At 45.1% G+C, this 58526-nt stretch overlaps 1 protein-coding gene across 4 annotated transcripts; it reads left to right on the plus strand.

The window, feature by feature from the left end:
* The first annotated feature begins 7231 nt into the window (after positions 1–7231).
* On the plus strand, positions 7232–19741 carry LOC100284494 (rhodopsin-like receptor). 4 transcript variants are annotated; one of them, XM_020543705.3, is made up of 11 exons: positions 7232–7456; positions 7529–7727; positions 7831–7991; positions 8103–8248; positions 8775–8837; positions 8934–9026; positions 12378–12557; positions 13170–13331; positions 13425–13531; positions 18732–18883; positions 18968–19706. In XM_020543705.3, exons 1-11 carry the CDS (start codon positions 7351–7353, stop codon positions 19234–19236), a joined length of 1638 nt encoding a protein of 545 aa, XP_020399294.1. In that variant the 5' UTR covers positions 7232–7350; the 3' UTR covers positions 19237–19706. The 4 variants fall into 4 exon arrangements, 3 of the variants coding, with proteins under 3 accessions (XP_020399294.1, NP_001150861.1, XP_020399293.1); NM_001157389.2 differs by lacking the exon at positions 12378–12557 and having other exon boundaries at positions 7327–7456; positions 18968–19741; XR_002264773.2 differs by lacking the exons at positions 7232–7456; positions 7529–7727; positions 7831–7991; ... (1 more) ...; positions 8775–8837; positions 8934–9026 and adding an exon at positions 9952–12276 and having other exon boundaries at positions 13425–13556; positions 18968–19544.
* Positions 19742–58526: the final 38785 nt, after the last annotated feature.

Raw genomic sequence — 58526 nt, forward strand, 5'->3', positions numbered from 1 at the left:
TTTTAACAAGTTACTTTATTCATTAAACAAGTTCATTACAACATTCAATTATCATAAGTTCATTACACACGAGTGCTATCTAGGGTACTCCCGAACTCCTTCTCTAAAGTGTCCCCAAATTCCTTGAGAAGGTCATCAAGGCTGGCTAGGGACATTTCCTCGGTGTCGGACGAGTTCCCTATTCTGGTAGGAGGTAGGGCTAGAGGGTCTTCTTCCTTCTGCTCGGTCTGGCATCCTTGGCTTTTGGTCTTCTTGCGGATTTTTCTTGCGGGGGCGAGCTTCTTTAGCTTCTTGTCGTAATCCATCTTCAGAGTGCGGTAGGCCTCACGGGTGTTGGTTCCTCGCCTTCCGCTATCTCGAGACTCTCTTGAAGGGACGCCTTTTCCCTTGTAAGCTCCCTGACTTGTTGCTCCAAGCTTTCCACCCGGGAGTTTAGGTGAGTGCAGTGGGAGGCAAGGTCATCATATTAGTTATCGAGAGTGTGGAGGTATCCAGCCATGTAGACGATGGTGGGGTCATCCTCGGTAGGGTCTCTCCCTGACAGGGCCTGAAGTCTTTTCCTCCAGGCGGGGGTATTTTTGTTGCTGGGTGGAAAGTAGCGAAGGGGGGTTTCAAAGATTACTTTGTTGTAGTTCTGGCATAGTTGTCGGAGGGCTTTTTGGGCAACATTTTGGCAAGTATCTGGGAAGCGGTATCTGGTGAAAGTGACTTGGAAAGGAGAATGGTTCGGGTAGTTTCGGCTTTCTCCTAGGTAGACTGCCATAGAGCACTTCTCCATTCCATTCTCGAGATATTCCTTCCAGACATATTCTGGCTTCTTGCGGATTCCCATGCGAAGCGCACAACTTTGCAATAGATGTGGGAACCCCTCCACCTCTGAGCAGTAGGATGTCCTAATGACCAGAGAGTCTTCCATCTGGAATAGGAAAAGAAGGGTCTGTTAATATCGGGGGAAAGGAGAGAAGATTTTTCTTGGGGTAAGAGGTATTTTCTTATAAGGCAACTTTTAAGGTCAGGGCTGCGACCTATGGCCAGTCCTATGGCTCTGATACCACCTGAAGCGTCTCGATCCTTTGGGACTCAAATGTGATACAATTACTAGTCCCAGGAGGCTAGTAACCACATTCCTTACTTCAAATAGTACAGAGTTTTGAATAAAGGTTATTACAATACCGGGGTACAAGCTCGAGAGAGAGCCAGAATATAAAACGCAGTAGAAGGCACACTAGCCCAAGCCACAGGCAGAACTGGGTGTAGACACGGCCCTCTCAATCAAGCATAGCAGAAAAGAAGTCTTCGGCTGCTGAAAAACATAAATAAATCTGGGTGAATACACTAGGTATTCCGCAAGCCCATCCCGCTCCCGTAAAGAGAAAGATGCCTATATCATACATGTTTTATATAGTGGAGTTAAAGTCGCTCTTCTTTTCTCAGAGAAAGGCAGTTTATGTAGGGTTTTTCCCAAGGAAATAAAAATAACACAATACTCAACCACCACTGAGCTTCCCGCTCCCGTGGCCTTGTTTTAATTTTCAAATACGCACTTACACACACATTTCCCTGTTCCCGGAGGTTGTAAAAATCTCTAATTGTCATACCACACCAGACTCGTCCATACCAGTGGACACGGACTATTCGAATAGGTTTCAACTCTGCGCAGAGGGGTACACTTTACCCACTAGTCCGGTTTCTGCGATCTCACCGTCGCGAGACCCGAATGCCGAATCTCTTTCTTTCCTCGCACGTCCTAACCTTAACGGTTATACCGGAAGGAGTCAGGCCACCGCCATGTCCAAATCGGACAAAACATTCCCCCTCCTTATCCTCCCGGTGCTCCCCAGCCTTCATAACCTTGGGGTTGGACCGTACGAGTTCGGATTGAGTGACTGCCCACACAGTCTCGAGTGGTTGTACTATTTATGAGTACAGGTAGTGAAAGATGACAAACCGGTCCTTGTATGAGGGGACAATCCTTCTGTTCACGCCTAAACCAGCTGAGCCAACACCTTAGGCCCTCCCCTAAACCAGGGAGTCCCTGATCATCCCACTCCCAAGGTGATGAGGGTGACTACCCTTCATCGCACATCTTTTTTTCTTTCTAAAAACCTCTTTTGAAGAAACACATTGCCCTTTCTCCCATCCCATATTTTGTATCCAAAAGATATATGTTAATGCGGGCTATCTCTCTACTCATAATGCAAATATTCCACCCTAAAATCCCGGCCTAGGTAGTGGTAGAAAGAATAGGTAATTTATGCATCAAGGGAAGGATGGACTTGCCTTCGTCGAAGCTTTCCTGGCACAAAAGGTCTACCTCCGGGAGATCGGGCTCTGACCCTTCTTCCGGGGCTACGGGTTCCGGATCGACGGTCACCGCTTCTTCTAGTAAAACAGGCAATAAACAATACATCAATAGTAGTTTACTAATTGGAGTGTGTCATTTTCTAATATTATTATTACATGTGACTTTAGAAAGTATTTTGATAATTTTTGGTGCATAAAATATTGAGATGTAATAATTAAAGAAGAAAAGGCTGAAAAGGAAAAAAAGAAAAGGATTTAAGCTCTGGTGGGCCTGGGGGGGAATCTGGCCCAGCCGGGCGTAGGGCGCGCGCGGGCGCGATTGCACTGGCCCAGCTGCGGCCCAAGGCAGAAGATGGCGCGGACGCGCGAGGGGTGACGCCGTTTCTGCGGGGCCCACACGTCAGAGAGAGCGGGAGGGGGGAACGACGCCAACGGTCGACGAGGCGAGGTGAACCGGCCGTCCGCGGGGGAGAACCCGGTCGCCGGTGGGCTCGACGGCGATTCATCGTCGGTGACCCGGTTCTTGGGAAACGGGCAGGCACTCTAGCATGAGGAGGGGCTGACAAGCTTGGGGGCGGGCCCAATTTGGCCAGAGGAGGCTAGGAGGGGGCTGACCGCGGGGAGGTGGCGGAGCTCCGCGGCGGGAGTCGTCGCCGGTGAGGTTCGTGTGGGGATTGGGGTAGGGGAGTGGTGTCCCAAGCTCGCGGCGATGTGGCGCAACTGATGAGCCTATCTAATTTCTCGCCGAACTGCCATAGGGGGAGGGAAAAGAGGGAAAAGGGCTTACCGGAGGGGAAGAAGACGGCGGCGCTTAGCGCGATTGCTCGGGTGAGGGGGAAGATGGGTGGCTGAGGCCGGTGCGGGGCTAATGGGTGCTCGGGGCGGCCCTTTTATAGGCGCCCGAGGGAAGGGGAGCGGCGGAGTTGGGCGGACGCCGGTGAGGTTGCACAGCGCCGGAGTTAATGCCGCACAACGGCGACGATGAGACCGCACGGTGGGCGGTGCCGTGCAAGGACGCGGTCGCTGCGGCGAGGACGGGGCGGTGCCAAACTTTCCTGTGCGGCGAGGGGATGGGCAAGGGGACGGCGCGAGGAAGAGGACGGTGGCCGGAGGTGACCGCGGTGAAGCCGTACGCGGCGAGGACGACGGGGTGATTGACTGGAGGGGCCAGTCTGCCAGTGGGAGCGGTCGCGAGCGAGGGCGAGGGGGCGGGGACTGACGAGTGGGGAAGGCGCGTCAGCGGTGTGCGGGCGCGAGCTCGGAGTGGGCCGGAGGTGGGCCGAGGGGGAGGGAGTCGTGAGCGCGAGAGGGGGAAGCGGCCGCGGGTGTGGGCTGGAAACGGCCCAGTTAGGGGGGAAAGGGATTCTCTTTTTCTTTTTATTTTCCAAATTCTATTTCTATTGTTGCATCCCTTTTTTTGAACAATTAATTAACTAGGTAATCTTAGGTGCTAATAAAATAAATAAGGAAGGGGGGTTAGATTAGGGTTCCAAACCTCGGGTTTGAAAATTGGGATGTTACACTATTGTTATAAATTCTCTCTCAAAATTATAATACCTAAAAATGTTGCATAAATCGATACCCAATTTCAGAACGGTATGAGTAATTGGGTAAACCATGGGCAATAATAAAACGAGTTGGACTATACATCTCTGCATATAAAAGTCTCTGCTTGGCAGCATTGGCATGATGTCGTGCACTTTACTACCAATATAAACACACATTTTTCCTATGTGCCTCAAAGCACAATGCAACCAGTGAATGTCCTTGTGAGCGCTAGACCCTGATGGTCATTTTACTTGTTGATCTGAAGTCAACTAATAGCTCCAAACGACGAATGGTATGCATGAGCTCCTGAAGGACCCTCATGGATAAAATAGTGTTGCGCATATCAGTCTAAATCTTAATGATTGACTATGCATTTGGTAGTAATAACAATAAGTTTGCAGAATTGTAACCTGAAGCAACTTGTTGTTGCGTGTCTCGCTGGATGTTGAGACTAACCCTTCATGTTGAAGGACAAATATGTAATATTCATGCCACTACATTAATCTAAGTCCAAAGCTCACTACATAAAACTCCTATCTGTAATGTGCGTAAGATTTCCCAAATAAATCACCACAATAGCATACATTGCCCACAACTGGATGATTGTGGTTGGGGATTTTATCTGTATGCTTTTAGAACATCTCGGCATTAGGGGGAGGAATGCCCATATAGTGTAATGCCTCAATATTCTATTAAACACACATAAGCCAAACTGAACCTGTCGTTCGATGTGTACTCCTATGTATATGGAGTTTGCTAGAAATCGTTGAGGATTAACCATATTGGTTTGAATGCTTCTACCTGATGTAGATGTGGATATACCCGGGATTAATATCATATCCACATTTGACTTATTGGCATTTGATCTATTCTGCGGGGACGCCTGCGGATATGATCCATCGACCTTAGTCAAAACATATGTTCTGATTGCAGATTCACGTGGTCTGTGATAACTCTCCTCCGATTAATTCACCCTGATGGTGATTCGCCTCACCAAGAGGTTCATCTTGATGATGAAATTCCTAGCAATGCGCGCAATATCATTGTGCTAGGAATACGGAACAACAAATCTTTTGTTTTTGGGAAATGACAAAGATCATTATTAAATGTGGGAGACAAATGTGTCGACACCTATCTTGCCTCTATAGATTGCAAAGGGATCCAAAACAAAGTCCTAGGCATGAGTGCTTTAAGCTCTCTTACCGGGTCATTGATAAATGCAATCGAGGCTGAACCAAGAATCGCAAAGTGAAAGTCGCGAACTTTAAGTTCGGACATTTATGGGCACTATTGAAATAATGTGTGGTGAATGCGATGGTTCAAGTGGTCTTGTAAGAGACCCATCCCACATATGTGTTGAATAAACATTGTTCTGCTATGTAATATATCTGGCAAATGGCATGAATTAAAATATGCAGTTAATAGGATTTCAGAAGATCCGTCATGAGGTCCAAGGAGGACTCATAATCTTGAATTATAAATATGCAACTTATAAATCTCATACCGAATAATGCATTCCTGATGAATGACCACTCTCAGGTGTAGGGAGAATATCTCCTAGTTGAGATTATAGTTCTCAGATGGAACCTTTCCAGAAGAAACAAAGTCTATGTTGAACACTAAAGTTTGATAATCCCTATAAAGGTATAAAGACCCATACAGACCCGAAAATGAATAAGATGAGGTACCAAAGGACTTGAAGTTCACCGAATAAGCACATGTGCATTCCACGAGTTTTACTCATGGTATTTTCCACTTGATGTGAAATTACGGTATCCTTTAAAGCCCTGATGGCAAAAACCTATAAGGCTTGGTGTTACTGGCAAAGTATCCCCATTGTGCCAGAATGACAGACTATAACAATGCATCTGATCGATGAAAAATCCCTGGTCGATTATGATCTTTGATGGACTTTTGTTACACCATCATAGAAGTTGTAATGAATGAACGTCTGGAGCGATGAGTCATATCTAATATCTCCTAAGTCCTATGGAAGGACAAATTATTTGATTTGCACAACTATGTATACATTGTGGTGTATGATAGAATGAAAGGTGTAGCTCCCTAGCCTCATCCACCCTCATTATTTTATATGAACAATGAGACACATATCTTGAAGGATGTGTTTGAGTTTCGAGGGATAAAGACTTTGACAGATGTCATCGTCAGGGGGAGTGAATGCTTAATATTGATCACAATTGCGAGATACTGAATGTCATATCAGTATGCCCTGGAGGCATCAACTTGATGATCAATACATGAAGCTTTATAGAAGTTTCTATCAAATATATAGATCCAGTCGATCGAACACCATCAGTCAAAGTGGCTTATTTATGTTGATACGTGCACTTACCTCGTATTTCCTAGAAGTGAGTAGAGGTAAAGTTCCTGAAATAGTCCTTGCAAGGATATGCAATCCGTTTGCTAAATCTTTATGTGCATATACTTATAGAAGAAGATGTTTTGCCTTATTGATACGATTTTGCAAGGATGAGGGGAGCACATTTCTAAAGTTAGCCCTTGTAGAAGATTTGATAGAATCTAGATCCTAGAGGATCGAAATCTGTCCCGATGATAGCTGTTGTACTTTTTTCCCTTGGTGAGTTTTCTTAAAGTTTCTCACATGAGGTTTTTAATGAGGCAACAACGTGCAAATGCAATTTGTATCACCATGTACTCTTTCTCCATATTTTTCCCACTGGGTTTTTCAGAGTTTTAACGAGGCATGTGTTGGTCGCGGTATTCGCCCAAGAGGGAGTGTTAAGTAACCATAGTTAGGGTTATGTGGGCAAATACCTGCTTTGCCCCTGAGGGGTCTCAAATCTCTATATAAGGAGCCTGTACACCCCCTCATAATATAGAGAAGAGAAAGAGGTCAGAAGTCCAACCTATATCCTGTGTCTCGTGTGTTTCCTCTGTCGTGTTTATGAGAAATGAGACGAGTCCTCTGTAGCTTCTTGCGTTTCTTCTGCTGATGGGAGGAAAGAGAGTGGATCTGATGATCCTAATTGTCAACAAGTCGGGCCTGATTGGTTGCCGTATCTAGGCAGCATGGCCGAGCGAGCCAGGTCCGCGGCAGCCTGGCTGTGCATCGCGTGAGCCTGGCTCCACAGATGCGCAGATTTTGGTCGCATCTCCAGAGCCTGGCCCGAACTCCTTTTTTGCATCGCGAGACACAGGCGCTGATGCATATGCGGCAAACCAAACAAGCGGCAAAGTAGCACGCGCCTGGTTACGTGGATGCAACCTACAACCAAACACACTACGACCGCATACCGTGAGCCTGGTTGGCCTATATGCGGGCAACCAATCAGGCCCAAGCTTTCCTTAGCAACCAAGTTAGGGCCATTCTCGTCGTGTGGATTCGAACAGCCGGACAGGACCGCCATACCGGCCGCAGAGTCAGCGACACAGCGTCGTTTCAAAGCTACCTTCTGAGTTCTGAATCATCTGCCTTCTCCCGCCTCCCCATCCAAAATATCCACTGCTGCCGGAGCCATGCCTCCGTCACACCGGAACTTCCACTTCTTCATCACCTCCGTCCTCGTTCTCCTCGTCACCTCCGCCGCCGCGCTATCCGTCTCCACCCCCGTCAAGCTCACATGTAAGTATGCCTCTGTCTCCCACCCCACCGCCGAACCCCTCAAACCCCCAACCCTAACCCGCCCTCTCGCAGTCACCTCACACCCGCCGGCCTCCGTCCCCCTCCCGTCCGCGCGACCCCTCTCTGGTGGTGATGCCGCCGGGCCCTACTGCACGCGTGTTCTCCTCCGCGGCCGCCCCTCCCGCCTCCGCGACCCTTCCCGCTTTTTCCACGCGCTTCGCCTCCGCGCCAACGCCACTCGCCCCCACGGTCTCGAGCTCTGTTTTCACAGGTTAGTGAGATGGGGAACCAAACTCTTAGATTTGGTGGTCTGTATCGCTAGCATTTTGGTTCTCGGTCTAATTTCCTTGGTTTATGCACTTTGTGTTTTGTAGAAATGCTACGGTGGGGCCGTGCCAGTGCGCGGCGTCCCAATGGCAGAAGATGCCCAAGAGCGGGCTCTGGATGCAAGCCATATCACCGTACGACCACCGGATTCTGGATTTCCGAATGCCCACTGACCCTTCGAGGTCTGTTGTGGTGTCCACTGAGGAAGGTATGGTTTCTTCCGCTTCCTTTGTTTTGATGCAGTTCTAGTTTGGTGCCCTCTCTTTCGTGCAGTTCTTGATTGCAGAGTATGATGTGTCTTTTGTTGTTGTGTATGCAGAGTTCTTGCTCCACAGGGTGGTGTTCTTGGTCCTAGGGTTGGTGCTCATGGTGGTAGCACAAACATTGAGCGAGTCTGTTGTGTTCTACTATGGTGGAGCAATGACGATCGGCATTTTCCTTGTGATACTGATTATACTCTTTCAGGTAATTTATAAACCTTTTCACTCTGCTCTATAAAGTAGTAGGTGAGCACTTCAGCTGATGGTTGGTATTCGTAATGGTGGTTGGTGCCATTCTTGTAATGGTTCAGTGGAGGCTGTGGAGCTCACTTACCATCTTATTTGAAGTTGCCATTTGGATTATGGAATATTTGAAGATTATATACGAATTTCGCTCTGGAAAATCCTCAATCTACAATGTAAATATATATCTTGGCAAAAGGCTTCCTCTGTCCATAGGGATTTGTACCTCCTTTGTTTGTTTTCTTTCAGATGACAGTATTACTATAGGGCATTGCTGTGTGGAGCAGTAGCTACAGTCACAAAGTCCAGTCTTTCCTTAATGAAGCTTGAAGCTATGTACTTCAAGTGATTTTATGCCAGCTGTACGCAGCATCTCCACATGAATCTAACTTTTGGCCTGTTCAATAGGAAACCTATGTTTTGTCTGTTATTCAATCATTTTATGGACACCACCTGCTTACCTGACCTTTTTTCCTATCTACTTTCAGGGAATGAAGCTTTTACCAACTGGTAGAAAGAGTTCTCTTGCTATTTTCACTTACTCTTCACTTGTAAGTATCGTTTAAAATATTTACATGATCCACTTTGGGTTCTACCTTACATCCCTAGGACCCTAGATCACTCATGTGGCATTTTTTCTATAACAGGTTGGAATGACAACATATTTTCTTCACTATTTGTCGGGTATGCTGCGCTCTGTTCTTGTGGAAATTGGGATTGCTGAAGACATGCATAATCCTGTATGTAAGTTCTTCATTTAGGTTATATCCGGTATTTCTGGTTTCTTCTATTTTCACTTGTCTTTACATATATTTAAGGGAATATGACTTATGTTTAAACAATATTATTATCCTTTGAATTGCCAGTTTGGAGTTTGCCACATGACTTCCCACTTTCTTGTCTTCTATGTTTTCTCTGTTCTATATTATAGTTATCTATGAAATCTCTACTACTTATTAACAACCTAAGAGTAGTCTGCCTCCTCTGGTTCTGCCTTCCCACCGTTCTGCCTCCCATCAATCTGGACCGTTCGTTCTGTTGCCCACACTTCCCCTCGAACCTCCTCCGTCCGTCGGTTTTCTCTCCATCCCGCCTCGACATCACCCTCGATTTACTTTCGATCTCGACTTGGTATCGCAACCGCCACCGCCACCGCCCGTGATGCGCTCCATCCCCGGCTGAGTCCAACACCGCCACCGTGGTCTCCGCAGAGCCGCCTCCCTTGCACCGCAGTCCGGAGACCGGGACAGCTTCGGCGTCACAGTCAGCGGTCGACCGAAGGGTGACGAGACCCGACGAGGCTCTGTAGGTGGCAGGCCCCGTTTTCCTCTACGACCAAGAAAATTAAGAATGAAAGACATTTCCTTGAGATCCGCGTCCGAGGTTTACGGGCTACAATCCGTAGTTTCTGTGTGCTGTGAAATAATCTGGCAAGATGATGCTACTCAGGTCAGGTGTGTGGTGCGGTGTTGTGAAGTTGAACTGACCAGGTTGAGCAGAGAGGCCAGCCCCCAGCTGCAGGTGCCATAGTCGCACTTCTCCGGCGGCCACCAGTCCAATGTGGCGCAGACGAAGTCGTCGTCGGTGACGGCGACGACGGACCGCGAGTCCACGACCACCGCCTCGCCGCCGGCGAAGGCGGTGGTGCTCGTGCTCACGGTGGCGGAGCCGGCGAGCCAGAAGAGCGCCCAGACGACGCAGAAGCCGACCATCTTGAGCGGCAGCCCTGCCGCCATTCCGCGAAATTAAACCGACGAGACCAAGAATCAAGGAGGAGGACAACCCGAGTGGCAGGCAACAAGGCAGGAGAAGGCTTGCCGCCGGAGGGAAAATGCAAGGGAAAGGAGGCAGTCCCCTCTTGAGGAAATTAAAAGCGAGCCCCTTTGCGCCCGGGAGGGAACATGGAAGGTTCTTGTCTTCTTGCCAGCTACACCGTGTAAAGCATCTCGAGGCGGGAGGGAGCCTCAGGTGTGGTGTGGTGTAGTGTGGTGCGGTCAGTGGGTGTGGCCAAGAGATGGATGCAGATAAACAGTTCCTGGTGGTTGGAGGGCTGCTGCTGCTACCGCCACCACCTTTAATGGACGCAGGCTCGACGGGCCGGGCAAGGTAGTATATGGCAACGAGAGGGAGGAAGGAAGCATGCAACGCAAAATGAGCACTCTGATTGAGCAGAGCAGGAGCTGTGAGCAGTCGTATCACGTCTCGAGGACACGGTTAGTTAGAGCATAGCTGTCAAATCTTCAACCTTTTGTCATATTATTATAGTATCTCTATGCAACTGCTATAATTTTCTAATATTCAGTATTGATATAATAGTATTTAAAAAATGATGGTACATTTTGTACAGATTTAGGATACCCCTTCACCAATGTACAGAGCACAACACTTTTGTAACCGCACAAGGAGTGTACTGCTGTTCAAAAGAACATTTTCAGCAGTTCTCCGTTCCTACACCAAATATATATAAAAAACTATATCCATGAGGATGGTGAGGCTATGGAAGGTGGTAGACTGGCTACTACCCTAGGCAGGCTGCAATAATGCGATAGTTTGTTTGGTTGTCTAAAATCTAAACTATAGCCAAGCTCCAGTAGTATAAAAAGAAGTGTGGTGTTTGATTTTTAGGGACTAATTTTTAAGTACTATAATTTATTAGTTTTTCTATTTAGCAATTTATGGACTAAAATATAATAAGATGTAGGGACTAAAAATTACTCCCTAAAAATTAAACATGTATGCCATATTTAAGTGTTTCTAGCAGACTAGCTACGACTATGCAGATTCTTACTTATGTGCATAGACGTCGAAATACTTTTTCAACTGTCTCTTTTTTTGGCTAAATCTCTTAATTAAAATATCTTTTCACTAAGCTAATTTTATACAGTTTCAAGAACCAGACTAGACCGGTCAATACCATATAAATATGGAAATCTCTATCTCTACTAACTATTAAGACGATAGTGTAGACCGTCGGGATGCCCCCGCCTCCCCTCCACGCTCGCACCCGCCCTGTTCCCCTCGCCCGCACAAACCGCCCCATCCGTGAGCCGCGCACGGGCCATCTGCATGCCGCATCCACCCAATCCTCTCGCCGTCTATCCCCTCCACGTGACCGCCGCCCCAACCCATCCCCTCCCCGTCCAGTGTCCGCTCCCTCCGCATTCCCCCCTTTGTTATGGTCTCTTGTTCTCCATTCCTTGTTTTCGTATTGGCCTAGGGATCTGCGTTTCACCATATGCAGTTATCGGGGATCCTGCGTCAGGTGCAGGACAGGCACAAGAGAATAGCGGCATCGAAATACATTGTGATGATGAAGAGGAGGGATCTGAGAATGCAGAACATAACAACAACTTGGAAAGCCCAAAGGAAGTTGATGCAAGTGCTGAATCACGAGAAGCAAATGGTAAATCAGAAAATCTGAAAGATGTAACTAACTTGGACAAACTGCAAGAGAAGACTGGTAGCAGCAGCTCTACAGAAGCAATCAAAGCCTTAGAGGGATTGATGGAAACAAACAGGGACTTTGAAGAACTAAAAGATTTGAATGGAAGCTCAGAAGAATTGGAAGAAGAGAATAATGGCAACATGGAAAAGCTGGTAGAACTCTTCTTGGATAAGGGGTTGTTGGATGAACTGAAGCCCATAAAAGTTGAGTCCCAGCGGCGGGTACGTGCAACACTTAGCATCATTGACAAAATGATGATCTCTCGGGTAGTGAAGGGTGGTAATGGTGCAAATGATATTCATGGAAACGATGGAGCACAACTTACTTCTATTGAAGAGGAAGGAAGGACTGCAGAAGTGAGTGATGACGGAGATCCAGCTGAGGTTGAGTCTTGTGTTGCAGAGAAGGTGGAACTTGGACATGAGACAACTCATGATTCTACATGTACTGCTTTGGATGGAGGCAATGATGGGTCCTATTTTCCTTGGAGGGAGGAGCTTGAGAGCTTGGTTCGCGGAGGTGTGCCAATGGCTCTTAGAGGAGAGGTCAGAGGTGCAACTGCAAAACCAATTTTACAAATCGCTGCTGTCTGCTTTGTGTGTGAGATTTGATACTTCATGCTCACATATTGTTGACTTCCCTGCAGATATGGCAAGCATTTGTGGGTGTTGGTGCTCGAAGGATTCCTAGGTACTACAACAAATTGCTTGATGACAGGACTGAGACATTGGATGAAAAGGATCTTGTGGACCCAGTGGTCAATGAACAGGGAAGTGCACCCAGAAAAGTTACCCAGCCTGAGAAATGGAAAGGACAGACAGAGAAGGTTGTTTTATGCAACAGTTCGAATTTAGAGGAAGCATGCCATGGTTGACAATGGGGTTTGCACAGTTGTCAATATCGTGTTTCATCAACTTGAGTTCGCTCAATTTTTTCTTGAATATATTTTTTGTAGAACAAAATTGAATTTTACAAGGTGGAATACTGATTGGGAAAAGGTAGACTACTGATTGGGAAAGCGCTACTCCCTTGTATGAACTAGCTGGTCGATGATTTTGTTTTCCATCCTTTTTGTTTTCTTGACATCAGTTTGTTCATTGGGAAGCATATATGTGGAATGATGATTAATGTTTCTGTATATTAATTTATTTTATCATAACATGTTGGCGCCGTAACAACGTACGGGCATACACCTAGTATGACAGAAAAACTAATTTTTGTGTCACATATTTTAGTCTACACTACTTTTACTATGAAAACAAATTGACTTGATAACATAAAATGATTGATAAGTTTCTCATTTTTGTGCTATTTTCTATTCATATTTATACTGTATCATTAAATTGTCCATGATCTATTATAGTGTTTCAACATTTACTATTATTTGTTTCTACCATTCCTCTTATGACATACCAATGTAAAAAATGCGTCATTGCAGCTTGGAATATTCGTTCTCGTATCTGTCATCTTAGCTGGAGCCTGGTTTGGTTATTGGGGTGTCCGTAAATTTGTCCTGGCAGAAGATGGATCTGTTGACGAGGGTGTGGCTTATTTTGTTGAGTGGGCTATCTTGATTGTTTCAGCCGTTATGATCCTCCAGGTATTACTTCTGTAACAATCTACTGTTGCTTGGAATATTCTACCTGTTTGCTTATCTTTAAACTGACAGGCTAAACTTTGTCTGCCCCTGTAGAGTTCTCTGGACTATCTCTTTGCATTTACAACTCTAGTATTATGTGGAATCATCAAAGTGATTGCAAGAATTGAGGGAAAGTCAAAAGTTTTACGCTATATATTCGGGTATGATCAACTCTCTTCCCTAATTGTGAGTCAGGGCAACTCTTTATTTGATATGTCAAATATTACTTATTACATCTATTATTATTAATCAGATAGCTCATAGCAGGAGGCACAAATCTAACAGACTTCATAGAAGAACACATTATTTTGGCAAGATGACCACATTACTATATTTAAGAAAAATACCTTGAAAAACCAATTTGAAAAATATCTTGAAAAAACAAGTTAAACATGTTATGTGATCATGGTTTTAAAGCGGTAAGGCGGTCCAAGGCGTTGGACCACCGCCTGGACGCCTAGGCGACGCCTAGGCGAGGTAGGCGGGCAAGGCGCCTAGGCGTTAGACCACCGCCTGGACGCCTAGGCGACGCGTTAAGAATAGAGTATGTGATATTTCTATTATAAGATGATTCCTATTTGTTGGTGACTTGTTCCAGTCAACATACTATTCACAGCCAGACACCTCTGTAAGGCACATGGTAAAATTTGTGAAGTGTGAACTTTGATGGAGCTACTTTTTGACCTGCTGGCTGCTGTGGTGTGGGTCAATGGAAACCATGGAGTAGCCCAATATCATTAGGAATTATAGTCTTAAACTTTCACTTACAATGGCATCAGAAACAAGGAATGACATAGCCCATGTGGAATATACAAGTTCAGAAATTGGCCTGGTTGATCTTACTTATCCTAAGAAAACCATGACACAATGTTATTCTTGTTGTCTAGCATTATAGACTTACCTGTAAGAAATTTATTTCAAATGTATGTAAATCTTCAAGTGGATAATCAATAAATAACTGAAAATGAATGGCATAGCTTTTGCAACCAAAATCCTTTAATCCTAGGGATTATCTCAGTAACTGAACATATGCTAATGCATACAAGCAGTAATTTATGTTCTTGATTGTTTGGTTAATGTCAGGTACCTAGGAACATGGTACCCAAAATAAGGCCTGTAAACCTTCTTGTCGAGCAAGTCTGCGAGGCAGAGCAACCGACCAGGCCCCTGCCGAGGAAGCCTGCGAAGCAAAGCCATCGACCAGGTCCCTGTCGAGCAAGTCCACGAGGCAGAGCAACCGACCAGGTCTCTGCCGAGCAAGTCCGTGAGGCGGAGCAACCGACCAGGTCACTGTCGAGCAAGTCCGCACGACGGAGCCACCAACCAGGTCCCCGTCGAGCAAGTCCGTGAGGCGAAGCGGCCGACCAGGTCCCTGCCGAGCAAGTCCGCGAGGCAGAGTGGCCGACCAGGTCCCTGCCGAGCAAATTCGTGAGGCAAGATGACCACTTAGGTCCCGACCAAGAAAGTGAAGCAAGGTGGAAACCCAAGTCAAACACCGCGAAGTCCACGTCGACTAAAGACAAGACATGACACTCCATGCTATGGCCAGTCACCCGAACGGCAAGCCGAGGGCATGCCGAGTGGTCGCTATCGACATATGACTGCACCTCCCCAAGTACGGCCTCAGACGCGCTCCCGTAGCCTCGAGGGTTCGGACGACCCTATTCATAAAGTACCTCAGCATCAGAGCTTCTACAGTGACCCGAGTACCGGGTAGTGCGCAACAGATACACCATACTGGGTGTATGGCTACGCATGCCAACGAGTGACGCAGGCTAGACCGCACGACGCACGACTGCTCCATACGATTGACCTGTGGGACCCCCCGCACCTACCACGAGGATGTCAGCAGAAGATCACCTAAAGGGACCCGTACTACAAGCGTACGAGATAGTACGCCATGATGGGAGTATTGCTACGCACGGCCCTACGGATAGCACCAGAGGAACCACGCTACCCAAGGGCCACCGACCGAGCTCCCCCCAGCATAATACAAGTCCCCATTGTAAAGTCCAGCCCTTGAACAATAAAAGGGAAGGACCACCTCTTTTCTAAACACACGAGCACACCAGTTGTAACACACCCTCAGCAATACTACGATTAGCACAACACTAGACTAGGGCGCAAGTCTGAACCAGTATAAATCCTCTGTCTCAATCCTCATGTTCGAGTCCCAGCGACTCACCATTCGGAGTGAGTCCATACAAACTTTCCCTCCAGACACAAAACTTACTGCTCCTGGTTTCCGAAACCACGACAGTTGGCAAGCCAGGTATGGGAACTTTTAGCATGCCAATAGACATTCATCACTTCGATGGCCCACACATCGACATTCGCCAGTGGCGAAACCTTTGCGCCGGGGAGCCACATCATGTTCAACACCCTTGACTTCCTCGCCACCGCCACCGGCGATCTATGCCTCACCACCTTCGACGTACCTGTCGCCACGGGCACATAACCCACACGCTCCACCGGGAGCAAGGCAGAGAAGTGGCGCCTGAAGAGGCGCGTCGCCGCTTTGAAGTGCCGCTTCAACAGTCACACCGACACCATCAAGAAAAAGGCAGCGGGAGACTCACCGTCAACTCTAGTGGCCATCATCGGTCACCAGCCGACAATCCGACATTCGTCCTCGATCTGCTCGAGGACGGCTCGAGCCACGGCTCGACCGGGGCCAACTCCGACGCTTACGAGGCGCCGAAAATGGCCTGCTTCGTGGCAACACCGCCACGAAACAAGAACGGCAGGGGGGACGATGAGCCCCCCATCCAGGAAGAGTATCAGCGACAGCGCCAGGGGCGCATCCTCGCTCGCGAGAACGCCCTTCGACAGCAGCAAGAGGAGCTCCACGTTCTCGTCCGTAAGCTCGATCGAGTTTACGACGGCATCGAGCAAAAAAGCCTCGAGGCCGAATGACCCCAGATTAAAAAGGTTTACGACCAGCTTGCCGAGAGCAGCGACAAGGCGCAATACTTCCTCAACCCCGTACAAAACAGGGCGACGACAGCCATGATGCTTCGGTCCATCCCTGAGCCTGACGAACTAGAGGTGAGGGTGATGTACCAAAACCTTCGCAACCTAGTGGAGAAGGCTCCAGTACAGCATGCCGAGATCGATCGGTAGGCTCCCACCGGCGTGGATAGCTGTGACATGCGCACGACCTCATCTTGGAGCACGGGGGCACAACCCTCCCAATCCGCAAGAGACTGTATCCTCGCGAAGAACCGTATCAGGAAGATCCGTGACGCTCCCACCTCAACAACCGGCGCCAGGAGCAGGAGGTGGAGCAGCCACGCGAGCGAAGTCCCAGCCCACCGGGCAGGGCCACGCGCCTTCGAGCGCGCCATCTGCAAGGCGCAATAACCTGCGAAGGTAATGGCGCTAGCAAATTTTTCCAAGTACGACAAATCCTCGGATCTGGGTGTATGGCTAGAAGACTACCGCCTCGCATGCCGCATGGTGGGGATCAAGGATGACCACCTCATCATCCAATTCCTCCCCATCCACCTCGCGGAAGGAGCGAGGGCCTAGCTCGAACATCTGCCAGCCAACACCATCCACGATTGGGTTGACCTCCGAAAGGCCTTTGTCGGAAACTTCCACGGTACCTACAAGTGCTCTAGGAGCTCCTGGGACCTCAAGAGGTGCACCGAGAGAAGTGGGGAAAGCTTTCGAGATTACATCCAGAGGTTTTCCTAGAAAAAGGAATGTACTCCCCGACGCCATTGACGTCAACGTGGTAAGTGTCTTCACCTACGGCACAACCAACAAGGTACTCGTCTAAGAACTCGGGCGGGGGAGACCAAAAACAACTGTCGACCTCCTCGACATAGTGGCCAAGTTCGTCGACGAAGAGGAAGCAGTAGGGGCAATTTTCTGGAAGGGAAAGAGCCACGCGACGCCAATGAACCAAGCGACGAGAAGAGAGAGCGTTGGGAGCACCCCGACAGGCGCTGGAGGAACCACCACCCTCGGTGTGGTGAAGAAGTTTTCACCGTGGATCGGCCACCAACGAAGAGCAGTGGCAATCACTTCCAGAAGCTGATGGACTCGTCGTAACAGAACCACGACTTCCCCGTCCGCCACAAGCTCCAGGATTGCGAGCTCATGAAGTGCTTCATCTCCAAGAAAGCAAAGCCGAGAGGAGCTGCCAAACCAGTGAAGTAGGAGGCTCCCACCTAGGATTTCTCTGAGCCAACACAATGCCTCATGATCTTCGGCGGGGCCAAGGCGTATGGCGACAATCGCCGTCTCAAGGCGGCCCACTGCGAGTTGCACGCAGCTGAGCTTGCCATCCCGCGGTATCTGCAGTGGTTGGAGTTCCCCATTGTATTCGACTGCCGCGATCACCCGGACAGGATCCCACACCCAAGGACCTACCCCTTCATCGTCGAGCCCATCGTGGGCTCAAAGCGCCTCTCCAAGGTGCTCATCGAGGGGGGAATGGCTCAGCACAACCCTACGGATAACATTAGAGGAACACACTACCCAAGGGCCACCGGACGAGCTCCCCCAGCAGAATACAAGTCCCCATTGTAAAGTCCAGCCCTTGAACTATAAAAGGCCCCTCTTTTCTGAACACACCAGCCCACCAGTTGTAACACACCCTCAACAATACTACGATTAGCACAACACTAGACTAGGGCGCAAGCCTGAACCAGTATAAACCCTCCGTCTCAATCCCACTCTGTCTCAATCCCCACGTTCGAGTCTCAAGTCCCAGCAACTCACCATTCAGAGTGAGTCTACGCTAACTTCCCCTCCGAACACAAAACTTACTGGCCCCTGGTTTCCGAAACCATGACAATTAATGTCTAACCTTTAAATTGATTTGGCAGGACAATCCTCAATGTAGTGGTTTTGTGTTGTTCAGATTTAGCAATAGTGAATTATCATTCTTGTTCTTACATCATCAATGCATCTAAGTGATCTCACACTAGCAGTTCTATTGAAGTGTTTGTACCTGTTGAAAATTTTAACATAATAAACATAATGAACATCAAAATGGTTGTCATTTATGCGGAGCATATTGTCCATGGTAAGCATAACTAGTTGTAAAATTGGTTGACTACACAATCTGTACTTGTCTGAATCTTTGTTTAACTCAAACATCTCCTAGATGTAACGGCAAAGGAGAGGCTGTTTGCAGTAATTTGGAACGGTGCAAGCTTTGCACGGCCTTCTTAGTTTGTCCTAAGTTATGGTAGCATATAATATATGTCATCCTTTGTTTTTTTATATATTTGGGATGCAAAATTATGTTTCATGTTATTAGCACCATAAATTTAACAGTGCCGACAACAAAAACATATTTGTGTTCCCTGAAAGTGCTGACTAAACTAAATAAAAACCTCTTTTCAGGGGACTTTCTGATGGTACCTCTCGTAATTCATCCCGTTATGGAGATTTTGATGAAGACTATTCTAGCATGAATGAAGATCGCCAAGATGGATTTGGCAATCTTCATGGTGGATACCAGAGACATGCACCGAGAAGAAACTCACCTCTTGCAGGTCTCACTTTTAGTTGTATCTATACGATGCTCTAGCTTAGCGTTGTTGTGCCAACTGAACAACTTTTTTATCTTGTTTCTCCAGGCTCAGCAAAGACATTATCGCAAGGTGTTGCTATGGATAGCTTCTATTCTACATTTCACACTACCCCAGAGAGGATGGAATTCACAAAAGAGGAATATGAAGCATTCACCAGAAAGGAGACGAAGAAAGCTATGAAGCAACTGTTGTCATCACCGGATTTCAACAGGTGGGCATTGGCTAATGCAGACAGGATATCTGTGGCTCCACCAGGAGGAAGCTACAGCAGTAACAACAGCCAGCAGCGGCATCGTTTCTTGGGACTGTTTTGAGCTGTGCCTGCGTGTGTGTGGTGTGCTTTCTTAGCAGCAATAGGAGTGCTCATTGCTCAGTGATGATTCCATGTGAGTTGATTAGCAAGGTTTAGGATAACATCTGAGTGTTCCACTTTGAGGTGGCAGCAAATATGTAGAATATTGTAGTTTAGGCGCATCTTAGGTCCAAAGTCCAAATGGCATCTGTATCTTGTAACATTAAGTGGTACTGTACAGTGCCCGAGGTGAGTGTATCTCAACTTGTTGAGCTGAATTTCACGTTCGATCATCATTATGACAGTTTGAATTTATTCAAATCATCATTATGATAGGATGAAAAGTATTCAAGTGTTCTATGCCTGCATAGAAAGTAAGTTGTGTTGAATTGTCGTGTGCGGTAAGCAGTGGTTTGGGTTTGTAGTTGATTTTGTAAGGGACTCTATTCTCATCACCGCCTGTAAACTAATGATCTGCTCTGGTTTGTTCAATATGCATGAGTGATGCCTTGCCTGCCAAGTATAAAAATACTGATAGGATTTCTTCTCGTCTACTTTTTTGTTCCACAAGAAGATATGTTAGGAGTGTATATTACTGTTTGATATTGTTCATCAGTGCTTTTTTTGGTTGTGTAGATCATTTTTTGCATTATCACTAGCGTGTAATCCCAGAAATCGCATAGCGTCTATAACACAGAAATATGGATTTTTTTCTTGGTCTCGATAATGGTTTTAGCGGCACCTTGTCTTGCAACACATACAGCAAGTCTGCGGATTCATTGCTATGATTATGATTGAGCAAACCCGCTTGTATCCATGTCCAAATTCACATGTAATACCATCTCCAACCATTCCCCGTATTTCTACATCCTACTTGTACGTTTTATTATAGTTTATTATATCACCCTAAAGATACTCTATCCACGTCTTCAACCATTCACGCTATCGAGCCCTCCCTAAGACTCTCTCCAGCAACGAACTGTAAAACAACCTGTACTCTAAATTTAGAGGATATTGTGCTCCTTTATCCACCCAATAAGGAACCCTAAAAGACACTTTAAAATTTGGAGTCTCTGCTTCAGCCGCTACATGTAGAGAAATACTGTTCGTCCTCTATCCACAATCAAAGCGCTACGACCTGACACTTGTGCACGTGACGACCACTGTTGATTGACTTACCACGTTGCATGCATGCATATTGTGTTAAAAAAATGGTGTCCGATGCTGGATTGTTGCATAATGCAGTTGCAAATAGCTTAGTTAAACTATTTTAATTTTGGTAGAGACTAACTGTTTTTTGTTTGCGTATACAAGAAGGAAAATATATAATACAAATTTGTGATACATTGTTTTGCTATATATGAATGATGAGTAATTTCTCCATAAAATGAAAATATATTGTAATAAGTATTTCAATTTCGTGATGTACAAAAAAATATTCTTTTTTATAAAAGCGATAGGTAAAAACAATATAAATAATAAAATCTGGTAGCATTGTAGATATAGAGGACCAAATTTAGGGGACGTTGCTGGAGACTGATAATATATAGAGGACGGAATCTTTTAGAGTGTGGTGTAAAGGACAGAGAATATTCTTTTAGAGGATGGAATTTAGGGGACGTTGCTGGAGACAGCCTAAGTCCCTATATACTATAATTCAGTTATTTGATATTTTTATCAGTTTTAAACTTAAAAAACCATAGACTATTTATACTACCATAATACACATTATTATTAGGTCATAATATTATAAAAGGATTAATATCACAAAGAAATTAGAGATCAGAGGTCTCCATATATAGGGGAAGCAGCCTATCCCCCTATGGCCTAGTTTGGATACTTTAGAATTAGAGTGTTTTAGAGGGATTGGAGAGGGTGTAAATCTCCAATAGATCAAATACTCTCTCAATACATTTTAATCCACTCCAATCCCACTCATTACTAGAGTATCCAAACAAGGCCTATATGGGGTGTGCTGTGTGGAGGGGGAGGGGGTGTTGGAGGGGGTTTCACCCCAAAACACACCGAACGTGGAGTGGGGGAGGGGTAGGGGCGACGTTGGAGGTGATCTAAGATATCCATTCCCACCCTCCACGTAATCCTTATACGACCATACCCAATCAGTAAGACAATCTTTAAGGTTATTGTTGATCACTTGTTCTCAAATGATATAAATCAAGAACAATACAACACAATTGTTTATGGTTAAAGACCTTCGTCTTTCGAATCATTATTTTCTTTCGGATATAATGGTCTTTGGACGAAGGTCATGAAGGACATGCCTTCATCATCTCAGCATATGAATATAAGTATAAATATAAGTATAAACAAGAATGCACAAGAACATTAAAGAATGGAAGACAATGATCAAATCCTCGCAATTTATTTTTATTTATATCCACATATAAGAATTAACATTAATAATATTTAGAATACAATGGTACCTTCGGTTCACGAGAAGATGGGAATGCAAAGGTGATGCGAGAGAGAAATTACAATCCAGCGTGAATAGTACGGTGTTACTGTTCATCTATTTATAGGTACGGGACGCAGATCAGATAAGATTATATCCATGTCCCTGACATTTACTCTTAATTATAATGCGAGTTATCAAGGACTAAGTAGTCTTTTCCCACTTAGGTCAGTTTCGTCCTTCGTCCTTGCTATCATACCAAGTCGAAACTCCTTTAGCCATAGCTTCAACGTCTATCCATGTCACCTTCGGGTTGTATCTTCATATCACATACGCCTTTATCATGAGAGAACTTTCATCCCAAAGCCGAAGCCTCCTGTAATAATCTATGTCATACTGAAAATATATGGTTAGTCACGTTTTCGAGGACCTTCGGACGAGGAAACCCCCAACAGTAGCCCCTCGCAGTATTAATTTGTTTCTTTGTAACAAATTTAGACTGCGACGTGAACGAAGGCCTTTAGCCGAAGGTCCGAAAAAACACCTTCTGTTGGTCCTTGTTCTCGAATACTATACATCAAAAATAAAGCAACACAATTGTTAACGATTAAAGACCTTCGTCCTTCGACACACTATCTCCTTTCAGATATAATGATCTTCAGACGAAGGTCATGAAGGACGTACCTTCATCATCTCAATAAACAAATATAAATGAAAGTACATGAAATACAAAAGAATATAAATAATGATGATATATCAGTAAATTATTTATATTCTCATTTCATAAACGTAAATAAATATCCACAATATTTATATTACATTGTTACCTTCGGCTTGTCAGAAGGTGAAAATGCGAGAGTGACGCAAGAGTTATTACAATTCAGCGTGAACAGTACGATGTTACTGTTCATCTTTTTATAGGCACGGAGCGCAACCCGGATAAGATTACATTCATGCCCCTGACATCTACTCTTAATCATAATGCAAAGTATCAAGGACTAAGTAGTCTTTTCCCCCTTAGGTCGGTTTCGTCTTCGCTATCATACCAAGCCGAAGCTCCTTTAGCCATAGCTTCGACGTCCATCTGTGTTGCCTTCGGGCTGTATCCTCATATCACACCTTCATCCTAAAGCCGAAGCTTCCTGTAATAGTCTAAGTCATACTGAAAACATATGGTTAGTCACGTTTTTAAGGACCTTCGGAAGAGGATGGCCCCCAACAGTAGCCCCTCGCAGTATGAATTTGTTTCTTTGTAACAAATTTAGACTGTGACGTGAACGAAGGCATTTAGCCGAAGGTCCGAAAAAACACATTCCCTTCGCTAGAATAGCGAAAGACACTAACACGCAGGACCCACCAAGTCATGAGGCGCTAGGCATATAAATAGGGACTCGCATTGATGGCATTTGCTGTGCCATTTCAGCTGTTTGCGCTATTTTAGACATTCTGAATTCTCTTGCTCTGCCGAGTTTTAATTGAGTTTTAAGCTTCGACAATCGTGCAACCGTTGTCTAAATGGCTGAAGAGAAGAAGATTGCTGACCCTGCATTGGCCGGGTTTTATGAAGCTATGGAGAAGACAAATACAGAGAAGATTACCAATGAGATGCTAGCTGGGTTATCTGAAGATTCCGATGATAGTGAAAGTTTTGATTTAGAAAGTGGAAACGAAGGTGCCGAAGATCGGCCCTGGTGGTCGAGTCATACCATCTTTGGTAAATCAACCATCAAACATAGTCAGATTGATGCAATGAAAGGAAGATAGTTCTGCGATATTTCTATCGTAAGGGCTGGAGGAGATAGCAATGCCCCTGTACCCGAAGCTGACGAAATGGTTGTGTACAGGAGCTTCACGAAAGCAGGGCTTCGATTCCCCCTGAACAAATTTTAGTTGAAGTTTTGAAGACTTTTTAAATTTACCTTCATCAGATTACCCCCGAAGCTATCATCAGAATGGACATTTTCATTTGGGCCATGAGGAGCCAGGGATTAGAGCCGAGTGCAAAATGCTTCTACAACATGCATGAGCTATCCTATGAGACGAAGGCTACTAGCAAAGATCAATATCATAATAATTTTGGTTGTTACAGCTTCGTGCCTCGCTCTGATGTGAGCTATCCAGTCCTGACATTTCGGAAGAGGTGGCCAGGAGCCTGGATGCAAGAGTGGTTTTATGTGAAGAACAACTTAGTTGAAAGAGAAGATATAAAGGGGATCATTCAATGCCCTATCTAGTCTCGCTTCGGCATTAGGAGGCTTGCTACTGTCCTTGGAGATGATATTCAAGCATACCAGACGACTTTTAACACCGTATGTACTTATATTGGCACTAGGGACTTAGTCCAAGAGCATATTGCTTACAGAGTGTGGCCTCTTGGAAGCGGCTGGGAGATGCTGAAGGAAGCTGCTGTCGGGTCTAGTCCAGACAGTTTAGTTTATCTGAAATACACCTTCAGATACAGAGATCAGTTCGATGAGCCGAACGATTACTGGTTGAATTGTATTGAGGCAACTAGTGATGAATTACTTGGGGCCTACACAAGGGCCGAAGATGATGCCATGACATTGGCCTTCGGAGGATGAGGCAAGAATAGATTGAACATGGTTTTTGATGTAATTGGCTTCGTGTACCCAGACTATTGTTATCCCTCGCGAAAGCAGGGAAAGAAAAGAAAGGCTGCTGCTTCCGCAATCTCTGCTACGCCGAAGGCGAAAAAGGTCAAGGTTTTGACACACCGACCCAGGCACTCTCAGACGACCGAAGTCCCGAAGCCTGCTGAAGGGTCTTCTTCTGCCGCTGAGCCAAGTCATCCTGCTACTGCCGAAGCCACATCGGGATCAACCGAAGAGCCAATTCTGAAGACAGCAGCGGAGCAGCCAAAAGTTGAAATAGCCGATGTGCCGAAGTGTCCTGCCAAAGCTAGGGCAAAAATGACCGAAGAGCCAGAATTGAGGAAATCGACAGAGGTATCAAAAATTCCTGCAGTAACTCCAAAGAGGAGGAGAATGGCCAGCGTACTAGACGCTGTCATGGAGTCGACAAAGGTACCAACTCCTGCCTCTACAGAAGTGCCCAGCATGAGTGAGAAAAATATAAAGGAGACCGCCGAAGCTGTTGTAACTCGGGTTGAGGCTGAGGCTGGGCCCTCAGTTCCCGTAAAAATAGGGACTGCAGAGCTTTTTGAAAAGGATACTGAACAAGGGCCCTCGGAAGCTGCAAAATCTTCGTTACCATTAGAAGAAGAGAGAACCAGCAAAGAATCTAAATTCTCTGCCGCCGAAGCTTCTACTAAGGGATTGGAATTTATAGTGCGTCACACGGCAGGGAAAAAGCTATCAGAGGAGCAGGTTGCCGAAGATGTGCAATATGCTAAAGATTTGAAGTATCCCCCAGGATCCCTTGTGTTTAATGGCACTGACGAAGATGATTTTTTGTACTGCCTCCCGAACAACAAGGAAATATCTGTTTGCCGGGAGATGGCAGAAAATATAGGATTCTCGAAGCTAGAGCTTGGCCTGTCTGCCATGTCGAAGGATGACCTTGCAGACAACCTTGCCTATAACAGTCTGAAGGTGAGGATGTTTTAGCTTATACGCAGAGTATTTTTTTGTCTTTTCGTTATTATTGTGTGCTGATCCTTCATTTTTTGTAGGGCTTAATCCTAAGCAAGGCTTTAAGGGCACAAAAGAAAGCGGAAGACGAAAGCTGCCAAATAGCCCTTGGGAATCTTTGGTCAGAAGTTATTACACTAAGAAACGAGGCACTTGAAAAAGATAAAATACTGCTTTCCTTAGTAGATAGGTTGAAGAGCAACGAAGCAAAGCTTAATCCACAATCCGAAGCTCATAAACCCGAAGTCGAAGACCTTCGAAAAAAACTTGCCGAAGCTAATGAAAATTTTGAACTCGCAAAGGCAAAGCAAGAGATAAGTGAATGGACAAGTGTGAGGCTGGAAAAGAATGTGGAGGAGCTTCCTGAGTCCAAGGAGAGATGCTATGAGAAATCCTTGGATTGTGCCAAGAAACTGAAAGACAACTTTGCCAAGGTGGGTGCATACTCATCGGAGCAAAAGTTTATTCGAGGCGATCCCGAAGGAGTCATTGAATGGATCAGCGAAGAGGGTGAAGCTTTTGAAGAAATTCTTAGCGACCGTGGGGATTTTTGTGCCTTCGTCGGTGCTCGAGGGGTTGCAGCGATTCTGGAGAAAACTGGTTGTGAACACGTTAAAGCTGCAGCCCAGGCAGAAACCGTCTTCTCCATAGACGACACGAAGGAGCCTTCGGCCGAAGCTACTTTGATGGGCGGGAAATTTTATTCCAATGTTTGGATGAAAGGCGGCCGCGAGATAGCTGACAAAGCTATAAAGAAAAATGAAAAAGAATCCCATGATGCCCGAGAAGAAGCTAAGCGAGCCGAAGAGGCTGCTGAGCGCGCGAGGCATATAGGTATTATTACTGAATTTTAGCTTCGGTGTTTGTTTCTAGCTTCGGGTTAACAACTTTGTTCTTTACTACAACTGAACTTTCACCGCCACCTGAGCCATATGATCCCGAGGTCGATCCGGCCATGAAGGCAGCATTAGAAACGATAAGGATTGCCGAAGAAGCCGTTGACGAAGCTGTCAACAAACTCCCGAATGAAGCTGCCGAGAAAATATTAAAGGAAGATTGAATTCTTGTGTACTAAGAAATGTAATATTCGTGTATGAGTCAAACATCAAACACCTGTATGTATATGAATGTAATATATTTCTTTGCGATGTATGAAATCTATGTACATACCCGTTTTTGAGCCTTTGGCAAAAACACCTTCCCTTCTTTTCATGCTTCGCAAAGAAAAAGTCACCCCTTCTTTAGGAACGACTCCGCTCCTTTAGGAACGACTTTGTAGCTTCGAAACTTACTCTGCGCTCCCTTAGGAACGACTTTATAGCTTCAGAACTTACTCTACGCTCCCTTAGGAATGACTTTGTAGCTTCGGAAGCATTGTTAAGGGAATGCGTTCCACACTCGATGGTGTGTCTATAATAATATTACGTCAAATTAGAGATTAAACCTTTGTGAATTGTTTTTTATGCAAGAATATAAAATGACAGGCATAACTAAGATACACTAGATTAGGATATTCTTTAATCGAATCGCCGTGGCACCTTTAGTAGATGTGCTTCGACTTAGGCACAATGTTGTTGACTGTGCGAGCTTCGGACTCCTCCCGAAGGTCGCGCTGTTGCTGAGCATGGTGATGCTCTTCTGGCTGTTGACTGCGAACCAGGGCAGGTGCTAGCGGTGGTGGTGGCAACTGGGCCCAGGAAGCTTGAGAATGGCTTGCCGAAGCGATAGAGGCCGTAGGCTATTGATTGCCTACATACTCCGGGATGTAGGGAGAGTAGCACGAAGCGGTATGCAGAACCTGCTTCGGCTAATTCTGCCGTATTTCAGCTTCGACAATTTATTTCTGCTTCTGAATCGTGACCTAGAACATCCTTGTGGTATGCCCTTTGTCTTCGCCGCAGAACAAACAAAATAGTTTCCTGGGCTGATCTCCATATCTTCCTCCGAAGCTTCTGCCCCCTCTGCCTCTTGGAGCTGGTGGCCTGAAAGAACTTTGTTGCGCCCCCGATGATTGAGAGCTGTGTTGTTGCGTTTAGGTATGATTCCCCCTGTTGTCATTTGTACTGGAATTATGAATTGACCTGACATGCCTAGGGTGGAATCTTCCTTCGAAGCCCCTGGCCAACTCAGATTATCTGAAGGCTTCTTCCCTTCTTTGCCAAAAATCATTGTCGGCTCTGATGTACTCATCCATTTTCTGGAGAAGCTTCTCCAAAGTTTGCGGTGGCTTCCTTGTGAAGTATTGCGCTGTAGGTCCTGGCCGGAGCTCCTTGATCATAGCCTCAATGACGATCTCATTGGGCACTGTAGGTGCTTGAGCTCTCAGCCGCAAGAACCTTCGGACATACACCTGCAAGTACTCCTCCTGGTCCTGCGTACACTAAAAGAGAGACTAGGCAGTGTCCGGCTTCGTTTGAAAACCCTGAAAGCTGGTCACTAACATATCCTTTAGCTTCTGCCATGACGTAATTGTCCCTGGCTAAAGAGAGGAGTACCAAGTTTGAGCTACGCTTTTGACTGCCATGACGAAGGACTTTGCCATGACTGCAGTATTGCCCCCATATGAGGATATGGTTGCTTCGTAGCTCATCAATAATTGCTTCGGGTCTGAGTGCCCGTCATACATGGGGAGTTGAGGTGGCTTGTATGACAGCAGCCACAGGGTAGCATGCAATTCTGCTGCCAAGGGAGAAGCATCATCAAAAGCAAAATTGCCCTGATGAAAGTCACAGTACCATTTATCATCATCGAATAGGCTTTCTTGGCAAAGCTCCCTGTGTTGGGGCCTTCGGTCTTGGTCATCCTGAGTGAGGTGACGCATTTCTTCAATAGCTTCGTCGATCTTTTTCTGAAGGTCGGTGAGCCAAAGCATCTTTTCCCTCTTCCTTTGCTCCTGTTGGTGGATAGCCTCCAAATCCCTGATCTCTTGATCTAGCTCCTCCTCCTAAGGTGTTGGGCTAGTAGCCTTCCTCTTCTGGCTTCTAGCTTCTCGCAGCGTCTCCTGATTAGTGTCCAGTGGCTGGAGGGCAGCCCCTGGCACCGTTGTCTTCTTCGGCGGCATTGCGAAAGTTGATGCTTGCCGAAGGTGGTCGATTGAGTTCACCGGAGGTGGGCGCCAATGTTGCTCATTGTTCTCGAATACTATACATCAAGAACAAAGCAACACAATTGTTAACGATTAAAGACCTTCGTCCTTCGACGCACTATCTTCTTTCGGATATAATGATCTTCAAACGAAGGCCATGAAGGACGTACCTTCATCATCTCAATAAACAAATATAAACGAAAGTACATGAAATATAAAAGAATATAAATAATGATGATATATCAGTAAATTATTTATATTCTCATTTCATAAACGTGAATAAATATCCACAATATTTATATTACATTGATACCTTCGGCTTGTCAGAAGGTGATAATGCGAGTGTGACGCAAGAGTGATTACAATCCAGCGTGAACAGTACGATGTTACTGTTCATCTATTTATAGGCACGGGGCGCAGCCTGGATAAGATTACATTCAAGCCCCTGACATCTACTCTTAATTATAATGCAAACTATCAAGGACTAAGTAGTCTTTTCCCCCTTAGGTCGGTTTCGTCCTTCATCTTCGCTATAATACCAAGCCGAAGCTCCTTTAGCCATAGCTTCGGCGTCCATCCGTGTTGCCTTCGGGCCGTATCCTCATATCACACCTTCATCCCAAAGCCGAAGCTTCCTGTAATAGTCTAAGTCATACTAAAAACATATGGTTAGTCACGTTTTTGAGGACTTTCGGAAGAGGAAGGCCCCCAACACCTTCCCTTCGCTAGAATAGCGAAAGACACTGACATGTAGGACCCACCAAATTGTGAGAGACGCTAGGCATATAAATAGGGACTCGCATTGATAGCACTTGCTGCACCATTTTAGCTACGTACACTGTGTTCACCGTTCTAAATTTTCTTGGTCTTCCAAGTTTTGATTGAATTATGAGCTTCAGCATTCCAACAAGACTTCATGGCTGGCGAGAAGAAGACTGACGACCCAGCTCTTTCCGGGTTTTACAAAGCTATGGAAGAGACTAATGCAGAAAAGATTGCTTGTGAGACACTTGCTGGAATATCTAAAAGTTCCAGGGATAATGAAGATTTTGACATAGAGAGTGGGAATGAAGGTGCCAAAGATTGGCCCTGGCGACCGAGTCATACTATCTTCGGGAGATCAACTATCAAACAAAGTCAAATTGATGCAATGAAAGGAAGGTACTTCCGCGATATTTCTATTGTGAGGACCAGGGGAGATAGCAGTGCCCCTTTGCCCGAAGCTGACGAAGTAGTCGTTTACAGAAGCTTCATGAAAGCGGGACTTCTGTTCCCTTTAGAATAATTGATAGTTGAAGTTTTGAATACCTTTGAAATATTCCTTCATCAACTCACCCCTGAGGCTATCATTAGAATGGGGATTTTTATTTGGGCCATGAGGAGCCAGGGGTTAGAACCAAATGCAAGATGTTTTTGCAATATTCACGAACTGTCGTACGAGACGAAGGCCACTGGCAAAGAACAATATCACAATAATTTTGGTTGCTACAGCTTCGTGCCTCGCTCTGGTGTGAGCTATCCAGTTCCAACGTTTCGGAAGAGGTGGCCAGGGGCCTGGATGCAAGAGTGGTTTTATGTGAAAAATAACATGGTCGAAATAGAATATATTAAGGGTATCATTCAACGCCCTATCTGGTCTCGCTTCGGCATTAGGAGGTCGTCTCTTGCCCTTGGGAATGACGTAGAAGCGTGCCAAGCTGCGTATAACACAGTTTGCACATATATTGGCACCAGGGACTTAGTCTAGGAGCACATTGCTTACAGAGTGTGGCCTCTCGCAAGCGGCTAGGAAATGCCGAATGAAGCTGCCTCTAGGTCCTGCTAGGATGGTTTAGTTTACTTGAAGTACACATTCAGATACAGAAATAAATTCGATGAGCCGAATGATGACTCACTAGACTGCATTGAGGCAACTAGCGACGAGTTGCTTGGTGTCTACACGAGGGCCGAGGATGATGCCATGACAGTGGCCTTCAGGGGGCGAGGCAAGAAGAGATTAAACAGGGTTTTTGATGTAATTGGTTTTGTGTACCCAGACTTTTGTTATCCCTCCCTAAAAGTCGCCTAGAGGGGGGGTGGATAGGCGGAATCTAAAATTTATAAACTTAAGCACACACTACAAGCTGGGGTTAGCGTTAGAATTAAATCCGAGTCCGAAAGAGAGGGAAAACAAATCAACTAAGAAATAAAGTGGATGAACACGGTGATTTGTTTTACCGAGGTTCGGTTCTAAAGAACCCAGTCCCCATTGAGGTGGTCACAAAGACTGGGTCTCTTTCAACCCTTTCCCTCTCTCAAACGGTCACTTAGACCGAGTGAGCTTTCTCCTTAATCAAACGGGTCACTTAGACCCCGCAAGGACCACCACACACTTGGTGTCTCTTGCTTTGATTACAAGTCACTTGAGAATAAGAATGGGAAAAGAAGAAAGCACGATTGCAAAAGCCAAGCGACAAGAGCGACAAATAACACACAGATCACTCTCTCTCTCTCTCTCTCAAGTCACTAATCACTAATGATCACTTGTCTATATTGTGGAACTTGGAGAGATTGGAAGCTTTGATTGTGTCTTTGAATGGATTGCTAGCTCTTGTATTGAATGTGAAGGATTGGAGTGCTTGGTTCAAGTGAATGGAGGTGGTTGGGGTTGTATTTATAGCCCCCAACCACTTCCTAGCTGTTGCTCCTTTCTTGCCAACCGTGGATGGTCTGGCCCTGCACATCAACGACTAAAATCGCAACGGTCAGTAGTAACGGCTATATCAACGGCTATAGAGCATTTAATGCGTCGTCAGATGTCAGATAAAGCAGTCGCGGACGGTCCGGTCGTGCACCCAGGACGGTCCGTGCGGACGCTAAAAATACATTTTACCGAACCTGTCACCTTCGGGTTTTTCTGGTTTTCACCGACCGGACGATCCGTGCCTGAGGCCAGATGGTCCGCGCTTGGTCTCGGACGATGCTCACTTCTCCATCGGACAGTCCGTAGTGTTGACTTGCGTTTATGCAGTGTTCCTGTCCGAGGGTCACCTTGGTCCCGCGGACGGTCCGCCTTAAGGGCCCAGGCGGTCCACGCTTAGGTGTTTTTCCAAAAAGCTTCTCCTGTCTGGAATAATCTACGGTATTCCGGACAGTCGATTTAGAATAGTTGTAGATGAACTTATGTACATGTGAAATGATCAACTGGGCAAACTGGTTAGTCCACATGGTTTGTGATGGTCGTCAAACACCAAAATCGATTATAGAAAATATTGAGACTATTTCCCTTTCACTCCCAAAAGTAGGGAAAGAAAAGAAAGGCTGCTGCTTTGGCTATCCCTACCATGCCGAAGGGAAAACAGGTTAAAGTTTTGACGCACCGGCCTAGGTATATTGAAACGGCCAAAGTGCTGAAGCTTGCTGAAGGGCCTTCTTCTGCTGCTGAGTCAGACTACCCCGCTCTTGCTGAAGCCAAGGGAGAATCGGCCGAAGTGCCGAAACCGATGGTAATAGCGGAATAGGAGAAAACCGAGATGACCGAGGTGCCGAAGTGTCCTGCCGAAGCTAAGGAAAAAACGACCGAAAAACCAGAATTAAGGAAGTCGACAGAGCAACCGAAAATCCTGAGCCCGCCACAAGAGCCGGAGCTGCCGAAGGTGTCCAAAATTCCTGCAATAACTCCAAAAGGAGGAGGATGGCCAGCGTACTAGACGCTGTTATGGAATCTTCAAAAGTACAAACCCCTGCTTCAGCGCCTGACAGAAAGGGTGAAATCCCAAAAATAATCTAGCGAAGGTGGTATGACACTAGATACTGCCGAAGCTGGGCCATCAGCTCCTATCGAGGCATATGCTTTGGAAGCTATTCCTTTGACCTTGGAAGAAGAAAATGCGCCCAAGAAAGTTCCTGCTCCTGAAGTACCTGTTGAAGAGGTGGAATTTATCGTGCGACATGCTTCCGGGAAGGAGCTGTCAAAATAGCAGATTGCCGAAGCTAAACAATACGCCAGGGATCTAAAGTACCCAGAGAGGTCCTTGGTATTCAACGGCACTGATGAAGACGACTTTTTGTATTGTCTTCCGGATAATAAGGAGATATCTGTCTGTCAGGAGATGGCAGACAATATAGGATATCCGAAGCTTGAGCTCGGCCAGTCTGTAATGTCGAAGGATCAACTTGCAGATAGTCTTGCTTATAACAGTCTGAAGGTGAGGATGTTTTAGCTTATAAACAGATTATTTTTTGTATCTTCTCTTATTATTGTGTGCTGATCCTTTATTTTTTGTAGGGCTTAATCCTAAGTAAGGCTTTAAGGACACAATAGAATGCGAAAGACGAAAGCTGTCAAATAGCCCTTGGGAACCTTCGGTCAGAAGTTATTACACTAAGGAACAAAGCCCTTGAAAAAGATAAAATACTACTTTCCTTAGTGGATAGGTTGAAGAGCAACGAAGCGAAACTTAATGCACAATCCGAAGCTCACAAAGCCGAAGTCGAGGACCTAAAGAAAAAGCTTGCTGAATTGAATGAAGATTTTGAAGTTGCAAAAGCAAAACAAGAAATAAGTGAATGGACAAGTTCAAGATTGCCAAAGAATGTGGAGGAGCTTCATGAATCCAAGGAGTGGTGTTATGAAAAATCCTTGGATTGCGCAAAGAAACTAACAAACAGTTTTGCAAAGGTGGGTGCATATTCATCGGAGCAAAAAATTATTCGAGGCGAAGAAGCTAAAGCTTTTGAAGAAATACTTAGCGACCGTGGGGATTTTTGTGTCTTCACCGGTGCTTGAGGGGTTGCAGCAGTTTTGGAGAAAACTGGCTGTGAACATGTTAAAGCTGCAGCCTAGGGAGAAGTCATCTTCTCCATAGACGGTACAAAGGAACATTTAGCCGAAGCTACTATGATGGGTGGGAAATTTTATTCCGATGTTTGGATGAAGGGCGGCCACGAGATAGCCGACGAAGCAATAAAGAAAAATGAAAAGAATCACATGATGCCCGAGTAGAGGCAAATGAAGCTGAAGAAGCTGTCGGACGTGCACTGATTATAGGTACTTCTATTTAATGCCCTTTTGCTTTATTATTCGTTTATGGCTTCGAACCCGAATTATCATATACTTTGCTACAACCGGCCTGTCGCCACGTCTGGAGCCATTCAATCTTGAGGCTGACTCTGTCATAAAAGAGGCTTTGGATGTGATGAAGGTCGCCAATACAATCGTGGATGAAGTTGTTGACAGGCTACTGAATGAAGTTGCCGAAAGAGTACTAAAAGAAGACTAGATTCTTGTTATCTAGGAAATGTAATATTTATGTATGGGTCAAACATCAGATATTTGTATATATATATGAATGTATTGAGTTTCTTTGCGATGTATGAAATTTGTGTACATACCACTTTTGAGCCTTCAGCGAAAAAACACCTTCCCTTCTTTTCATGCTTCGCAAATAATTAAAACTTCTTATATGCCACAACTGTTGTTGAATATCGCTGTTGACGAAGATTGTTGTGTAATATTATGTCTACCGAAGGTACACTTCGTTCTTGAACACTTATTTCGTAATCCACATATCTTCGTAGGACCATTTTCCTTTTCCACAATTTTCTTGACGATGCAATAAGATGTATGATGTAATGCTATGCAAAATGATGTTATGGTATGATGCAGCATGATGTTTATGCCGATAACACACACCCACACAAGAACACACCCATACTCTGCATTCCCTTAGGAACAACTTTGGAGTCTCTTCACCCTTTACTTAGGTGGTGTTTCAGCTCTGCATCCCCTTAGGAACGACTTTGGAGCTAAGCTCTGCATCCCCGTAGGAATGACTTTTAAGCTTCTTCACCTCTGATTTAGGTGGTATTTTAGCTTTGTATCCCCTTAGGAACGACTTTGGAGCTTCTTCACCTTTTATTTAGGTGGTATCTTAGCTCTGCATTCCCTTAGGAACGACTTTGGAGCTTCGGAAGTTACTCTGTGCTCTCTTAGGAACGACTTTGTAGTTTCGGAACTTACTCCACTCCCTTAGGAACGACTTTGTGGCTTCAGAATTTACTCTGTGTTCCCTTAGGAACGACCTCCATAATCGATGATGTAACCAAAGTATTATTATTACATCAAATTGGATATTAATTCTTCCTGAATTGTCTTTCTTGCAAGAAAATATAAAGGCAGGAAAATTTAAGATACATCAGATCAGGATATTCTTTAGTCGCACCACTGTAGCCTCTTTAGTAAATGTGCTTTGATTCAGGCACAGTGCTATTGACTGTACGAGATTCGGACTCCTCCCGAAGGTCACGTTGTTGCTGACTGTGGCGTTGCCCTTCTGGCTACTGACTATGACCCAAGACAGGTGCTAGCGGTGGCGGTGGTGGCAACTGGGCCCAAGAAGCTTGAGAATGGCTTGCCGAAGCAACAGAGGTCATAGGCTGTTGGTTGCCTACATACTTTGGGACATAAGGAGAATAGCACAAAGCAGTGTGGAGGACTTGCTTCGGCTTACTGAGAGCACCTAGAGGGGGGGGGTGTGAATAGGTGATCCTGTAAAATTCAAACACTAATAGCCACAAAACTTAGTTATGAGTGTTAGTACGGCTAAATAACTTGAAGCGAGTTCTTGTGAACACAAATAATCATAGAGAGATCAACACAAGACACGCGATTTTTTATCCCGTGGTTCGACCAAGTAACACTTGCCTACTTCCACGTTGTGGCATCCCAATGGATGAGGGTTGCACTCAACCCCTCTCAAGTGATCTGATGATCAACTTGAATACCACGATTTTTCCTTTAGATGATTATTCCTGTTTGTGAGGAATCTCCACAAGATTGGAGTCTCTCGCCCTTACAACAAAGATCACAATGAAAGCACGGAGTAAGGTTGGGATGAGCAACACACACAAGACACAAATCACAGCACACCCACGCACACAAGAGAAGACTTGAGCTCAAATGACAACACAGGGAGTCCTCGACTCGAATAGAGCTCAAATCTCTAACACAACAAAGCGAATGTGCGGGAGCAGAGTCTGAATGCCTTAGAATACTTAGTGAATGCTTGTGTATCTCCTCCATGCGCCTATGGGTCCCTTTTATAGCCCCAAGGCAGCTAGGAGCCGTTGGAAGCCAACTTGGAAGGCCAAACTTGCCTTCTGTCGGGTGGTGCACCGGACAGTCACTATAGTTGTTCGATGCACGATCTCCTTCCTTTTCAGGCGCATCTGACCGTTGGTCCTCGGGGGCAGTTGGCGCACCGGACACTGTCTGGTGCACACCGGACAGTCTGGTGTGCCAACCGACCGTTGCTATGGGCTACGCGTCGCTCGCGGATTGCGCGGCCGACCGTTGCGCTGGCGACCGTTGGCTCACCGGACAGTCCGGTGCACCACCGGACAGTCCGGTGAATTATAGCCGTATGCCGCTGATCTTTTCCCGAGAGCGGCCTTTTCACCGGAGACCAGCCTAGCGCACCAGACACTGTCCGGTGCACCACCGGACAGTCCGGTGTGCCAGACTAAGCTGAGTTTTGGCTGCACCGAGCCAAGTCTTTTTCCAATTCTTTTCTCCCTGTTTCTAGCACTTAGACAAAATATGTTAGTACTCAAAACAATGTACTAAGTCTAGAAACGTACCTTGTTACATGATTTGCACTTCTTGCTTGTTTGGCACATAGCTATTTATTTACTAGGTGTTGGACACTTAATCACCAAAACATTATAGAAATGGCCCAAGGGCACATTTCCCTTTCAATCTCCCCCTTTTTGGTGATTTATGCCAACACATCAAAAAGCAACCAAAATAAGTGCAATATCAATGCAAATGAGGACCAAATTGTTTTTGACTCTAATTTGGCATATTTGGATCATTTTTTGCCACTACTTGGTTTGTTTTTGCAAATCAAATTCTTTTCCTACCTCTAAGTGAAACACACTTGTTTGGGCACAAGGAGAGATATTCCAAGAGAAAAATTGATCAATTGCTAAAAACTCCCCCTTTTTTTCATAATCAAAATTCTCCCCCACAAGAGACAAAATTTTGCAATAAGAGTACTTTGGACAAATCAAAAGTTCTAACTCTATTGTTTTCAAAATTCACAAGTGGCAGCTGATCCATTTGCTTTGGCCTTAATTTCTCCCCCTTTGGCATTAAGCACCAAAACAGAATCATTCTTGGCCCTTTAACCCCATTGCCTCACCAAAACTTGTCAATTAAGAGCAAAAAGGCAATGAGAGCATAAGTATGAACTTGGAGGTGAGTACACTAATAACGGAGTGCAGTGGAAGTCTTTGCATGGTCAAAGTTCACCTTTCCCTTTCAATGCACCTTTGAGACTACATTAAGTATACTTAAACACAAAGGTTAGTCTCAAAGGGTCAAGTTGTAGCACTTCTCCCCCTAAATATGTGCATCATTCACACATGGACTTGTACAACTTGAGCACCATAAATAAGCAACAATTCATATAAATGCATAAAGTAACATGATCAAAGGCATAGAACACATGTATGCTATAGATCAATCCAAGTTACGCGAATCTAAGACATTTAGCTCACTACGCAACCTGCAAAAAGTTTTCTCATCCAACGGCTTGGTAAAGATATCGGCTAGCTGGTTCTCGGTGCTAACATGGTACACCTCGATATCTCCCTTTTGCTGGTGGTCTCTCAGGAAGTGATGCCGAATGTCTATGTGCTTAGTGCGGCTGTATTCAACAGGATTATCCGCCATGCGGATTGCACTCTCATTGTCACATAGGAGTGGGACTTTGCTCAGATTGTAGCTAAAGTCCCAGAGGGTTTGCCTCATCCAAAGTAGTTGCGCGCAACACTGTCCTGCGGCAACATACTCGACCTCAGCGATGGATAGGGCAATAGAGGTTTGTTTCTTTGAACTCCAAGACACCAGGGACCTTCCTAGGAATTGACACGTCCCTAATGTACTCTTCCTATCAACCTTGTATCCAGCATAATCGGAGTCTGAATATCCAATCAAGTCAAAGGTAGACCCCTTTGGATACCAGATCTCGAAGCAAGGCGTAGAGACTAAATATTTAAGAATCCGCTTAACGGCCACAAGGTGACATTCCCTGGGGTCGGATTGATATCCAGCACACATGCATACGCTTAGCATAATGTCCGGTCTACTAGCACATAAATAAAGCAATGACCCTATCATAGACCGGTATGCCTTTTGATCAACGAACTTACCTCCTTTGTTGAGGTCGACATGCCCGTCGGTTCCCATTGGTGTCTTCGCGGGCTTGGCGTCCTTCATCCCAAACCGCTTGAGAAGATCTTGAGTGTACTTCATTTGGGAGATGAAGGTGCCGTCCTTGAGTTGCTTCACTTGGAACCCAAGGAAGTAGTTCAACTCGCCCATCATTGACATCTCAAATTTTTGAGTCATCACCCTGCTAAACTCCTCACAAGACTTTTGGTTAGTAGAACCAAATATTATGTCATCGACATAAATTTGGCACACAAAAAGATCACCATCACAAGTCTTAGTGAAAAGAGTGGGATCGGCTTTCCCAACCTTGAAGGCTTTAGCAATTAAGAAATCTCTAAGGCATTCATACCATGCTCTTGGGGCTTGCTTAAGTCCATAGAGTGCCTTAGAGAGCTTGAACACATGGTCGGGGTACCTGTCATCCTCAAAGCCAGGGGGTTGTTCCACGTATACCTCCTCCTTGATTGGCCCGTTGAGAAAAGCGCTCTTCACATCCATTTGAAACAACCTGAAAGAGTGGTGAGCGGCATAGGCTAATAATATTCGGATAGACTCTAGCCTAGCCACAGGAGAAAAAGTCTCCTCGAAATCCAAACTTGTGACTTGGGCATAACCTTTTGCCACAAGTTGAGTCTTATTTCTTGTCACCACTCCGTGCTCGTCTTGCTTGTTGCAGAACACCCACTTGGTTCCCACAACATTTTGCTTGGGACGTGGCACCAGGCTCCAGACTTCATTTCTCTTGAAGTTGTTGAGCTCTTCCTGCATGGCCAACACCCAGTCCGGATCCTGCAAGGCCTCTTCTACCCTAAAAGGCTCAATAGAAGAGACAAACGAGTAATGCTCACAAAAATTAGCCAAACGTGAGCGAGTTGTTACTCCCTTGCTGATATCAACCAGAATCTGATCGACAGGATGATTTCTTTGGATTGTCGCTCGGACTTGAGTTGGAGGGGCCAGTGGTGCTTCTTCCTCCATAACTTGTTCTTCTTGTGCTCCCCCTTGATCACGCGCCTCTTCTTGAGGAACCTGTCCATCATCTTGAGTTGGGGGATGCACCATTGTAGAGGAAGATGGTTGATCTTGCTCCTGTTGTTCCTGTGGTCGCACCTCTCCTATCGCCATCGTGCGCATTGCGGCCGTCAGAACATCATCCTCATCTATGTCATCAATATCAACTTGCTCTCTTAGAGAGACATTAGTCTCATCAAATACAACGTCTCTAGAGACTTCAACCAACCCCGATGATTTGCATGTTGAAGACCCTATACGCCTTTGTATTTGAGTCATACCCTAGTAAAAAACCCTTCTACAGCTTTGGGAGCAAAATTAGAATGTCTACCTTTCTTCACCAAGATGTAGCATTTACTCCCAAATACACGAAAGTAAGAGACATTGGGTTTGTTACCGGTAAGGAGTTTGTAGGAGGTCTTCTTGAGGAGGCGATGCAGATATAGCCGATTTATGGCGTGGCAGGCTGTGTTCACAGCTTCCGACCAAAACCGCTCGGGCGTCTTGAACTCTCCAAGCATCGTCCTCGCCAAGTCGATAAGCGTCCTGTTCTTCCTCTCTACCACACCGTTTTGCTGTGGTGTGTAGGGAGCGGAGAATTCGTGCTTGACGCCTTCCTCCTCAAGATATTCCTCAACTTGCAAATTCTTGAACTCTGACCCGTTGTCGCTTCTTATCTTTTTCACCTTGAGCTCAAATTCGTTTTGAGCCCTCCTTAGAAAGCGCTTTAGGGTCCCTTGGGTTTCTGATTTATCCTGCAAAAAGAACACCCAAGTGAAGCGGGAAAAATCATCAACAATTACTAGACCATACTTACTTCCCCCGATGCTAAGGTAGGCAACGGGTCCGAAGAGGTCCATGTAAAGAAGCTCCAGTGGTCTTGATGTTGTCATCACATTCTTGCTGTGATGAGTGCTTCCCACCTGTTTCCCTGCCTGACAAGCTACACAAGGTCTATCTTTCTCGAAACATACATTTGTTAGTCCTAACACATGTTCTCCCTTTAGAAGTTTATGAAGGTTCTTCATCCCAACATGTGCTAGATGGCGATGCCACAGCCAGCCCATACTAGTCTTAGCTATTAAGCATGCATCTAGATCGGCCTCCTCTTTCGAAAAATCAACTAAGTAGAGTTTGCCGTCTAATACACCCTTAAAAGCTAATGAACCATCACTCCTTCTAAAGACAGATACATCTATATTGGTAAATAGACAATTATAACCCATGTTACATAATTGACTCACAAACAATAAGTTGTACCCGAGCGATTCAACTAAGAACACATTGGAGATAGAATGCTCGGATGTAATGGCTATCTTTCCCGATCCTTTAACCTTGCCTTGGTTCCCATCTCCAAAGATGATCGAATCCTGGGAATCCTTGTTCTTGACGTAGGAGGTGAACATATTCTTCTCCCCCGTCATGTGGTTTGTGCATCCGCTGTCGATAATCCAGCTTGGCCCCCGGATGCATAAACCTGCAAGGCAATTTACACTTGGGTTTTAGGTAACCAACTCTTGTTGGCTCCTACAAGGTTAGTCACAATAGCCTTTGGAAGCCAAATACAAGTCTTGTCTCCCTTGCATTTGGATCCCAACTTTCTAGCAACTACTTTTTCATTCTTACATAAAAGCATGGTAAATGGTAGAAGGTTCATTACACATTCTCCTAGCCACATGAGGCACAACATTACTTCTCCTAGGCCTACTTCTACCATGAACAAAAGTAGAGCTAGAGGCAAACATAGCATGTGAATTAAAAGCATCATGATCATAACTCCTATGAGCATTCCTAGAAAATTTTCTATCATAAATGTAGGCATGACACTTTTGAGAACTACTAGCCATAGGAGCCTTCCCTTTCTCCTTGTTGAGAACAGGAGCCTTTTGGCTTGTTAAGTTCTTGGTTTCCTTTCGAAAACCAAGTCCATCCTTAATAGAGGGGTGTCTACCAATAGTGTAGGCATCCCTAGCAAATTTTAATTTATCAAAATCAATTTTGCAAGTCTTAAGTTGAGCATTAAGACTTGCCACCTCATCATTTAGTTTAGCAATAAAAATAAGGTGTTCATCACAAGAATTAACATCAAAGTCCTTGCATCTATTGCAAATAACAACATGCTCTACACATGAATTAGATTTATTAGCTTCCTCTAGCTTAGCATTTAAATCATCATTCAAAATCTTTAAACTAGAGATAGATTCATGACAAGCAGATAACTCAGAAGAAAGCATTTCATTTCTCTTAGTTTCTAAAGCAAGAGATTTTTGTACACTAACAAATTTATCATGTTCTTCATACAAAATATCTTCTTGCTTCTCTAGCAATTTATCCTTTTCATTAAGGGCATCAATTAATTCATCATTTTTGTCTACTTTGTTTCTATCTAAGCCTTTAAACAAATCAGTATAGTCTACTTCATCATCAGATGACTCTTCATCACTAGAAGAAGTATACTTGGTAGTGTTCTGAATACATACCTTCTTTTCCTTAGCCATAAGGCACATATGTCGTTCGTTGGGGAAGAGCGAAGATTTGTTGAAGGCCGAGGCAGCCAATCCCTCATCACCAGAGTCAGATGAAGAGCAGTCAGAATTCCATTCCTTTCCAAGATGCGCCTCGCCCTTCGCCTTCTTGTAATTCTTCTTCTTCTCTTTCTTCCCATACTTTTCTTGTTCCTGGTCATTATCATTATTGGGGCATTGTGCTATGAAATGACCAGTCTTACCACATTTGAAATGGGAGCGCTTTCCCCTTGCTTTGTTCTTGTTGGGGTACTCCTTGCGTCCTTTCAAGTGCGGTCTTAAAGCGCTTGATGATTAGGGACATCTCATCTTCGTTTAGCCCGACAGCCTCAACTTGTGCTACCTTGCTTGGTAGCGCCTCCCTGCTGCTTGTTGCTTTGAGAGCAACGGGTTGAGGCTCGTAGACGGATAGAGGGCCATTAAGAGCATCATCCACGTATCGCGCCTCCTTTACCATCATACGTGAAAGTCGCCTAGAGGGGGGGGGGGGTGGATAGGCAGATCTAAAATTTATAAAGTTTAAGCACAACTACAAGCCGGGGTTAGCATTAGAAATATAATCGAGTTCGAAAGAGAGGGAAAACAAATCAACAAAGAAATAAAGCGGATGAACACGGTGATTTGTTTTACCGAGGTTCGGTTCTTGCAAACCTACTCCTCGTTGAGGTGGTCACAAAGACCGGGTCTCTTTCAACCCTTTCCCTCTCTCAAACGGTCACTTAGACCTAGTGAGCTTCTCTTCTCAATAAATTGAGACACTTAGTCCCCGCAAGGACCACCACACAATTGGTGTCTCTTGCTTTGATTACAAAGAACTTGGAAGCAAGAATAGAGGAAGAAGAAAAGAGATCCAAGCGCAAGAGCTCCAAAGAACACAAAAGTCTCTCTCTCTCTCTAGCCACTAATTTGTTTGGAGTGATTCCGGACTTGGGAGAGGATTTGATCTCTTTGTTTGTGTCTTGGAATGAAGTCTAGAGCTCTTGTATGAGGTTTGATGGCTGAAAACTTGGATGCATTGAAGTGTGGTGGTTGGGGGTATTTATAGCCCCAACCACCAATTATGGCCGTTGGTGAGGGCTTCTGTCGTATGGCGCACTGGACAGTCCGGTGCGCCACCGGACACTGTCCGGTGCGCCAGCCACGTCACCCAGTCGTTGGGTTCCGACCGTTGGAGCTCTAACATGTGGGGCCACCGGACAGTCCGGTGGTGCACCGGACAGTCACTATTCACTGTCCGGTGCGCCTTCTGCGCCTGCTCTGACTTCTGCGCGCGCAGTCGCGCACTGTTGATCACTGTTCGCCTTTTGCAGACGACCGTTGGCGCTGTTAGCCGTTACTCCGCTTGGCACACTGGACAGTCCGGTGCTACACCGGATAGTCCGGTGAATTATAGCAGAGTGGCTCCCCAAATTCCCGAAGCTAGCGATGATATGACCACGCCATCAAGCAACATGTTACAACCCCCAAGTCATACTACATCAACTCAAGTACAACCAACATCATCACCAACTCAAGTCTTTGATGGACCAATTACACGTAGCCGAGCTAAGAAGCTACAGCAAGAGGTGCACGCGCTACTTTATGAATTTCAATTAAACACTAATGAGAACTTTATGCTACCTAAGTCGTGTATGTTGATATTACTTAGGTTCACGCAAGAGGAAGGACAAAACATATCAAAGGCGAATCAGCAAGAAGAGCTATGTCCGAGTCAGTCCAGCGCTATAGAACCGTCCAGAAGAAACAGTCATATCTTTTGATTCTCAAAAGCTATGAAGGCCCATAAGTACTTTTTGGAAATCTCTTGAAGTCTAGTTTCCAATGCTTCTAAAGCTGACTTAATCAAATCTACCAGAAAGGCAGCCGACCTACTTTAGTGCTGACTGGTCAGAAGGTCAACAGTCTGCTTGATGACCAAGTTTTCGTATTAAACTGCATCATTCTACGAAGTTTCATTAAGAATGCTACATATGGTGAGAAAGCTTATCAAGTCAGCTTTCCAACGCAACCAGTCCCACGTCATTTGGAGATTCCTAGGAGAAGTTATTATCAAAATAATGAAGACTGCACAGAAGTCAAACAGACACACGAAATTTAGTTCTGCAGATCTCCTGAAGAGGCTCCTTCACATTAGCACGTGAAAATACTTTTGTTTTGTGTTTATACCTCTCTAAGGCTGGTTGTTACTAGTATAAATACCCCCCTATGTCTATGATGTAAGTCAGCTTATGATAATCTAAAACAGAACCCCTTTGTTCAGCTGTGTGCTAACAAATATTGAGAGTGATCTCTACCCCTTTGCTCTTGTGAATTCCTTCGCGGGATTGCAGAAGCGGCGACTTCATCCGCTCCCAATTGGTGCTCCTACTCCCTTTGAGGTCTCCTCGATTGATTGTAGGTTGTGTTGGTTGGTTCTGAGAGTGTGGTTGGGCGAATCCTCGATTCAGGCTGCCGGTTAAAGACGGTGGTTGGCTTCGAGTTTTATTTGTTAGGTTGCACTAGTTATCGCTGCTTGTAGCAAGTTATCTTGGCTTCTTTGAAGCTAGTTATCTAAAGATTGATCCTACGTCGTGAAGATCGGGCATCGTGACGCATCAAGCGAGTTGGAGGGAATCCACCCTGGTGCACCGGACAGTCCGGTGCGCCAGACTAGGGCAGCCTTCGGTTGTCTTTTGCTCTTCTTATTTGAACCCTTTCTTGGACTCTTTATTGGTTTGTGTTGAACCTTTGGCACCTATAGAACTTATAATCTAGAGCAAACTAGTTAGTCCAATTATTTGTGTTGGGCAATTCAACCACCAAAATCATTTAGGAAAAGGTGTAAGCCTATTTCCCTGTCAATCTCCCCCTTTTTGGTGATTGATGCCAACGCAAACCAAAGCAAATATATAATTGCAGAATTGAACTAGTTTGCATAATGAAAGTGCAAAGGTTACTTGGAATTTAAACCAATATACATTTTATAAGATATGCATGGATGCTTTCTTCATATTTAACATTTTGGACCACGCTTGCACCACTTGTTTTGTTTTTGCAAACTCTTTTGGAAATTATTTTCAAAGTCTTTTTGCAAATAGTCAAAGGTAAATGAATAAGATTTTGAGAAGCATTTTCAAGATTTGAAATTTTCTCCCCCTGTTTCAAATGCTTTTCCTTTGACTAAACAAAACTCCCCCTTAATGAAATTCTCCTCTTAGTGTTCAAGAGGGTTTTAGATATTAATTTTGAAAGGGGTTATACCAATTTGAAAATTCTATCAAAAATAAGATACCAATTGAAAAACCTTCTTTTAATATAAATTTGAAAGACTTCATTTTGAAATTGGTGGTGGCACGGTCCTTTTGCTTTGGGCTAATACTTTCTCCCCATTTGGCATGAATCGCCAAAAACAGATACTTGTGAGTGAAATATAAGTCCTTTTTCAAACTTGCTCCTCCTTTGGCAAATAATGTAGGAGTGAAGATTATACCAAATTGGAGAGCGATGCAGAGTGTTGGCGAAGGATGAATAATTCGATGGAGTGGAGTGGAAGCCTTATCTTCGCCAAAGACTCCATTTCCCTTTCAATCTATGACTTATCATGAAATATACTTGAAAACCACATTAGTAAAGATATTGAAATAAGCTATGTGTGCAAGGGATCAATCAAAGTTCCTAGAATCAAGAATGTTTAGCCCATGCCTAAGTTTGGTAAATGTTTTCTCATCTAGTGGCTTGGTAAAGATATCAGCTAATTGTTCTTTGGTGTTAATATAAGCAATCTCGATATCCCCCTTTGTTGGTGATCCCTCAAAAAGTGATACCGAATGGATATGTGCTTAGTGCGGCTGTGCTCAACGGGATTATCTGTCATGCGGATTGCACTCTCATTATCACATAGAAGAGGAACTTTGGTTAATTTGTAACCATAGTCCCTAAGGGTTTGCCTCATCCAAAGCAAGTGCGCGCAACAATGGCCTGCGGCAATGTACTCGGCTTCGGCGGTAGAAAGAGCTACAGAATTTTGCTTCTTTGAAGCCCATGACACTAGGGACTTTCCAAGAACTGACAAGTTCCTGATGTGCTCTTTCTATCAATTTTACACCCTGCCCAATCAGCATCTGAATATCCTATTAAATCAAATGTGGATCCCTTGGGGTACCAAAGGCCAAACTTAGGAGTATGAACTAAATATCTCAAGATTCGTTTTACGACCCTAAGGTGAACTTCCTTAGGATCGGCTTGGAATCTTGCACACATGCATACGGAAAGCATAATATCCGATCGTGATGCACATAAATAGAGTAAAGATCCTATCATCGACCGGTATACCTTTTGATCTACGGATTTACCTCCCGTGTCGAGGTCGAGATGCCCATTGGTTCCCATGCGTGTCTTGATGGGCTTGGCATCCTTCATTCCAAACTTGGTGAGGATGTCTTGAATATACTTGGTTTGGCTGATGAAGGTGCCCTCTTGGAGTTGCTTCACTTGAAATCCTAAGAAATACTTCAACTCCCCCATCATAGACATCTCTAATTTTTGAACCATAATCATACTAAACTCTTCACAAGTAGATTTGTTAGTAGACCCAAATATGATATCATCAACAGAAATTTGGCATACAAACAAATCATTTGCAATAGTTTTGGTAAAGAGAGTAGGATCGACTTTTCCGACTTTGAAGCCATTGGCGATAAGAAAGTCTCTTAGGCATTCATACCATGCTCTTGGGGCTTGCTTGAGCCCATAAAGCGCCTTAGAGAGTTTATAAACATGGTTAGGATACTCACTATCTTCAAAGCCGGGAGGTTGCTCAACATAAACCTCCTCCTTGATTGGTCCATTGAGGAAGGCACTCTTCACATCCATTTGATAAAGCTTGAAGCCATGGTAAGTAGCATAGGCAAGTAATATACGAATTGACTCAAGCCTAGCTACAGGTGCATAGGTTTCACCGAAATCCAAACCTTCGACTTGTGAATATCCCTTGGCCACAAGTCGGGCTTTGTTCCTTGTCACCACACCATGCTCATCTTGCTTGTTGCGGAAGACCCACTTAGTTCCTACAACATTTTGATTAGGATGTGGAACTAAATGCCATACCTCATTCCTCATGAAGTTGTTGAGTTCCTCTTGCATTGCCAACACCCAATCTATAATAGCCAAAAATGTATACAATGAGAATATAGTTGATCTCCTTATTTTGTGTGCCATCTAATCATTATAACAAGAGAATAACTATAAATAAGAATGAGTAATTAAAACAAATGACACTAAAAAAATATGCATCATGCTGGGATTTATGGAGTGTGTGCATTTGGTGACATAAATAAATCAACATTCAAATTGAGGATTTAATACCTACTTTGAATAAATAGAATAGAAGGAGAGAAATACTATAAATCACAAAATAAAACTTATTAATAAAAATTTATATTGGCAAGTTCAAATTTAATATCTAACCCAAGTACAAATTTGCCACAAAAAGAATTTCTTTTAGAGTTGAAGTTTTGAATTTAGAAAGGAATAAAAGAATAATAAAAAAAGAGAAAGCAATTTTGGTCGAGTGGGCCTCTATTCCCTCCATTCAGCCCAGCTCCCCTTTCATACCTGCGCGGCCCACTCAGCCGACCAGCGCGCCTGGCCAAACCCTAGCCGCCAGGCTTCTCGCTGCGCCACCCACTCCCTGCTCTCTCAGTGCTGCTATGTGGGCCCCACTCGACTGGGTCATCTTCTTCCCCGCGTCGTTCGGCTGAGGCCGTTCGTGACTGTCGCACATCTCGCTCTCCGTTGACCGACCTCCCCCGCAAGCGCGCCTATGGCGCTGGCCCTGTAACGACCCCGCGAGGATGCGGTCGCGGATTGATCGGGGTATAAACAGGGATGGCGACCTCCCTCCCTTAAACCCTCTAGTCTGAACCCAGACACCTCCCTGCGGCAGGTCCATCTCCTCTATCCCAACGAACTCGCCTGGACTGGGATGCTCGAGCTCGCCGTCACCATCTCGGCGGGGCACTGCCTCGCGGCTTCGTCACGGCTCTGGTCCATCCTCGCCGGTGACTCGACCAGCGTGTGAGTCCAGTGGGGTGCCGGCCACACAAAGGTTGCCAATCGGCGTGGGATGCTGTGAGGCGGGGTTCACCGGCGAGCTCGGGGAGGGATTTCCCGTGCGCGCGAGGAATCCGAGCAGGAAATCAACACTAGCGCAGCGAACGGACTCCAGGCGGGCGGCAGACATGATGGTGGCTACCGTCTTGGATTGGGTGTGGCAGCGATGCAGGCCCAGTTTGCGTACGTGGTGCCTGTTTTCCCAATCGGCGGAACGCATGCAGCTGCGGGGCCGTGCTCCGACGTCGTCTTGCCGCCACCACGCGCGTACCGGTAGCGCCGTCGCATGGAACAGAGGAAGAAGGAATCACCGCCGTCGCACGCTCAACCCGCGTTCTTGTGCTGCTCGGCCGCGGTCGCAAGGTAAGTGAAAAGCTCCTAGCCGTCGATCTAGAACGGACGACTGTGATCAAAGCATAGGATATCCTTTAAATTCTGGTTATAGATCCGATAACGAACGGGCGAGTATCTGTCACCACAAACGCTATCATGGAGTTAGAATCTACCGTAGGATCACTAATGTGTGGTGCGGATTAGATTCCAGAATAGTTCTTCAATCTTTTAATCGAGGCCGTCGGATCTGAATCCAATGGCTTCACTTGGTGACCGATCAAGATCTGATCTGGCGCACTGGTTTCTAATCGTGCGGCTCTGAACGCACAATACCCCTTCGGCCCGACCGTTTTGCATAAGAACCCTTGCTTTTTGGACTAATCAACCCGCAGTCCTGCGCTGTGGGCATTGAGTCTGTAATATTTTTACGCAGAAGTCCCTGTATTTATCTATTTTTTATGCGCTCGGCCCAGAGAATTGAGAATTTAGGAAATTGATTATAGAAATTGATTTTAACCTAAGAATAATTCTAGAAACTTGTAAAATGCATATAAAATTCACTTTAACTCCTTTTTGACTCATTCCAGTTCCTACAATTTTGTAATAATGTTGTTTAGCACCTATTGCCTCTGTTTTTACATGAAAATAGTAATAAAAATTTATTTTCTAATTAATCTTATATCAAATACATAAAACCTTAGAAAAGTCATAACTCCTTCGTTTTAACTCCGATTTGATCCGTTCAAGTTGCGTTAGTCTCGTAGAAACGCGTAGATCATTATTATGCGGTATATTCTTATGTTTGGTGTGATGTTAATTTTATCTATACCATGTTTGTTTGTATTGCAACGACTAGCGTGTGGACACGTGTCATCTGAGAAGCAAGTTGGTACCTGGATTCTCAAGTGCCAGGCAAGTTGTGCCCTTGATCACTTTTGTTACCCAATAATGTTCTTTATAATCATTTACCATGCATAGGCTTAATTTTGATGGGACCCGATAGGTCACCCTAGATTGTTTATCTCTTTACCTTGTTATCCCTGAATCACTTGGGTAGTTTTGCTATTGCTTTACATGGTTTTGGGATAATATTTCATTATATATATGTTCCAGTTATTTTGTTATTCTATTTATGTTCATGTCAAGATCATTAAATGTTAATTGGAACATGGAGCTTAACTTGAGAAACACGTGCCACCACAAGGGATTAATGGGACGCCCTTGGCCAACTAACTAGGAAAGCTAGTGGAAGACTACCTTACCCGAAAGGGGCAAGGGCAGTAGGGGATTGCATGAAAGGAGGTTCTCGGGTTGATTTTGCTGCGATGGCGGTCAGACGGGGGATTCTTGCAAGTGCTCTTCCCATAAACTGTAGCGGGTTTTCTGAAGCTAGTGGAACTTTGTAAAGGCCTCGTAGTGGATCCCTAGCCATTCACCTCGGTAGTGTCTAAGGGTCTAGCTAACCCTGGCGACATGGGATACACGACTTGTGGGTAAAGGGTACAACCTCTGCAGAGTGTAAAACTGGTATACTAGCCAAGCTCACGGTCATGAGCGGCTTAGGACTCTCCGATGATTAAATTATGGAACCTAAACTCAATTTGTCATTTGCATTTGCATGGGATTATTAATTTTGTTCTATTATGTTATTATGGTTTGGTATTCACTTACACTTAGTAACTGCTAATAAAATTTTGACCAACTTTAAAAGCAATGCTCAGCTTTAACCATTCCCTTTGATAAGCCTTTCACATCACATGAACTCCCACCTTAAGTGAGTTCATGTCACATTATTCCCCACAACTTGTTGAGCGATGAACATGTGTGAGCTCACTCTTGCTGTCTCACACCCCCCATAGGAGAAGAACAGGTGGTTCAAGAGGAGTCACGTATCGAGGAGTTTGATTCGATCTAGGTGGCGTCTCCCAGTTGACTTTCTGGCGCCAAGGATGGATTTTAGATCCTGTTATATTTATCTTTTTTATAAGAATTCCGCTGTGTAATAAGTACTTTGATTATTGTGACATTTATCTCTATACACTCTGTTATTATATATGTTGTCTTCTTTGGCGCATGTATGAGATGCACCTGGCTTTGTTCCTTAAAGCCGGGTGTGACACAATCCGAATCCCTTAATGCGTCTTCCACCCTGTATGGCTCAATAGAAGACACAAAGGAGTAATGTTCACAAAAATGAGCAACACGAGATCGAGTGGTTACCCCCTTTTGAATAGCGCCGAGGATGGTGTTCACGGGGTGATCTCGTTGTATTGCTTGGTGGACTCTTGGGTGGGGCGGTCTTGGACCGTCGTCATCTTCCTTGTCTTGATCATTGGCATCTTACCCTTGATCATTGTCCTTCTCCTGAGGTGGCTCATCTTCTTGATCTTCATTTTCATCCTCTTGAGCTTGATCCTCATCTTGAGTTGGTGGAGATGCTTGATTTGAAGATTATGGTTGATCTTGTGTATGTGGAGGCTCTTCGGATTCCTTAGGACACACATCCCCAATGGACATGTTTCTTAGCGCGACGCATGGAGCCTCTTCATCATCTAGCTCATCAAGATCAACTTGCTCTACTTGAGAGCCGTTAGTCTCATCAAACACAATGTCACAAGAAACTTCAACTAGTCCAGTGGACTTGTTAAAGACTCTATATGCCCTTGTGTTTGAATCATATCCTAGTAAAAAGCCTTCTACAACCTTAGGAGCAAATTTAGATTTTCTACCTCTTTTAACAAGAATAAAACATTTGCTACCAAAGACTCTAAAATACGAAACATTGGGCTTTTTACCGGTTAGGAGTTCATACGATGTCTTCTTGAGGATTCGGTGAAGGTAGAGACGGTTGATGGCGTAGCAAGCAGTGTTGACTGCTTCCGCCCAAAACCGGTCCGAAGTCTTGTACTCATCAAGCATGGTCCTCGCCATGTCAAGTAGAGTTCTATTCTTCCTCTCCACTACACCATTTTGTTGTGGCGTGTAGGGAGAAGAGAACTCATGCTTGATTCCCTCATCCTCAAGAAAGCCTTCAATTTGAGAGTTCTTGAACTCCGTCCCGTTGTCGCTTCTAATCTTTTTGATCCTTAAGTCGAACTCATTTTGAGCCCGTCTCAAGAATCCCTTCAAGGTCTCTTGGGTTTGAGATTTATCCTGCAAAAAGAATACCCAAGTGAAGTGAGAATAATCATCCACAATAACTAGACAGTACTTACTCCCGCCGATGCTTATGTAAACTATCGGGCTGAATAGGTCCATGTGGAGTAGCTCAAGCGGCCTGTCAGTCGTCATGATGTTCTTGTGTGGATGATGAACACCAACTTGCTTTCTTGCTTGACATGCGCTACAAATCCTGTCTTTCTCAAAATGAACATTTGTTAGTCCCAAAATGTGTTCTCCCTTTAGAAGCTTATGAAGATTCTTCATCCCAACGTGGGCTAGTCGGCGGTGCCAGAGCCAACCCATGTTAGTCTTAGCAATTAAGCAAGTGTCGAGTTCAGCTCTATTAAAATCAACTAAGTATAGCTGACCCTCTAACACTCCCTTAAATGCTACTAAATCATCACTTCTTCTAAAGACAGTAACACCTATATCCGTAAAAAGACAACTGTAGCCCATTTTGCATAATTGAGAAACAGAAAGCAAGTTGTAATCTAAAGAATCTACAAGAAAAACATTGGAAATAGAATGGTCAGGAGATATAGCAATTTTACCAAGTCCTTTGACCAAACCTTGATTTCCATCCCCGAATGTGATAGCTCGTTGGGGATCATGTTTTTTCTCATAGGAGGAGAACATTCTTTTCTCCCCAGTCATGTGGTTTGTGCACCCGCTATCAATGATCCAACTTGAGCCCCCAGATGCATAAACCTACAAAACAATTTTAGGCCTTGTTCTTAGGTACCAAAACGGTCTTGGGTCCTTTCACATTAGAAACAAGCACCTTGGGTACCCAAACATAAGTCTTTGATCCCTTGTGTTTGGCCCCAACATATTTGGCAACTACTTTGCCTGATTTGTTAGTTAAAACATAAGACGCATCAAAAGTCTTAAATGAGATATTAGGTTCATTTGATGCAATAGGAGTTTTCTTCTTAGGCAATTTAACATGGGTTGATTGCCTAGAGCTAGATGCCTCACTTTTATACATAAAAGCATGATTAGAGGCAGAGTGAGACTTCCTAGAGTGAATTCTCCTAATTTTGTATTCGGAATAACCGGCATGGTATAAAATGTAACCCTCGTTATCCTGAACCATGGGAGCCTTGCCTTTAACAAAGTTGGACAATTTCTTAGGGGCATTGAGTTTGACATTGCCTCCCTGTTGGAAGCCAATGCCATCCTTAATGCCAGGGCGTCTCCCACTATAAAGCATACAACGAGCAAATTTAAATTTTTCATTCTCTAATTCATGCTCGGCAATTTTAGCATCTAATTTTGCTATATGATCATTTTGTTGTTTAATCATAGCAATGTGATCATGAATAGCATCAATATTAACATCTTTACATCTAGTGCAAATAGTAACATGGTCAACAGTAGATGTAGATGGTTTGCAAGTACTTAATTCAACAATCTTAGCATGTAAAATAGTGTTCTCATCTCTAAGACTGGAAATAGAAACATTGCAAACATTTAAATCTTTAGCCTTAGCAATTAATTTTTCATTCTCAATTTTAAGGCTAGAGAGAGATGCATTCAATTTGTCAATCTTAGCAATCAAATTAGCATTATCATTTCTAAGGTTGACAAAAGAATCATCACTAACATTTACTTTCTCAACCTTAGCAGTCAATTTATCATTTTCAAATCTAAGGTTGGAAATAGTGTCATGGCAAGTGCTTAGCTCACTAGTTAATTTTTCACATTTTTCTATCTCCTGAGCATAAGCATTTTTAACTTTAACATGCTTCTTATTTTCTTTAATAAGGAAGTCCTCTTGGCTATCCAAGAGTTCATCCTTCTCATGAATAGCACTAATCAATTCATTCAATTTTTCTTTTTGTTGCATGTTTAAGTTGGCAAAAAGGGTGAGCAAATCATCCTCATCATCACTAGAGCTAGCCTCATCACTAGATGTTGCATATTTAGTAGAAGCTCTAGATTTTACCTTTTTCTTTTTGCCGTCCTTTGCCATGAGGCACTTGTGGCCGACGTTGGGGAAGAGAAGACCCTTGTTGACGACGATGTTGGCGGCGTCCTCGTCAGAGGAGTCGGTGGAGCTCTCGTCGGAGTCCCACTCGCGGCATACATGGGCATCGTTGCCCTTCTTCTTGTAATATTTTTTCTTCTCCTTCCTTCTCCCCTTCTTGTCGTCGCCCCTGTCACTATCACTTGATAATGGACATTTAGCAATGAAATGACCGGGCTTACCACATTTGTAGCAAACTTTCTTGGAGCGGGGCTTGTAGTCCTTCCCCCTCCTTTGCTTGAGGATTTGGCGAAAGCTCTTGATGATGAGCGCCATCTCCTCATTGTCGAGCTTGGAGGCGTCGATGGGGAGTCTACTTGATGTAGACTCTTCTTTCTTCGCCTCCGTCGCCTTGAATGCGACGGGTTGCATTTCGGGTGTGGAGGAGGCGCCTTGCTCGATGATTTTCTTGGAGCCTTTGATAATCAATTCAAAGCTCACAAATTTTACTATAACCTCCTCGGGAGACATTAGCTTGTATCTAGGATCACCACGAATTAATTGAACTTGTGTAGGATTAAGAAATACAAGTGATCTTAGAATAACCTTCACCATTTCATGGTCATCCCATTTGGTGCTCCCGAGGTTGCACACTTGATTCACCAAGGTCTTGAGCCGGTTGTACATTGCTTGTGGCTCCTCCCCTTGATGAAGCATGAAGCGACCGAGCTCCCCCTCGATCGTTTCCCTCTTGGTGATCTTGGTCACCTCGTCTCCTTCGTGTGCGGTCTTTAGTACGTCCCAAATCTCTTTGGCGCTCTTCAAACCTTGCACCTTATTATACTCCTCTCGACTTAGAGAGGCAAGAAGTATAATGGTGGCTTGGGAGTTGAAGTGCCGGATTTGGGCTACCTCGTCCGAATCATAGCCTTCATCCCCCACGGATGGTTCCTGCGCACCAAACTCAACAATGTCCCAAATGCTAGAGTGGAGTGAGGTTAGAGGGTGCCTCATTTTATCACTCCACATACAATAATCTTCACCGTCAAAAACCGATGGTTTGCCTAGTGGGACGGAAATTAAAGGAGTGCGTTTGGAAATACGAGGATAGCGTAAGGGGATCTTACTAAACTTCTTGCGCTCATGGCGCTTAGAAATGACGGACGGTGCGTCGGAGCCGGATGTAGAAGGTGATGAAGAATCAGTCTCGTAGTAGACCACCTTCTTCATTTTCTTTTTCTTGTCGCCGCTCCGATGCGACTTGTTGTGTGAAGGGGATCCCTTCATCTTGTTGTCGGACTCTCCCGATGGAGCCTTCCCGTGTCTTGTGGCGGGCTTCTCGCCGGTCACCATCTCCTTCTTGGCGTGAGCTCCCAACATAACTTCGAGCGGTTAGGCTCTAATGAAGTACCGAGCTCCGATACCAATTGAAAGTCGCCTAGAGGGGGGGTGAATAGGCAAATATGAAATTTATAAAGTTTAAGCACAACTACAAGCCAGGGTTAGCGTTAGAAATATAATCGAGTCCGAAAGAGAGGGAAAACAAATCAACAAAGAAATAAAGCGGATGAACACGGTGATTTGTTTTACCGAGGTTCGGTTCTTGCAAACCTACTCCCCGTTGAGGTGGTCATAAAGACCGGGTCTCTTTCAACCCTTTCCCTCTCTCAAACGGTCACTTAGACCGAGTGAGCTTCTCTTCTCAATCAATCGAGACACTTAGTCCCCGCAAGGACCACCACACAATTGGTGTCTCTTGCTTTGATTACAAAGAACGTGGAAGCAAGAATAGAGGAAGAAGAAAAGCGATCCAAGCGCAAGAGCTCAAAAGAACACAAAAGTCTCTCTCCCTCTAGTCACTAATTTGTTTGGAGTGATTCCGGACTTGGGAGAGGATTTGATCTCTTTGTTTGTGTCTTGGAATGAAGTCTAGAGCTCTTGTATGAGGTTTGATGGCTGAAAACTTGGATGCATTGAAGTGTGATGGTTGGGGGTATTTATAGCCCCAACCACCAATATGGCCGTTGGTGAGGGCTTCTGTCGTATGGCGCACCGGACAGTCCGGTGCGCCACCGGACACTGTCCGGTGCGCCAGCCACGTCACCCAGTCGTTGGGTTCCGACCGTTGGAGCTCTGACATGTGGGGCCACCAGACAGTCACTATTCACTGTCCGGTGCGCCTTCTGCGCCTGCTCTGACTTCTGCGCGCGCAGTCGCGCACTGTTGATCACTGTTCGCCTTTTGCAGACGATCGTTGGCGCTGTTAGCCGTTACTCCGCTTGGCACACCGGACAGTCTGGTGCTACACCGGATAGTCTGGTGAATTATAGCGGAGTGGCTCCCCAAATTCCCGAAGCTAGCGAGTTGGAGGGAATCCACCCTGGTGCACCGGACACTGTCTGGTGGCGCACCAGACAGTCCGGTGCGCCAGACCAGGGCAGCCTTCGGTTGTCTTTTGCTCTTCGTATTTGAACCCTTTCTTGGACTCTTTATTGGTTTGTGTTGAACCTTTGGCACCTGTAGAACTTATAATCTAGTGCAAACTAGTTACTCCAATTATTTGTGTTGGGCAATTCAACCACCAAAATCATTTAGGAAAAGGTGTAAGCCTATTTCCCTTTCAATACGCCCGCTCACGAATTTTCCGAGTATCTCCTCGGGCATCATTTTGGTGTACCTGGGATTTTCACAAATAAGGTTTACAAGATGGGGGTCAATTACAGTAAATGACCTTAGCATTAGTCGGACGATGTCGTGGTCCGTCCATCTTGTGCTTCCATAGCTTCTAATCTTGTTGCTGAGGGTCTTGAGCCTGTTGTAGGTCTGAGTGGGCTCCTCTCCCCTGATCATCGCAAATCTTCCCAGCTCGCCTTCCACCAACTCCATTTTGGTGATCATGGTGGCGTCGTTTCCCTCATGAGATATCTTGAGGGTGTCCCATATTTGTTTGGCATTTTCCAAGCCACTCACCTTATTATATTCATCCCTGCAAAGTGAAGCTAGCAAGACAGTAGTAGCTTGTGCATTTTTATGAATTTTCTCATTTATGAAAACGGGATTGTCAGTACTATCAAAATGCATTCTGTTTTCAACAACCTCCCAAATACTAGGATGGAGAGAAAATAAGTGACTACGCATTTTGTGACTCCAAAAAGAGTAGTCTTCTCCATCAAAGTGTGGAGGTTTCCCAAGTGGAATTGATAGCAAATGAGCATTAGAATTGAATGGAATACGAGAATAATCAAATGAATAATTTTGATTAACCAGTTTCTTCGAGGAGTCATCGTCGTCGTCGTGTGGTGAAGAAGACGAGGCATCACTGTCGTAGTAGATGATCTTCTTGATGTGCCTCTTCTTCTTCCCGTCCCTCTTCTTGTGACTCGATCCTGAGTAAGTGGGCTTGTCATCCCTTGGTTCGTTGAAGAGGGACTCCTTCTCCTTGTTGTTGACCACCATCCCCTTTCCCTTAGGATCCATCTCTTCGGGCGATTAGTCCCTTAGATGAAGAGTACGACTCCGATACCAATTGAGAGCACCTAGAGGGGGGGTGAATAGGTGATCCTGTAAAATTCAAACACTAATAGCCACAAAACTTAGTTATGAGTGTTAGTACAGCTAAATAATTTGAAGCGAGTTCTTGTGAACACAAATAATCACAGAGAGATCAACACAAGACACGCGATTTTTTATCCCGTGGTTCGGCCAAGTAACACTTGCCTACTTCCACGTTGTGGCGTCCCAATGGACGAGGGTTGCACTCAACCCCTTTCAAGTGATCCGATGATCAACTTGAATACCACGGTTTTTCCTTTAGATGATTATTCCCGTTTGCGAGGAATCTCCACAAGATTGGAGTCTCTCGCCCTTACAACAAAGATCACAATGAAAGCATGGAGTAAGGTTGGGATGAGAAACACACATAAGGCACAAATCGCAGCACACCCACGCACACAAGAGAAGGCTTGAGCTCAAATGACAACACAGGGAGTCCTCGACTCAAATAGAGCTCAAATCTCTAACACAACGAAGCGAATGTGTGAGAGCAGAGTCTGGATGCCTTAGAATACTTAGTGAATGCTTGTGTATCTCCTCCATGCGCCTAGGGGTCCCTTTTATAGCCTCAAGGCAGCTAGGAGCCGTTGGAGGCCAACTTGGAAGGCCAAACTTGCCTTCTGTCGGGTGGTGCACCGGACAGTCCGGTGCACCTCCGGACAGTCACTATAGTTGTCCGGTGCGCGATCTCCTTCCTTTTCAGGCACATCCGACCGTTGGTCCTCAGGTGCAGTTGGCGCACTGTACAGTGTCCGGTGCACACCGGACAGTCCGGTGTGCCAACCGACCGTTGTTGTGGGCCACGCGTCGCCCGCGGATTGCGCGGCCGACCGTTGGCTCACCGGACAGTCCGGTGCACCACCAGACAGTCCGGTAAATTATAGCCGTACGCCGCTGATCTTTTCCTGAGAGCGGCCTTTTCACCGGAGACCAGCCTGGCGCACCGGACACTATCCGGTGCACCACTGGACAGTCCGGTGTGCCAGACTAAGCTGAGTTTTGGCTGCACCGAGCCAAGTCTTTTTCCAATTCTTTTCTCCCTGTTTCTAGCACTTAGACAAAATATGTTAGTACTCAAAACAATGTACTAAGTCTAGAAACGTACCTTGTTACATGATTTGCACTTCTTGCTTGTTTGGCACATAGCTACTCACTTACTAGGTGTTGGACACTTAATCACCAAAACATTATAGAAATGGCCCAAGGGCACATTTCCCTTTCACTTACTCTGCCGTGCTTCAGCTTCAACAATTTCCTTCTGCTTCTGAATGGTAACATGGCATGTCCTTGTTGTGTGGCCCTTATCCTCGCCACAAAAAAGACAATACAACTTTCGGGGTTGATTGCCAAACCTTCCACCACTAAAACCTCTTCCTCCTCTACCTCTCGAAGCTGGTGGTCTGAAAGAAGTCTGTTGCATGCTCGAAGTCTGAGAACTATGATGGCTATGTTGAGAATTGCTGGCCCTATCATCGGTTGTATTGGAGTTGTGGATTGATCGGACATGCCTGGGGTGAAGTCTTCCTCCGAAGCCCCTGTTCATCTCAGAAAACCTGTAGGCCTCCTCTCTTCTTTGGCAAAAATCATTGTTAGCCCGGATGTACTCATCCATCTTCTGAAGAAGCTTCTCTAGAGTTTGTGGAGGCTTTCTAGCAAAATATTGACATGTAGGTCCGGGCCGAAGCCCCTTGATCATGGCCTCAATGACAATTTCATTGGGCACTGTGGGCGCTTGTGCTCTTAAGCGCAAAAACCTTCGGACATACGTCTGAAGGTATTCCTCATGGTCATGTGTACACTAAAACAAGGCTTGAGTGTGACTGGCTTCATCTAAAAGCCTTGGAAACTGTTGACCAGCATGTCCTTGAGCATCTGCCATAACGTAATTGTCCCTGGCCGGAGAGAAGAGTACCAAGTTTGGGCCACATTTTGGACTGCCATGACGGCGGCAGTACCCCCATATGAAGATATTGTTGCTTTGTAACTCATCAAGAATTGCTTTGGATCCGAGTGCCCATCATACATAGGCAGCTGAGGTGGTTTGTAGGATTGTGGCCATGGGATAGCCAGCAATTCTGCTGCCAGAGGAGAAGCATCATCAAAGGTAAAGCTACCATGATGAAAGTCATCATACCATTCTTCTTCGTTGAATGAGATCTCCTAACGAAGCTCCCTGTGCTGAGGCCTTCGGTCATAGTCATCTTGGGTAAGATGGCACATTTCTTCAGCGGCTTCGTCGATCTTCTTCTAGAGGTCGGCCAACCGGGCCATCTTCTCCTTTTTCCTTTGCACCTGCTGATGAATGACTTCCAGGTTTCTGATTTCCTGGTCCAGCTCCTCCTGA

Source organism: Zea mays, chromosome 9 (assembly GCF_902167145.1).
Source record: "Zea mays cultivar B73 chromosome 9, Zm-B73-REFERENCE-NAM-5.0, whole genome shotgun sequence".
NCBI classification, from domain to species: Eukaryota; Viridiplantae; Streptophyta; class Magnoliopsida; order Poales; family Poaceae; genus Zea; species Zea mays.

Coding starts and splice junctions, on each gene's coding strand:
- LOC100284494 (XM_020543704.2), top strand. CDS start 11,353: ATGCCGCATCCACCCAATCCTCTCGCCGTCTATCCCCTCCACGTGACC. Junction 12,277..12,377: donor CAATGGCTCTTAGAGGAGAG/GTCAGAGGTGCA, acceptor ACTTCCCTGCAG/ATATGGCAAGCATTTGTGGG. Junction 12,558..13,169: donor GGAAAGGACAGACAGAGAAG/GTTGTTTTATGC, acceptor GCGTCATTGCAG/CTTGGAATATTCGTTCTCGT.